At 43.3% G+C, this 72,089-nt stretch overlaps 1 long non-coding RNA gene across 2 annotated transcripts; it reads left to right on the plus strand.

Moving 5' to 3' along the window:
* The first annotated feature begins 9,372 nt into the window (after nucleotides 1-9,372).
* LOC129554754 (uncharacterized) lies at nucleotides 9,373-33,001 on the plus strand. Of its 2 annotated transcripts, XR_016039167.1 has the most exons (4): nucleotides 9,373-9,496; nucleotides 9,718-9,808; nucleotides 11,749-11,868; nucleotides 19,936-23,681. It is a non-coding gene; the product is annotated as an uncharacterized LOC129554754 (long non-coding RNA). The 2 variants fall into 2 exon arrangements; XR_016039168.1 differs by lacking the exons at nucleotides 11,749-11,868; nucleotides 19,936-23,681 and adding an exon at nucleotides 32,745-33,001.
* Nucleotides 33,002-72,089: the final 39,088 nt, after the last annotated feature.

Here is a 72,089-nt window from a genome sequence, read left to right on the forward strand (position 1 = left end):
TTGGAATATTTACATTTATTCTGGCAGAGTTACAGAAGCAAAGGATTAATGTGAAAAATGGTATCAAATTACCATCCAGCACTGCCTGGAATGGTAACCAGGACATCCTTTCTTGCAGAAATAGACTTCAGTTCACTCCTTTCTCCCACCCTCTTTCTTCCATCTGCATTTAATGTGGCTGCTGAACTCTATTTCCCATAACCTTAGTGGTGATGAATCAAAAGGAAGTAAATATTTGCATTAGTATGGGAACTTTGTAAAAGAAGTACTCGCGGGATCCAGCTGAGGCTCCACTTCCTGGCAGAGAGGCTCCAGGCTCCAAGTGCCCCAGGTTTAAAATGCATGAAGCCGGCACTTGCGATATTTGAAAAGGGATTAAACTTTGTCATGAGTCATATGCTTAAGGTCTTTTCAGACAAAGGCTGCTAAAAATAGATGTTAAGAACAATATCTTTCATCTTGTTAATAACTCATTTTAGACAAAATCCCATTCACTGCGTGGAGAGGACCCTCTGACATTCTTATCTAAGACTGGAATTCCAAGCTCATCAGACTTTCCTGAGAAAGTCTATCCACACATACAAGGGCGCTTTGGTTTGTTCACATTAACACTTAATGTTAGTTTAAGTTATCGATACTTAGGAAAACTCCATTGTCTCTGATTACCATTTGGAAGGTATTAATAGCAACAATTTCACTTTATTAAAAATGTCAAAAAGACAACATTTATCAAGGAATAAGAGGGTAAACACATTACTCTGCAACTGTGTATTGCTTTTGACTCCAAAACTCCTGGAGGACTAATAAACTAGAAAAAAATAAATGAATATAAGTTTGTCTCAAAAATTCCTGATCTACTATAATTTTATTACTTATTAAAATTTTAGATGATCATTATCCTGCCTTTTACAAGTTTTTATACTTAGAACTCAAAATCACAAATTTTCATATACACAAATGTCCATTTATACATTTACATAACATTGAAGCAGTGATCTTGCCTCCCGTTGTGGCTCAGAGCTGATACTGTTAAATGTGAATGTGAAATAATGGTTAGATTTTTTGTGTCTTCTTTTGAGCTGTGGGAGTCTGCAGACCATGTTCAGATCCCCAGTGTGTCTTTGACTAAAATAGCAAATGCATTCTGTATTTTGTAGAGAAAATCCTTACAGCAGACAAGCTTCTCTATGTTATGTCTAGAGAAATCAGTTTGTCAGTTCTGACAGGTGGAATGTTCTGATTAGCTCCCCTTGGTAACACCCCACCCCCTCCACAATGGAGGGGCCTGCAGTGGTCTGGGAAGGGCTTGTCTGGCCTGTGTCCTCACATATTTGCAGCCCCAGGGCAGTGGGTGCTAGATCACAGGGAGGAGGGGCAGGGCGCAGGCTGGCAAACTGTTCCCCTGCAGCCTCAGAGCCTCCCAGTGAACAGTTGGGCTTCCTCACAACATGGTTGCCTCATACAGTAGGACATCACATGTGTGACCAGGATCCCAGAAGGCAGGTTCCCAAAGGCACAGGCCTTTTCTGCTCTCAAAGCTACTATATCAACTCAGTGACTCAGGTCCCTCTAGACTCAATGCTGGAGAAACAGGCTTCACCTCTGAATGGGAGGGGAGTTGAAGTCACAAGACATGAGAGGACAGGAGATGTTGCTGTGGCCATCTTTGGAAAAATACAGTTAACAATGTTCTACGGGAAACATGACTGTTCTCTCAGAAAGGATCAAGCCCTTTCTTTGTCTAACATGCATTAGAACCCTGTTTCCTCTAAAGTACAGCTGGTAAGGTATAGAAGATGCTCTCTTAAGTTAAGACCCAGCGTGAGGGAACGGAGGGAGTGACATGTTTCAGGAGCAGAATGTTCAGAAGAGAATATTTCAAATGATAAGATGGCTGCACAGTTGTGGGCCTGTCAAAGAGCCATCTGAACCCTCACTGGTTCTGGGAAAGACAACTCAGTGATTAGTGGAAGACAGTGTTTCTTGGCCTCTTCTCTGTTTTAATCAAATGTTTCACTGAGAGCTGCGGAGACAGCCACCATTCCTTTCAAACCCTAATGATGAATGAAGCCAGGCACAGGAATAATCTCTTTGGCAGAGGCTGCTGGCTCTTCAAAACACTCCGAGTCCCCTTTAAGCTACCCGGAATGAAGACCGTATTTTCTGGACTACTGTGATAGGCAGAATTCTAAGATGCGCCAAGCCTCCTCCCTGCTGATCCAAGCCTCATAGAATCACCAGGATTGTGAAAATGATGGGCTAGCTTTCCTGTGATTGGGTTAGGTTGTACGCACCTTGATATTATGACAGAGGATTATCCCGCGTGAATCTCACCTAAGCAAGTGAGCCCTTGGAAAGAATTGGGCTTCTCTGAATAAACATTTGTGGCAGGAGAGAGACCATGAGGGGATTTCCCCGAGGCTCAACGTGAAGATGGAGAGGAGCACCCAGGATGGGGTTTGGGGGCTCCAGAATTGAGAACTGCTGCCAGCTGATGCCAGCAAGGAGGTGGGGACCAGATTTTGGCCCTCCTAACAGGTATGTAGTGTAACAGAATCATGTTTTGTTGGGGTTTTCCTAAAATTCAACATTTCACAATTCTTTTTGATTTGGATACACTTCCCATCCCCCATCTCTAAACCCCTTTATCCAAGATGTACCACTCTTACCTTGAGGAATCCACAAGTGTGGATTTATTGCTTTGGATCATAAAGTGTGTAGCTGCTCAGTGGTGTCCAACTCTTTGTGACCCCATGGACTGTAGCCCACCAGGCTCCTCCGTCCATGGAGTTCTCTAGGCAAGAATGCTGGAGTGTGTAGCCATTTCCTTCTCCAGTGGATCTTCCCAACCCAGGATCGAACCCAGGTTTCCCGCATTGCAGGCTGATTCTTTACTGTCTGAACCACCAGGGAAGCCTTGGATCAGAAAGTTCTAATCAAAGATGAATCTACAGCCATGTGCCACTGAGTGAAGATCATCAAAGGTGAGTTTGTTTCCACGATGGAGACGCCTTTTCTAAAGCCGTCCATCACAGAAATAAAACTCTCCCTACACGTAACAAGGGGAAACAAATTAGTAACTCAACATGCTACCACCACTTCGGTGAGCTCCCTGTGTTTATTGTTATTTTTGGAGCATCTTTCTTTATGAAGGAAAGAAGTACAAAGGGGGAGCATTGTCGAACTTGTGGGTTTTAATGAGATGATAGTAATCCAATAAGGAAGCAGTTGGATTATGATTCAGAAAACAAATACTATAGAATCTGAATGGAAAACTTGAAACATGTATTTTGGTGCATTGACGTCAAAATGATCTAAAGGCAGAATTCAACTGCAGCTCTGCAGTGTGGGGCTCACAACCCCCTGTAGTTTATCCAGTGTTCTTGAACACTGAGTAACAAACTGTTAAGTGACCCTAGTGAATCATGCAATGTGGAGTTCTGTCCCCTTTATGCGTGGGTGGGACCTGTGACATGTCTGTAACCAGGAGAGAATGGCGCAGATGATGAATGCCACTTTCTCGATTAGGTTACTGTGTGTGGCCAAGATGGTGGGGTGTCTTGTTCTTCAGGACTTGGTCTTGAACCAGAATGAGACCACCTTGGAGAGGAGTGCTACCACATGGCTGGGGACCTGGGGCTGTCCCTCTAGGACTTGAGGGCAGCCTCTACCTGGTAGGGAGTTAGAAGCCAGGGACATACAGCAGGAAAGAAAAGAATTCTGCCAACAGTCTGAATGTACAATCAGGGTTCCCTAGAGAAATAGAACCAGTAGGACAGAGAAACATAAGAGGAGATTTATTATGGGAGCTAGCTCACACCATTTTGGAAGTCCCACTATCCACCATCTGTAAGCTGGAGAACCAGGAAAGCCAGGAATGTAATTCAATCCAAGTTAGAAGGTCTACAGACCTGGAAGGTGGCAGTGTAACTTCCAGCCTGAGGCCCACGGCCTGGAAAACTGGACCTTGCTGTCTGGAGCAGGAGAAGATGGATGTCCAGTCCCAGCAGACAGCAAGCTGGCCATCCTCTGCCTTAATGCTCTGTGTTTGGGTCACACCTAGCACATTGGGGAGTGTCCTCTTCCTCCTTTTAAGTATATGGATTCAAACGCTAATCTCTCCCCAAAACACCCTCATAGACACACCCAGAAATGATGTTTTCCGATTTTCCAAGGGATAATTTTGCTTCTTAAATTAGGTTTGCAATTGTTCACTCTCAGGTGGAAATTGCTGGACATTGCATTTTGTAAAGCAACTACCATCACGAAGGTGCCTGAAAGCCAGAGCCCACTTGCACATCAAATGCTGGCCCACACCTTCCATCCGTGGGGTGCTTTCCTGTGGTCAACTTTGGGTCATTGAAGCCACCTCACCCAGCAGCAGAGCAGCCAGATAGGCAGGGCCTGTTATTTTCTTCATCTTTGTTTCTCAGATGCTCTCTTGTGAAGGGACCTCAGGAGAAATGTCAGGAAGATTTCATGGACATTTAGTGCAAATCAGTCAAGAATTTTAAAATGTTCTCTCTTAGTCGTGTCTGACTCTTTGCGACCCCATGGACTGTAGCCTACCAGGCTCCTCGGTCCATGGGATTCTCCAAGCAAGAATACTGGAGTGACTTGCCATTTCCTTCTCCAGGGGATCTTTCCGACCCAGGGATTGAACCCGGGTCTCCTCCATTGTAGGCAGACGCTTTTCCTGGTAGTCTGAGCTACCAGGAAAGCCCCCTCTATGTATATACATATGTGAAATCTTTCAGTTTTTTTCCTCAATTTCCAGTAAGAATACTTAACTATAGCTTTCACTCTGAGATTTATTTTTAGGCAGTATTAAGTTGCTTTATGATTTTGACATATTACATATAAGTATATGACAATAAGTAAAGAAATGTGGAGCATAAAAATAATTTTACTTCTGAAATACCTTTTGGTGTAAATATATATCCATTTTCCAGGAGGGTCCAATGGACTCATTTGCAATGTCATCCCAAGGTTCTTTGTGCTTTATCTCCAAACCCGATGGTTTTGAGACCTTTGTTCTTACTTAGCTGATGGTGCAACATTTTCCACATGAGCATGTTCTATGAAGTCAGCTCAGATTTTATAAGACTTTAATTTATGTACTAAGTATGTCTTAACAGGTACTTAAAGTGTGGTGGTTGAATGACAGATAGAAAAAGGGAACAGGCAAATTGCAGTTTAGTATAATAAAGTTTCATATAACCATATCAATATTAGGCTTTAAACCGACAGGAAACTAATTTAGGACACTAAATACATACCAGCGTGACATGAGTCATTTCCCCTCCACTAAGGCAACCCAAACCCTCACTTCCTGTCTTGGGGTGTATCTGCACAAACTAGCAGATTTCAGATCTCAATTCTGTGTTCTTAAGTTCCTCAAAAAAAATCTCAGTTCAAGTTTGTACCTTCAGTGGAATTTTAAATAATTCCAAGAATGAGAGTTACTAACACCACGTATCAGATAGTAGTAGAACAGTTTCACTTTCAACATTGAAATTAGACACCAGTTAAAATGTGCAGATATTGTGAAAGGAAAAGTGAAGATGTATTTGTGACTTAACAAAATAAAAAGATTTTCACTGAACTAGAACACACAAACAGAGACGCAGACATATATAGATAGACAGACAGACACAGAAACATAGAAACAGACGCAACCACAAGCACAGACACAGCAACACAGACATATACACACACAGACACAAGTAGACAGGCATAAACATAGCAACATGCAGACACACACACACGGCAACACGGAAACAGACACAGGGAGACGACACAGCAACAAACAGACACGTATGCACAGAAACCAGCACACACATGTGCACAGAAGTAACAGGCATATATACACACTCAGGCACACACAGACACACACTATGATGATGAATGCCCCTCCACGTCCGTTTCATGGTAACACTAATAACCTGCTACTTTCTTCAACACATTAGCCCATTTTATGTTCAAAATGAAAGGAAAAAATTGCCATGCTTTTAAGACTCTAGCACCTTTACATTTTGGCCTTAATGAAACTGCCTGCTCTGCCCTCTCTTTTCCTTTCAGGGAAGGATCCTGTCATGTTCAGGTATTTCCCCACAATTTAGACCTTTCTTCTTTTGTGTGACATATCACATCACTGGCCAGTGAGTGTCATATATTGATGATGGCACATGGCATGTAACTACACAGGCTACTTTAGGGACACTTACAAGGAGGTTTTCTAGAGAATGAGTTTGGACACCAACCAGAGTGATCACAGCTCGTCTGTGGACCAGCCTTAGCTGGATATCAGTTACACAGTATGCTACATTTGGTAGCCTGGTGGGCAGAAATGAGTTCAGTGTTTTCAAATAATAATTAAGGCACAAATATTCATTAATCATCTATTATAGGGTCTAAGAATGGAAGAACACAAAGATGAGTGGTCTATGTCCCTCCTTTAAGGAGTTTAATTATTAATTGGATTGAAAAGACATGTACTTTTTTTTCAACCCTATGATGAAAACATTGCGAAAAAGCAAGGACTAAATCATCAGATGGTCAGGAGAAATAACTCACTGCTAAAAAATTCAGAAACTACACAACGATGGCAAAGATGTTTTCTCACAAAGCTATTCGGTAGTTTAAATGTTTTAAATTTGGCATGTCAGCACCTTTTAGAAAAGTTTCAAAATACCAAATTTGATTGATTCTGAGCCTGGATGGATTTGATAACCCTGTGGAAGACATATTGATTCTGGCTTTGTTAAGGAAATAGGAGGCATTTGCAATGCCTGTTGCTCCAGCACCATCCCTACTGAAACACCTCCTTCTGCTGTCCCAGCACATTCATGCCTGGATTCACCCTCTGGAGAAGGCAGGACTGCTACATCAATGGCTGTGCTGAATGACATTGCTTTCCTATCTCTAAAATGTCCACAGTGCCTAAGCCAGAAAACCTGCCGTTCATTACCAGCCAGACCAAAGAAGTTGTTTTCCTCAGGCCCGTGCGTGCAATCTCAAAATTCAGTTTGAAGACAAACATTTCCTTTTCTCATTACAGTATTATTTAGAAATACCTGCTATATTGTAAGTAATTGCCCAATTGTCCACTTCCCTCATTAGACAGCAAGGATTCTGAAGTCAGTCACTGTGGTTTATTCACCATCATTTCCCTGAAATAAAAATTATTTTGACTCTATTTCATATCATTCACAAAAATGAATTCCAGATGGGTTACAGATACAAATGTGAAAGGAAAACAAACAAACAAAAAAATCCTAAAAGAAAAAGTGAGAGTATCTTCATGCCCTTGGGAGTAAGTAAAGAGTTCTTAAAAAGAAGATCTGAATATAAAGGGAAAATTTGTAAACTGGCCCTCATATGATTAAGAACTTTCATCAAAAGATGCCATTAGCAGAGTGAAAGAGCAAACCACAGACTGGGAGAAGATATTTGCAATTCAAATGGCACCAAGGATTTATGTCCAGAATATATAAAGAAGTTCTACAAATCAATAAAAAAGACAGACAATCCCATGGAAATACACTCCAGAGAACTGAACAGCCACTTCACAAAAGAGGTTCTACAAACAGCCAATAAATATATGAAAAAGTGTCCACCTCATTAATCACAAAGAAATGCAACTTAGAGCGAACGAGATCCCACTAGGTACCAGCCAACTGAAGTGGCTGAAATGCAGGTTGGCCAGCAGGCAGACCAGCTTGGACTCTCAGCTACTGCTGGGTGGAAGGAAATACCCACAGGTGAAACTGCTCTGTGGTTGCATTCTGAAACAGGACATAAATGAGGGTGTCACCAGCAATTCTGCTCCCAGGAACGTATCCCACCAAAATGAGGACACATGTTCACCCAGAGACACATCCAAGAATCCTTACATCGGAACTCTTCATGCCAACTCCAAGGGCCAACCAACCAACACATTTAAAGAGTAGGAGGGATTAAAGGATTGTGGTCTATTCAAACACTGGGAAAGCTTCCTAACAATTTTGAAATGCAGAGACTCATCTCACGTGTTAAAGTCCAGATAGCAGAAGCCTTTGGGGGAGGGCAGGGACCTGGGGCTGACTGTGGTGTTTTATTTCCTGATCTGCATGGGGCTGACACAGATGCATTTGCTTTGGGAGAATTTTTCATTTCGTGTATGTCAGTTGTGCACATTTTTGGACTGACTTGTCCACTTTTCAGTATGGAACAGTATAGTATACTATAGCAAATTTCACTAAAATTATTTGTTTGTGGTCATGGCAATTAAAATTCTAAAATTATTTTCTAAATCAGCAGTCCCCAACCTTTTCGTGGAAGACAATTTTTCCACAGATGGGTTTCAGGATGATTCAAGTGTCTTACATTTATTGTGCACTTTATTTCTATTATTATTGCTTCAGCTCCACCTCAGATCATCAGGCATTAGATCCCCAAGGTTGGGAACCCTGTTCTAAATAAAGAAATGGCAATGCCACGAGAAACCAACTGATTTAGATGTGATGAACAAGAAAGAGGAGTAAGAGTTTGGAGAGGTCACACATTCCCCGTCACTCTGGTGAGATGGAGTGGGGGTTCCATGCTGGTTAGACGGACCAGTCTGGGTTTTTTTGCGCCATCATAGCTCTTTTTCATAATGACGTGTTTATAAGACTTCCTCTGCTTCTTCCATGCCTGTTAAAGATGCTGACATTGAAGTAGGAAGATGAGCTCTGGAATGCAAGGGTGACTGTGGGCTACTGCAGGCCTGTGACCTCACAGTGTTTACCAGCCACTGCTCACCTTCATCATTCATTTGCCAAGTGCTTGGAGTCATCTCAGCTATGAAAACTGCCGTATGGGCCCCAACTCTATTCTCTTTTCTATTCATCATATTTGATTAATATCATTTGAAATATCATTAAGTAATTTTAATGCAGGTGTGTGGATCCGAAGCTACTCTAGAGCTTTCCTGACATAAACATTGACAAATTATGTGCAATTTTAAGTTTGCACAAGTGATTAATCTGCTCTTCTGTGGTTGAAATTAATTACTACTTTCATATTTACATGACTCATTCTGATAAGTCCGATCATTAACATGCTGCCATTTGCCCCGGATCATTTTTAAACACAATATTGTATATTTAATGTACAATGAGGACAAAGAACAAGAGGGAATCAGATTGGAACTTTCATATTTGGTGACATTATTAAAATTTTTATGTATTCTGTCTTCACAGAAGCTTAATGGAATAGTATGATCACTATAATTAAGTGGACTGGTATATACTTTCTCCCAATTTATCTGTAAGTGCTAGCATGATTTACTTATGAAAAATATATTTGGAAATTTCCACTTCCTCTTACGAGCTCTCTTATGGGAGTGAGTTCAGAGGAGGGTTTTAGAAGGCTGCACGTATTCAGTAGGAAAATCCAGGGGCCGGAGGGCTGACAGCCAACCTCACAAGACCTGTTGTGACTTTCTGCTGGTGGGAGGACTCACTTGCACCAGGTCAGACAAGTGGGTATTCATCTTGCTTTCCAAGGAACGAGGCTCTGTAACTTGGGAACAATCTGTGATGGTGGGGCACCTTTATCATTTGAGAACACATAGTAAAAATCAGTCCAAGCTAGAGCAAGAACATCCGTTTATCAGGAGCCTATGTGGTCCTGAGCATTGTTTAGGTTCTTTACTTACACTGTCTTATATTTATTGTCATTTCCTTCTTACAGTCAACAAAACAGAGGCTTACGTTGCCTAAGGCTGGAGCTGGACCGGGTCTGCGTGCTGGTGAGGACAGTGCAATCTGCGTGTGTTGAGAATGTGAGTGATGAGAATAAAACTTAATATACTCGAGTAAATGCCCTTGCTTTGGGGCGGGGGCTGGAAATTGTATGCATTGTTGCCTGCCTTGGCAGATACAAGTAGGCAGGTTCTATATTGAGTGACTTCTAGCTGTTTTAGGTTAAAGTTGATCCTTCAAGGGTTCCTGCTGAAGAGCGTCAGTTCTTGTTTTCTGCAGCTACGCTTGGGCATAGGTGGAAAGGCAAAGAGTGTCCAGTGAGACACTGATGGACATGGACAACCTTGCAGGTGGATTGTTGAAGAACAATTATTAAATGATACCAACTGGATTTTCAGTTATTCTCCGCATCTGTGTATTCGGTTCGGCTAGTGTCCATCGCCATGTTGCTTCAGGTCCAGGGATCCTTTCCTTGGTGGCACTGAGTCCACCGACAAGTCTGTTAAGTGCGTTCTTCACCTGTGGTATCCTGGAACTCGCATTTGTTGGGTCAGCATGATATTTGACCCTTTCTTACAATTTCCATCTCTGCTGAAACCCACCATCTCTTCACGTGCATGGCCTGTCTTTTCCACCAGAGCCTGTAACTCACGAGTCACCATTATTTAAAGATACTATGAAGGTGATAACAGTGGGGCCACTGGAGTCTGATTCTGCTGGCCCTGTTGTCTCATGAAGATGGCGTGTATCTTTTTTCCTTGTCTTTTCCCCATTACTTTTAAATGAATGCTTGCTATTAGGTGTGGAGAGTCGAACTGAGACCTGGCGTGCCCCTTCTGCTGAGCTGTTGAGATGGGAGGCTGAGTTACCCTCAGCCCCAGGAGCTGGGATGTGTTGGTCCAGGTGTTGTTCTGGTCCCTTCTGACTCAGTTCAGTTCAGTCACTCAGTCGTGTCTGACTCTTTGCGACCCCATGAATCACAGCACACCAGGCCTCCGGGTCCATCAACAACTCCCGGAGTTCACTCAAACTCATGTCCATTGAGTCGGTGATGCCATCCAACCATCTCATTCTCTGTCGTCCCCGTCTCCTCCCGCCCCCAATCCCTCCCAGCATCAGGGTCTTTTCCAGTGAGTCAAAGCATCGCATGAGGTGGCCAAAGTATTGGAGCTTCAGTCTCAGCATCAGTCCCTCCAATGAACACCCAGGACTGATCTCCTCTAGAATGGACTGGTTGGATCTCCTTGCAGTCCAAGGGACTCTTAAGAGTCTTCTCCAGCACCACAGTTCAAAAGCATCAATTCTTCGGCGATCAGCCTTCTTCACAGTCCAACTCTCACTAGTAGCTCTGAATTCCTCCAGAATTCCCCTGAGCTGAGGGTGGACCAGTGGACCGAGCTTTCTGTGTTCCAGCTGCACCCTCAGCACCCAGGTTTCCTGGAGTTTATGAGCAGGGATGGTCCTCTCTGGGCTCTCATGCTGTCTGGTAGTAGATCTCGCTGCTTGTGAACAGTCAGTTTGCTGATTTCCTCTAAGTTCTCATTATTAAACTAAAAAAACCCTAATGACTTTTCTATTTTACTTTATATTCATTCACCTTACTGAATTCTTCTACTAATTCCAATTGTTTAGAAAGAGCTTTTTGGATTTTCTAGTTACAGAATCATCTCATAAAAAAGGAGGTATTTTTATCTTTTGAAAATGCCACACGACTTATTAAACACTTTAATTACAGTGACTAGATCCTTGAAGACAATATTTAATTATGATTGTAATAGTAAGGATACATCTCTAATGTCTAACTTTAATTAAAATAGATTCTGCATTTTACCTTTTAAAATAATAATTCCAACTGTCTTGTGTAAATAGTTATTATTGTACTTAAACAGTTCACATATACTCTTCTTTTTTTAAGCAAAGTCAAAGAGGAATGGTTAAAGAGAAATGTTATTTAACAAGTTTTAACACTGTATAAATTTTCTCTTTTATGTCTGCATGATGGAACCACATGACCAAGCAGTGATTCATCACTGAGTGACGGGCATCGGCTCCATGCCCACACTTGCCTGGCTGAATGTGGCTGAAGAATAATAAATGCACCTGAGATGAATTCACCCTTACCTTTCCAGATGGCTCAGTGGTAAAGACTCTGTCTGACAATGCAGGAGATGTGGGTTCGAAACCTGGGTGGGGAAGCTCCCCTGGAGAAGGAAGTGGCAACCCACTCCAGTGTTCTTGCCTGGGAAATCCGATGGACAGAGGAGCCTGGTGGGCTACAGTCCAGGGAGCCGTGGAGGGGGACACAGCTGAGCACACGCACACAGACCGCCGCCATCCTGGATTCCCAGGGTCATCTCACTCTCTCCCTCCCTCTCTCTCCCCCCCCTTCAAACTCTCTCCCCCCCTCTTCCTCCATTCTCATCCTGGTGGATTGTATCCCTTTGGGTCTCTCTCAGGAGCAGGATGCCGTCCGAGGAGGGTGTCCACCTCTCACACGGACCTCCTACAAGCATCTCCATGTCCTCCCCTCAAGATCAGCCAAGCCACATCCCCTCCAGCATGTGTCTTAGACCCCTCGCCCCAGTTGGTCCAGGGACTTGCTCTAGGAATGCTTCCTCTTTCTTCTCATTAATTAATCTTCCCTGTCTATATGTAAACATGCTGTTATCTGATCATAAACAGGTAAAAATCTCTATTTTCCTTTCTCAGTATTGCCTCACTTTCTCCATTCCTGAGTGTAAATCTCCCCTGAGTTGTCTAAACTGCCTTTCTCCATTTCGCATCTCCCTCTGAGCAGGTCTCTGACCTCCAGGGCTCCACTAAGACAACTCTTATCTTGTATTCCCCCTTACCTATTTAAACCATCTTGGAAATCTCCTCCATCATCACAGCTTTAGGTTACCAGGGGTAGCTCAAGACTGCAAAACTGCCCTGTCCAGCCAGGGAAGTGCCTCCAGGGGCTTCTTAAAAGACATACTCACCATTGCCTCTGATGCCCAGTTAACTCTCTGATCACATCATCTTCATACCTTCCCCAGGGGTTGTTTTTATCTAGGCCCATGTCTCCATGTTGCCCCTGAGGCTTTACCCTGGCTTCATCCTCTGAGTCAGGCCCCCCACCCATCTCCTCAGCCACATACACCTGGTCTGGTCTTGACTAGCAGCTGGCAAGTTTCCTTCTCTGACAAATCTAAATAGACCTCTCTGTCTGCATCCTGTCTTTAATTCTCCTCCATTTTCACTTAGCGCCATCTAACATCATAGGTATATATTGTCTATTCATTTTGTTTGCTGTCGTGAGACAGGTTAGATGCTCATCTAAAAAAATGTTCATAAATTAGGAAAATAATGCAGGAATACGCTTCTAATACTTCAGTAAGTTTTTTTTTTCTGTCTTCATAAATCAGACCCATTTATGATTTTCCTATATTGTTCTATCTTTATCAGAATTTTGAAAGAGTTATGGTGCCTTTGGGAAGTGAATTGGGAGGCCTTTCATCTCTGTTCTGAGGCCTGGGATAATTTAACTTTGAGAAGCCTCTCTCTTGAAGGTTATATAAATTCATGTTACATAAAACTCAGCTGGGACTCCATCTGTCCTCAGTGTCTTTTTCAATGGTAGATCTTTAAGTGTCTTTTTCTAAACTCTCTTATGGTAACTGATGTATTTAAGTTTCCCCTTCCTTTCTTTTTGGGTGAATTTTGGCAATATATATTTTGCTGGGAAGTCATCCATTTCCTCTAAATTTTCAAATGTCTTGTCAGAAAGTTTCATATATACATATATTTTTATGACTGCTTTAATCACTTCTACCTCTATAGTTATAGTTATCTCTTGTTTCTCTCTCCTAGTTTGGTGCATTTTTTGCCTTCTCTTTTTGCTTTAAACAAGCTCATGAAGCATTCATATAAATAAACTGACTCAGATTTGAATTTTAAAATTTCTGCTACCTTTAAAAATTTTCCCTAGTTTTAGCTTTTGTAATGAATTTTTATTTCCTCTTTGTTTTGGGTTGAAATTAGTTTATATATTCATAGGATGAGCAAACTCTATTCTTTAACTTTCTTTTAAATAATGATGATATTTCATGTCAATTTTTTTCTTATTCTGTCCCACAGGTTTAGCTGTGAAGATAGTTCTTCTTCATAACTTTTTGCATCCTTGTAGTTTTCCTTTTGATTTTCTCTTTGTCCAAGAGTTATCTGCCTAGGAATCGGTCTCCTTAATCCCCCAGGGATTCTGATTATTGGTCCCTTTATATTATTAATTATTTCCAATCTTATTAGTTCCTGTTCACAGAATGAACTCACTAAAGTTTTTTTTTAATGTACTTAGGCATTCTTATGAGCTAAGAAAGTAATTTATTTTATAAATGTTCCATGAACATGGGCATTAAAACAATCTTTTCAAGGAATATGAGATTTCATATATACCAATTAAACCATACATACTTATTTTACTATTATTTAGTTATTTCATGGAATTATTTTTGTCTTTTAAATCTGTCCAAATCTCAAAGAAGCAGTTTAAAATATCTCACTCAAATTATAATATTAACAGTTTAGTTTTTGCTTTATTTGCTTAGGTTTGTATGGTTTGGTACCTATGAAAAACAGAAAGTCCCTCTTTATTTCTTTGTGATTTAATTCTAAAGTTAATATTCTCCTAGATTGTCATTCTAATTTTCATTTTCGTTTCCATTTGTAGAATATCTGTTTATTGCCCACCCAGAGCTCACTATTACAATGCATTTGCGATTTGGTGTCAGTATTTTCCCCAAGAATTCTTTCATATGGAGTGTGAGGCTGGGGTATATTTTCCAAATAACTACATATTCACGTTTTGAATATGGTTTTGAATGATGGCAGATATTTCTCATATATTATCTAAAGATGTTATTCTAGTATCATCTAGAATCCCTTTGATCAATAGGTTTAGGATGCTACAGGGAGGCCTGGCGTGCTGTGATTCACGGGGTCGCAAAGAGTCGGACACGACTGAGCGACTGAACTGAACTGAACTGAACTGAATGTCTTCTCATATTTATTTCTGTCTATTTCTTACAACTCATTATTTTCCTTATCTGAGGCATATCTGGGAAACTTTTCAAAGTCCATTAATGTCTTCTTTTCCTTCTAGAACTCCTGTTTTTCTCTCAGTCTTCTTTAGGATTACTTTCTTCTACTCCCTGTGATTCCAACTCTACAATTTTGAAACATCTTTTATAAAAAAGAGTGAAATAATGCCATTTGCAAAAACAATGGATGGGCCTAGAGACTGTCATGCTAAATAAAGTAAGTCAGAAATAGTAAGACGAATATCATGTGATGTCACTTTTGCATGGGGGCTTTCCAGGTGGCACAGTGGTAACGAATCTGCTTGCCAACACAGGAGACTTGAGGGACATGGATTCAATCCCTGGGTCGGGAAGATCCCCTGGAAAAGGAAAGGACAACCCACTCCAGTGTTGTCTCCTGGAGAATCCCATGGACAGAGGAGCCTGGCGGGCTACTTGTCCATGGGATCACAAAGAGTCAGACACGACTAAAGCAACTTAGTATATCACTTGCTTGTGGAATCTACATATGACACAAACATATGAAACAGAAAGAGACTCACAGACACAGGAAACAGACTTGTGGTTGCCAAGGGGGAGGGATGGATTGGGAGTTTGGAATTAGCAGATGCAGTTACACAACAAGTCCTACAGTAGAGCACAGGGAACTGTATTCAATATCCTATGATAAACTACAATGGAAAAATATGAAAAAAATATATATGTATAACTGAATTACCTTGTTGTACAGAGGAAATAGCATAATATTGTAAATCAACTATACTTCAATGAAATAAATTTTAAAATAATTAAGGCAATAACATATGTTCTGCGTACTCTGGTTGGCTCAGACTGCACCTGAGTCAATGGGTTCATATCTCTATATTCCAAGCAGAGCGAGCAGGAAGAATTAAGTGAAGGCAATCAGTCTGGGATGATTTTAGAGCTTCCCAGCTGCTGAGCCACTGCTTCTGGGACTTTTCCTAAGAAGCAAACCCCCGAGAGAGGCAGATTATGTGGTTATCTGAGAAGGAGGAGCTCAATCTTTTAACAAAATATGGCAGAGGAGACATTCTATGGAGACCATCTGAAACATGGCTTAGAATCATCTGCTGGGACAGCTTCTGAGGAGCTGATTGAAAGCAAAGAAACGATCCATTTTTAAAGGACTTGTAGATCAGTAGCAGACTTTGAAGTGGGTGGGACTGAAATGAAATAGTGGAGATAAATCATAAGTGAACTCAGCCCTGGCAGGAACAAGATCTTGAAGATGAGAAGCTTCACTATTAACAGCAGGTCAGAAGATGGGGAGAAAAAAAAAAAAGCAGGTGAAGACTCCCACGTGTCCAGCCTGCAGACATGAAGCCTGCTAGCTCACTGTCTGGATGGTTTGCATTCTCCTGTTTTGCACAAGGCACGCTTATGAAAACACGAAAGCCTTCAAGGGCTCTCGTTTCTCAGGAGACACTGCTTTTCTTCCTCGCAGAACACTCTCCAAGTTCCTCACACCTTCTGGGCTCTGGGGAAATTTACCATCACATGGCTCTTATTCCAAGCACCCTAATTTTAGGCAAATGGTTGTCTTTGTAGGTTCTCTTCAGAGTGTGGGGTAAAATGTGATCACCAGCCCTATGGGGACCTGATCTCAGACTCACTGGACTTGGTGTGACCTCAGGGTGGTGCCGATCGTAGGCTTCTTTCTCATCCTGAAACGCTGCTCACTCTCAGTTGTCTGACCTCTTGCATCTTCTTGACTTGCTATATTTTTTGAATTAACTTTAAAAGAGGTTTTAAATACCTTATATCCCTGATAGCTCAGTTGGTAAAGAATCCACCTGCAATGCAAGAGACCTGGGTTCGATCCCTGGGTTGGGAAGATCCCCTGGAGAAGGAAAAGGCTACCCACTCCAGTACTCTGGCCTGGAGAATTCCATGAACTGTATAGTCTGTGGGGTCACAAAGATTAGGACATGACTGAGCGGCTTTCACTTTCAGCAGTATTCCTAATATTATTCATATTTTACAGTAGGATTAGTTAGGAACCCCATCTGTCTTCACTTAGTTAATTTACCAACTATGAATAAGGTGAAAATCTCTCCCTTTTTGAAAGTAAAAATCTAAGAATCTCAACGACAAGGCAGCATCCTCATCTCTCACCTCGTCTTCTTATCACCTGTGACATGAACACTCGTGTCTTTGTTCTCTTTGGTGCTTTGTATGGATTATCAGTTCTGCACTTTGTCATGTTGCCAGTCTGATCTCCATTCCACTCAACCCCACTGTCTGTGCGTCAGGCTGCCTGCCCCTTCTCCAGCAAAACTGTAAAAGGCGTCCTAATTCTTGGCCTGATCAAGAGCTGTGCTCACTCCATGAGGCCCTCCCTCCCAGCTGGGAGCCATATTGGACCCACAGCTCTGCTATCCTGTCACGGTGACACCATGGTTTCAGAGTACGAAACTCTTATCCAGTTTCCTCACCAGACTGCAACCTGCCTGAGGACAGGCATCATAGCCTGGTTTATCTGTTGATTCTTGGCAGCATCCTCAGTGTGATACATAACAGGTATCTTCTGTATCCATTGAACACATCTCTAGTATTAAATGGTCCTGCCTTTGACTTGAGATTACATCTTCTTTTCCCTTTTGTCTCATGAGGAGCCTACATGTTTTCCTGAGGGCTTACAACAGGGCAGTCACACCCCATTCGTCTTTGATTTGTATCTTGCTTTTGGAGATTGCCACCCAGATTCTAGGTTCATGAATATTCTGTGACTATAAAAAATAAAGTGTCTTCATTTTCAGACGGGGTCAACTAAAAACTTGAGCTTCCCTGGTGGCTCAGATGGTAAAGAATGCCTTCCAATGCAAGAGACCCAGGTTCAATCCCTGGGTTAGGTTGATCTCTTGAAGAAGGGTAATGGCTACCCACTCCAGCTATTCTTGCCTGGAGAATCCCATGGACAGAGGAGCCTGGTGGGCTACAGTCCATGCGACTGCAAAGAGTCAGACATGACTGAGTGACTAACACTTTCACTTAACTAGAAAATTAGTCTTCAACTTGAAACTTCCATTATATACATAAAATCTACATACCCTCTTAATTAAGCATTTTAGTCAACTGAAGTTAAATTTAATAATTTATTAGTATCTTTAAATTGCAGCAGGAAAAAGTAATCGTGTTAATAATTAGTTGAGCATGGACTTTTTTTCAACAGAGTTGCCTTCATACTATTATATTTCACTTCTCATGCGAATGGGAAATGATGTATTTCCTTGAGGACTGACTTATGATGCAAAAAAATAATGTAGAGTTTTTGTAAAGACACTGAAATCCTAATTTTATTGACAGCTTCAGAATAAGACGACAGAACACTCTAAAAACATTGAGCATTTCCTGTTTGAGCTTTCCCATCAGCTGATATGAAATATACATGAAGTCACCAGAATTCAAGAGACCCAATGAAGGATACAGGAAGTACGTTTCCTATTGTAGGTGCTCTGCACACCAGCTGTGTGTCTGTCCTGCATGCCCTACCTGGCCTGCCCGCTACTTGCCAGCTCCACATCCAAGTGGCCACATCTCCCAAGTGAGTGCAGAGACAGGGTCAACCTTCAGGAGCCCACACTTCCTCTGGCTCTTAGCCTAAGTCCTCACGGCAAAGAGCCAGGGGTCTCCTGACTTCTATCTTCTCATCCTCTCTGCTAGAATAGTGCAGGGAAAGTGACAGGGCTGGGGTACCCGGGACTTAGGATGCTATGTATAATACATCACAGAGTTTGGTCTTGCCCAGTTTGCATGGTCCAACATGTAGGTCTGCATAACTCAGAGCTGAAGGGGACTTGAACTGTACGGTGAGCTGCAAGTCACCGTGTATATCACTTAGGATTCATATCCAGGTGAGTCATTTGGAGGACACAGCTAAAACACAAGAGTAAGGAGATGTAAAAATAAGCCCAAGGGGGACTTCCCTGATGACCTAATGGCTAAGACTCCCATCCCAATACAAGGGGACCGGGTTTGATCCCTGATTAGGGAATTAGATTCCACATGCTGCAACTAAGACCCAGCACAGCCAAACAAATAAATATTTAAGAAAAGAAAATAGACCCAACGTGAACCTAAAGATCAGCTAGCACTATGCCTGGGTAGAGCAGCAAGTAGAGCTGTTGTCATGTGACAGGAAAATCACAGAAGCGCTTCTGGAGGGCAGGAAGAGTCCAAGGAAAAGCAGAGGGAGGCGAAGGCACCAGGGAAGCCGTGAACATTTCTGTCCTGACATGGGAAGCCTCCACTCTCTGCCCTGTTAGGAAGAGAATTTCTGGGCAAACATCTACCCACCCCATTCCAGGACTTCCTCAGGGAGACCTCCGCACACTAACCGGCTACACAAACCAGGACCCTGGCTGAATTTTTACATATTGAATCTGAAATGTAGAAACATTCCTTTCACACTTCACTGACCACTTGAAAGATATTGATCGGAATGTCCCATTTAAAAAAAAGGAAGGGTTTTCAATTAGTCTTCCAGTCACTGTATTATTAACACGACAGTGGTAGTCGCTCAGTCGCGTCTGACTCTTTGCAACCCCATGGACTGTAACCCACCAGGCTCCTCTGTCCATGGAATTATCCAGGCAAGAATGCTGGAGTGGATAGCCATGCCCCTCTCCAGGGCATCTTCCCAACTTAGGGATTGAACCCAGGTTCCTGAATTGTGAGCAGATTCTTTACTGTCTGAGCCTCCAGGGAAGCCCATATTATTAACATGGTCTTCATGAAATCAGTCTCCTTTAGGCTGCAAAGATGTCAGTTTGATTACTTTAAAAACAATTAAGATGAGTTGCAATTTTTATCAGTCTTGGAGCCATATATGGATTGATGAATGTTCTCAAGTCATCATACTTTAAAATGCAACCAAACAGGTAATTATCATATACCATTAGATATAATTATACGTGCTAATCTCCATAAAATCCTCCAAGTTAATATCACATATTAGCAGTTAATCATATAGCTTAAATGGGTCCATGATGCATTTTTATGAACTGTCTCATCTATATCAGTAAAGAATTCACAGAGCAAGGGAGAAAGGGAGGTAAATGGATGTCCCAGGGAGAGGCTGGAATTTGACATGTGCTCTCCTCCTACAGGGCTCCCAGGATCACCAGCTCAGAGGACTACCTCACAGCCCTCTTCCCGTGTTTCTTGTCTCCTTCCCCTCCTCCCCACCCCTGAACAGCCAGCAGCAAAGACATGAGGAAGTGTTCCTCAGGTGGTTTCCTTTGACTTAAGAGCCCTGGTCATGCACCAGTACTCAGCCCCATGACATAACCTTTCCTTGGTTCCTAACAATCATAAATCAGTCCATCCGCAAGTTCCCTGGAAGGAGGCTGCTTTCCTTGCTTTAACACTTGTTGTCTTGCATCTCCTCCATTGAACTGTGATGTCCTTGAATGTCTTTTCACTGCCTCTGGCTGTCCAGGTGCTTCCTGGTACTTCTCAGAACACTTGCCTCTCAGTGGGAAGAGATGGCCACCTCTGGCCAATGTGCTGGGAATGAAGTTACTTATAGCCTGCAGTCCAAAAGGGTGGTTTTGCTCTGGTCATGCATTTTCTTAGCCAGCCAGGCCACCCTGCTTTTGCGGACTTGTGGTCCAGGAGGTGGAGCTGCAGGATGTGGGAGCTTCCATCAGACCTGTTTCTCAAGTCATGATACTATCCAGCTGAGGTGGGCAGGAGAGAAGCCTGGACTGTCAAGCCTCTCCACTTTGGGGTTCATCCCAGATTGTCAAGCCTCTCCATGTCAGGGTTCATTCCACAGCACAGAGTGATCTCTGCCATCAGGACACAGCACGCTGTCTCATGACTCTGGTCTTTTATCTACCAAACTGACACAGGACCACATTTCATGAAGAAGCAGCACTGTAAAGACACATCTGTGAGCCAAGTAGCTTTGTGCATGAGCTGTTCGTCTGGAATTCTTTGCCTTCCTTCCCTGTTGGCATCCTCAAGCACGGAGTGAACACGACCATCAGGGGTAGACTGTCCTGAAAACCTGATGGTGAGACGTGGGCTCCAGCAGCTCTGGGCCTCTCCTATCTTGCTCCTGCTGGTGGACTTCAGACGGTCTAGTGAATTATCTTCAGGGGCCTCCCAGGGACGCAGCAATCAGGAAAGTGTTGTAAAGATGAAATGATGGGTGTGACCACACCGGCCTGGGATGTGTGAGTGACATTAGCTACAACGATTTGGCAGCGGGTTCACTGACGGTACCTGTGAAATGGGTGGATGTGAGGCCCTGGGATGGCGGGGAGGTGGGATTGGATACAGCCCCTGGGACCCTCAGGTGGGGGTGTCCTGAGTAGGCGATGCTCCAAAGGGCTGCTCACATGACCCTGAGAACTTCTCTCATGTTTGGAGGTGTCATGACTCTGAGTCCCTCTAGAGGGAAGGCCACCTGAGATAAAGAACTGACTCACTCGAAAAGACCCTGATTCTGGGAAAGACTGAAGGCAGGAGGAGAAGGGGATGACAGAGGATGAGATGGTTGGATGGCATCACTGACTCACTGGACATGAGTTTGAGCAAGCTCCGGGAGTTGGTGATGGACAGGGAGGCCTGGCCTGCTGTAGTCCACGGGGTCGCAAAGAGTCAGACACAAGTGAGAGACTGAACTGAACTGGGGGCGGGGGGTAAGGCCACTGACAGCAAGGAACAGATTAATTATCTTGTCTGTAATTTGCCACAGGTACTAGAACAGTCTGATGAAAGACATCTCTAAGTTTTCTTTAGGCAGTGAAAATAGAATGAGTTCATAAACAATCTTTTTTTTGATCCCAAGGTGATCTTCCAGTATGGCCTGGTTTAATCTGCCTGCTTGTCTCATTCCGGAGGCTGAGCAGGTGGAGCAGGCAGCTCCAGCTCTCTGTCTGCATCTGAACCATATCATATTTGCCTCTGCACAGGGCAAGACTGCAGGCGCTCTCGGCGTGCTGAGAGAAACTGTAAGAAACTGCCTGCAGGGAAGAGGGGACCCAGCAAAGTGACACATGACCTCACAGAGGGCTGTTTACCAAGTGTCCTTGGCGAGGAAATGTTTGAGTTTGCCCAGAAGCCAGATTTTAGTGTTTCAAGTTTTGCTGAAGAGAATGGGGCTGGGACTTGTAGCTAAAATAAAGTCTAAGTTTTTAATGAAAACTTTTTTTTTTTTCTTTCTGAAGCTAGAAGAGTGGTAAGGTGTGACAGTGACCTGACTAGTCTCTGGTTAAGTGGATGAATTAGAAGTCAAAGAGCATGTCAAAGAGGTGAGGCTGTGGAGAGAGACAAAAGTCAGAGATGTTATTTGAAATGAGCTTGTCTTTACAGAACAATTTAAAGCAGCCTGTTTCTTAGATTGCAAAAGTTACTGAGGGACTTCCCTGCTGGTCCGGTGGTAAAAGAGTCTGCCTGCCAATGTAGGGGACACAGGTTCAATCCCTGATCTGGGAAGATCCCACATGCCTTGGAGCAACTAAGCTTGTGCACCACAACTATTGCATCTATGCTCTACTGAGCCACAACTACTGAGTCCCTATGCCGAAACTGCTGAAGCCCATGAGCCCTAGAGCCTATGCCCCACAACAAGAGAAGCCACCACAATGAGAAGCCCATACACTGCAGTTAGAGAGTAGCCTTCGCTCGCTGCAATTAGAGAAAGACCATGTGCAGCAGCAAAGACCCAGCATGCCAACATAAATAAAGAAACAAATATTTTAAAAAGCCACTGAGTTCAGTGGTGACATTGTGTTTCCGTCACTGATTATCAGGAAGCAGAGACACTAGGGCAAAGCAGAACCAGGGTGGAAGCCAGCCTTTCTCTCTCTTCTGCTATGTGCTTAGGACTTGAACTTATCTAGACTCGGGTCTTTCTGTTCTAGATGATTCTAGGGGGTTTCATGCCTATTAAACTCTCTCATTTATTGTTATTATTGGTGAAAGATGGAACAGGCTTCTTCTTCCATTTGGAATGCACACTAGCTGGAAACCTGGTTCTTAGGAATTGCTGTCTGTTATCTTACCCCAAAGGCTCAAAAATAATGAGCTGTGATCATCTGTCTCTTGGAGTTCTCAGCCTCCACTTCAGACTCACCTCATTCACCCCAGTTCTGCAGAAATCCTGTTTAGAGTATTCCTTATTTAGGAATGTCTCAGGGAGCACGAACCTGCCTTGCCCTCCCTGGAAATAGCTTTATGAGGGCCAAGGCTTTTTCAGAAGCTGAAATATTTACCACGTTTTTTTCTGGATATGCCTCACCTGTAAAATTAGTCATACATCTTATTGTCTGTGCCGTTATTTCTAAGGAAGTTGTGACCACGCGATCACAACTGCTGTGATCTGCTGTGCAGATACAGCCAAATGTGTTGTAATATGTGTCCTGGGTTTTGTCACATCCTGTTGCCAAGTTTTGACCAGGGAACTCTGACGGGATGAGAATTTGACCAGAGAACTCCGACAGGTATACAGAGAAGCAGCAACATTTCCAAGGGACTTCAAGGATCTGGACATCTGTTAGAAATCTCATTCTACTAAAAATAGAGTTGGTTTCCTTTCATGGCCGTCCTGGCTCGGGAGGTAGAGAGAACTGGAAGATTCAACCCTGTCTTGTGGGTTCTCTGCCTGTGCTCTCATAAAGCAGAGTCATGTCCATCTCCCCTAGGGACCCCGAGATCCTCGGGGGGAAGCTCTGTCCAGGAGAGAAGTGACTGGAGAGTCCCCAGGAGTGAGGCCATCAGGGTCAGACTGGACCTGCCCTTTCTCTGCTGCTCTTCCCCCCACTGCTGTTGACTTCAGAAAGGTTCCATCACTTCCGTGAGTCTCAGGGTCCTGTAAAATTAAGTGTGAGAATAAAAGAACTGATGGCATCCGCTTGCTGCCTACCTGCGTCTTCCCTCCTCTGACCCTGTCAAGCTCATCTTCCACCCTGCCCACCCCCCCGGCTCTCCTGGGACGATGCTCACAGGGCGCCCTCCCCCAGCCCTTATCTCCCCAACACTGTTCTCTCAAGGATCCACGGCTCCAGGGATTCTTCTCCCCTGGAATGCCAGCCTCAGCCACCAGCAGGTCCCTCTCACAGCCGGAAACCACAACTTAGTGTTTTTCAAATAAAACCAAAGCCAACAACCCTGTCTCACCCAGGCCCCGCCCCCTTCCTCCACTCCCTTCTAAGAAAACCTCCTTGAATTTTGTCCACACCCATTCCCTCCATTTACTCACTCTCTCCTTTAGCCCCGGGGCCTGTGATTGTTCTGTGATTGTATCTGGTCCTGTGATGTTTCTTTCCCTAAGTTCTTCTCACACTTCTGCACCTGTTTGGTCTGTACCAGGGCTTCTGCTCGTGGACCACAGCCCCGGTCCTGGAATCTTGCTACAGCATCCCACTCAGCGGCCCCATCATCTTTCTCCAGTGTTGGACCATCAATCTATTCTTTGTATATATGAGTTCATTTCTTTCTTCTTTTAAACATACCACCTGTAAGTTACATTTTCCTTTTAATCTTGGGTTTAATAACCCAAGATTTTTTTAGGGTTTTCTTTTTTTTTCTGTTGTTCTTAACAAAATTCCTTTAGAGCTGTTTAATTTGTTTCAGTTGGGAGATGAAGCAGAAATCTGTATCCTTCCCATCCTCTGGAGGCTCCTGTCACTCACCCCGAATCGGTTCCTCCCAAATTCACCGAATTTCCATATTTGCCACATCAAGTGGACATCTCTCCTTTCACCAGCTGCTAGAGCGCAGCCACTCCCTTCTCCTTGAAACACGTTCCTCTAGAGATCACTCGGCTACGATTGTCTGGTCATCACCACCCTAGTCACCATGGCTACCTGTCCCACTCACCAAACCCAGGTACTCTTGTGTGAGGCAGCATCCAGCCTGGAACCCCTCGAATTTTGACATCCACGTCACTATAACAGAACCACCTCCTCCTCTGCTCCTGCCCCCAGTCCCCACCTCGGTCTGATGGTGATTTTCAGCTGGAAAGCATTCTGATGCCCCTGCTGGAGTGGAACCAGCAGCCATGCCCCACACTCATGGGCTCTGAACTGAGCATCAACACCAAATCTATAAACCATATTCTTGGGAGATTACTGTTGCTTTTGGCATTGCTGTCAGAAACCAATGATTGCTTGGCGTGTACTTTTAGCAAAACCTGATTTTTTTTTTTAACAAACGCCAATAAATAGTTTTATGTGCCCTAATGAACTGCTGTAGTGCTGTATCAGGGACTAACATTACAACTTCTCCTGGAAAGTCAGGACAGCAGTCAGCCTGAGACAATGCCTGCCATTCACAGGGCTTCCCTTTCGACCTGGAGGATGCTACAGTTGGCAGCTGGTCATCGGGACACCATGCTGCTCACATATAAGAAACATGCGCCCTGACTCCCCCAACCTAATAGCTGACCCTGTCCAATGTGGACAGTGTTCTCTAGGGAGAAGACTGGAAACCCAGAACATGAGTACTTTGGCTTTCTCTTTGTCACCTTGTGAATCTTTCCCAAAGTTGTCTTGCCACAAACATAGCATCAATAAAAGTAAGTCTGTTTTTGTTCTTCTAAAAAAAAGACTGTTTCCTAAAATATTCTCTTAGGTCCATGTTACCCTGTGGCTAAAGTAAATGTAGTGGACACAGTGATTATAGACCCTGGTGCTTTAAATATGTCCCCCCTACCCATTCTCCCTCATTCTGGATTTTATCTCATTTTGGATTTTTTTAAAGCTTCTCACTTATCTCATCACTTTGCCAACAACTGTCCAATTGTCCATATGGTCAAAGCTATGGGTTTTGTAGTAGTCATGTACCAATGTGAGAGTTGGTTCATAAAGAAGGCTGAGCGCTGAAGAATTGATGCTTTTGAACTATGAAACTGGAGAAAACTCTTGAGGGTCCCTCGGAATGCAAGGAGATCAAACCAGTCCATCCTAAAGGAAATCAGTCCTGAATATTCACTGGAGGGACAGGTGCTGAAGCTGAAGCTCCAGTACTTTGGAAACCTGATGTGAAAAGCCTGCTGGAGGGCATATGGGTGCCTTTCACTGCTCTTCTTCCCACACAGATGCTGGGGGCACAGAGAATTCTCCTTCTCCAAGGAGAGAAAGCTGTTGCTCTGGCTAGACACAGGCCTCCAGGACCTGCTGGCAAGAGGTGCCAAGGCTGCTTTGTTCATTTCTGAAGGACCCCCGGATTAAAGTCAACTGGTAGTTGGACTTCTGAAAAAGCAGACTTAAAAAAAGGATACACCTTGACTTTTCCATTAAAAAATATTTTCATAAGAAAGCCAAACGAGGTGGTAAAAAAGAACTGTGTCCTTATTGACCTGGAAGTAGGTAGAATAAAAGGCCTTGCCTTGGACTCTCTGGGTGTGCCTGTGTGTGTGTATGTGTGTGTGTGTATACATGTGTACACTTGAGTGTGTGCCTGTGTGTGTATGTGAGTGTGTATACATGTGCACACTTGAGTATAATCTCCCCAGAGTTGCATATCCTGCTTGCAGATGGCCCCCGGTGGAGTGGACAGAGTAGGGTGGGTGGACCATGCTCCTACAAGGAGAGGGAGCCAGGCTGGGGGCTCGAGCTCGCCTCACACCCTGTGGTTAGAGGCACATGTCGGCATCGTTGGCCGAGTACAATTAACCCCATTCTGTAAAAACCCTCAGAATCATTGTAAGTGAATTGTGCGCCTATGCGTGTCTCTGAAGGTACACTGTTCTCTTGTTTAAGGAGGGTTTGCCCCAGATCTATGGCAAATTATTCTACACTCTGACATCTAAAACCAAGCATCTCCAGGTCCTACAGTGAAAACAGCTGTCCTGAGACATCAGCAGAGCTGGGTTTGCAATGAGGGAATCTTGACAAGAAGATCACAGTCCCCACAACCCTTCTCTCTGAAGACGCCATTCCTGAAGCCATGGGTTTCAAATCCTTGTCTAGTCTCACTCCCACACTTAACTTTATAGTATTTATGCAGGAGGGGCCCACAGGAGAAATTCTGCACTCGTTCTCTGCAGTGACATTGTGTAACTTGAGCTAATCTACGTGGGGACCGGCCATCCATTTCACGTGGACAGTGAAGCGCCTGCTGCCCAAACTCCATGACTGCCATTTATTACCGACACAGAGAACATTGTCTTACACAATCATAAGAGAGCTTTCCAAAAAAGAAAACAACCCGTTGGGGTTGATGAATTGCTTTCAAATATGTATCTGATTTAAAAAAAAAAAAAAGAAAATTAGAAAATCTCTCTGCACTATCTATTTTGGAGTGCAAGGGATTGTTTTTCTATATGTGGGTTATTTTCAAATATCTTTTGATTTTGATCTCTAACATAATTTCACAGTGATAAAAGAACAGACTCTGTACGATTTCAATACTTTCAGACCACAAAATTTTTGCACCTGGTCTTATGTACCTGGATATGTTACAGAGTCTTCTAGTTTATAGTCTATGGGAACTTGAATAGCATTTGTATCCTACTGTTGTGTGAAAATTGCATAAGTCCTAATTATGTTGAATGGGTTCATAGTGCTTTTCAGGTCTACTGTGTCCTTCTACGTCTCTGCATATTCATTCTATTAATTTTTGAGAGTTTGATATTGAAACTCCAACTAAAATTTTTTATTTATCTACTTAAAAAATAGCTGAAATACGTAGTGGAACTATAGGTAACTCTGTTCTGTATTTTCCAGGTCTCCTATAAATGTGTTATCATATTTTCATAATTTAAAAAAGAAAAAGAAATGGTTTTTCTTATTTTTTAAACTTTTATTAAAGGAAGAGTAATTCAACGGTTCTAAAAGTTCAGTTCTTTAAAAGATGAGTACTGATTTACAGGTGAAAGAAATATACAGCTTTTTTGGGAAATGGCATTATTTGTTATATGAATTTTAGAAAGAAAAAATGAAATATGGTATTTAGCACTATCTCATGCAAATATTATGTAAATGCAGGAAATCTTTATAACACATTTTTATACTAAGGATGCTACTTCAGATGACATTCCTTGTGTTATAAAAACATTTTTGTACACACAGAAGATAGAATTCTGTAGTTTACTCATGTTTTATGTTAAATGTACACAAAGCATCCTACATTATAAAATTTGAAGTGGGAACAGAGTCAATCTTAATTCAGAACCATTCAATCTTTTGTGCAAATTTAAGAATAACTCAGAAGGAAAAGCAAAAAATAATTTCATTTGACACAAATTAAAAACAGGGCAGTGTATAATTATAGTGTCATTTGACAATAAAAATAAGATTTTATACACTGGGGAATTTGTGTAAAATTTTTTTGAAGGAAATTGGAATATGTCTATATTTTATAAATACAAAAGTGGCACCAACTCAATATGTTGACTAAGAAGGAAAAGTGAACTCATTGTATTGATATTTTTGCATTCTTACTGACTTTTTAAATGCACATGGAAATACTTCTAATCCCTGGGTTAATTTCTGAAACTTGATCACCAATGTTTCATTTTACTGTCAAAAAGCATTTGTTCAGGCAGCTATCCTCCTGTTAATGTTCCCACCTTGGCAACAAATGGAGTCAAATAACTCCACAGCAGGGTCTCAGCAAAGTTAGGCAGAGGATTGTATTTTCTCTGAGTGCTCTTGCAGCTATTTCTCTTACACTATCCTTCATTTCTAATCAAACTCTCACTGCACATTTGCATGTCATTCAAATACCAAACTGTTACAACTTTCCGTAGTTTGTTTCTACCAAGTTTTCTTTCTGACGTTTACCATGGATTATATATTTACATATCTATATCTATAGCTATACCCATATCTATCTGTCTACACCTATATGTATTTTTATACCCACATCCGCATTTAAAGAGATATTAATTGTAGGGTAATTTATAGTGACAAAAATTAAACAGTGTATGTTTTTTAAAACAGTGGGTTTACTGAGGAATTTAGAGGGCAATAGTGATCAAACAATGGTATATTATATAGCCATTGTTTTAAACCAAATTAACAGGGAAATTGGCGATATACCATTAAATAAAAACAAAATAGAAAACCAAACTGTGATTTCGTACAAAGAGAATTTTTTAAAAAATATGTCCATGTATATATCTATATATTTTTAGAAATACATATAAAAATTGAAAGAACTATATCTAAATATGAACAGTAGCTCTAGTAAAAAAATTATGCATATGTTTTTTCAATTTTGTACCATTTTCTTTCTTTTCACATTTTTCTGTAGTAAATCACTTCTTCTTACAATCAGAATAATATTAGAATATTATCTTAAGTGACCGTAAAACTCAAACAGTAATGGGGAAGTTGGACTTTAATTGCACCTTGCTGTGTCAGGGCCTCATGGATGTAGTTCTGTTTGAGATCCTGTGTCCTGGATGGCAGCATTTCAACTTAATTAACAATGGCCCATGTCAGAACTGAGACTTCTCAATATGGTTGTGTAGGAAGTGACATCAAATGAACTGACTCCCAGAGGGCCGACTAGTCTGTAGTTGGCTCTGTTCATGGTTATCTTTGCACTCCCATATATGTTTATGCTCTTCAAGCATATAGGCTAAAAATTCATTTGCCAATGATAAAGCATAACTTACTCCACAGTTCACTGAAGAACTCAAGGTCAAGTACCTTTACTTTGCCCTTTAAATGGCAGAAACTAAAGAAATTCAATACTATTTTGTGCTAATGTAACTCAAGTTTTGTCTCCCCCCCTCCCCAATATTTTAAGCTTCCTTTCTTGCTTACCTTAAATCTTGACTGTCCTGTTTCTGTACAAATCCATGAAGATTCAGTAGAGAATAAGTGTACGTAATCCTCATGACACATAAATACATAGGCACACTCTATATATCAGGTGGGAACATGTGTCTTTTGAAATTCCGTACATCTGCCAAGACACTCAGCAGATTATGTTAGGCTCAAAAGCTTAGAAGCTGTCCTGTAGAACGGCATCTCTTTCCTCACCAGGTGGCCCAGTGGAGTGCTGCCTAAGCCAGCATCTGCGTGGAGGGAGGAAAGCCTTCATAACCAGAAATCTTAACCTTCTGATACGTTTATGGGTTAGTCTTGTTTACCCCAAACCCCAGTAAAGCAAGGACATGGCTCAGGCACAGGGGCAGCCTTGCGGGTTCTCAGGCCTGGATGGGAGAGCATCTGGCCAGGACCATGGCAGACCCATGACCGCATCCCGCAAGGATTTTATTTATTCCAGCTTAGATCTAAGTTTGACAAGATGTCATGAGTGATGTGCTTTAATTCTCAGGCAAGCTGGAACATTCAAAGGACAGTCTCTCCTCCCTCGGACTGGCACCCTAGCCAGACCCTTCACCACAGGACGTTCGTAGGACGTTCGTTACGACAGGAAGTGGGGTCCATTCCACTAGTTCCCTCAAATTAGTACCATTTTATTTTGGCTTTCGTTCTTTGGATCTGGTGCATAAGAGTCTACTGGGAGTGTTGAATTAGAACCAGATGGGTTTTTCGGCTCAACTCTCCTCCCTTTCCTGTTATTCTGAGAAAACAATCCCAGATCACGGGTGTGCCCAAGAGGAGACCATTTCGGTGCTCAGAGTGGACTTCATTGTCCAATTCTAATCTTGTGCAGAAAATCCACGATCTTCAAGAACAATTTTCTGAAGAACTCACACTGGTTTTAAGTATTTCTACCTTAGTTCAGTTCAGTTCAGTCCCTCAGTCATGTCCGACTCTCTGCGACCCCATGAATCACAGCACGCCAGGCCTCCCTGTCCATCACCAACTCCTGGAGTTCACTCAGACTCACATCCATAGAGTCGGTGATGCCATCCAGCCATCTCATTCTCTGTCGTCCCCTTCTCCTCCCGCCCCCAACCTTTCCCAGCATCAAAGTCTTTTCCAGTGAGTCAACTTGTCGCATGAGGTGGCCAAAGTATTGGAGTTTCAGCTTTAGCACCAGTCCTTCCAATGAACACCCAGGATTGATCTCCTTTAGACAATCAATAGCTTCTTCCATTTTTTTTTTCCTTTGAAATTGTGTTGAATTTTCCTGACTTTCTAAAAAACTACAGTGTTATCTTCTGGACTTGTTGAGCAAATCATTTCTCAAAAAAGATGTAAGAAGCTTTCTCAAGCTAAATAACTTTTTCAAGTTATTGGTTAATGAAAATATGAGCATTTCTATAATAATTACATTGAAAGAATTTTTGCAATTTGAGTCATTTGTATCTTATTTCTGAGATTTCAGTCAGTGCTTAAAATCCAACTTTCTTTTCCGATTCCACTTAAATAACATTTTAATGATTCAAATATTTTACTATAGACTTTTGATTAAAAAGGAAGCAACTTATAATACAGTATTGACATTCTTCACAATGATGGTTTTCATTCCTATGCATATATAGATTTATCTTTTTCCTAAGCAATTAATATATTAATCATATATTTTATATATACAAATAAACTAGTGTATATATAAAAATAAACTCGTTTTTTAATTAATGTGTTTTTGTTTTTACTTTTTTCTTGTTCTTGTTCTCTTTTACTCACTAAAAAAATGAATTATTGTATGTCACCTCTGTATGTTGATAGGAATTAAAGAGAATTACATAGCATCCAAGACACTGTACTGCCATCTCCTCACCAGTTACACAAGGTCACGTGGCTAGGGGTTTGCAGAATGGTTGTAAATTCCTTATTATACCATAAGAATTTCCAAACCAAATTCCACTGTAAGCTTGTGACACTGTTAACCATGGCCACACAGCTGAGCCTGGGTTGGGGGCTTGGAGGTTTGCATATAGAAGCATTTCTCTCATACATTATCTGAGTATATATGATGTATGTCCTGTAGTCAATATCTATTGATTGAATGAAGTTATCAGTTTAGTCACTCAGACTAGAAAGTCTTTTTGTGATTTTTAAGGACTGGGGCTGTAGAATGGTTATGCTCTGCTTCCTGGTGGGAAATGGTGTAATCACATCCCACAGGCACAAAGAGGATGCTGGTCAACCCTTCACAGTGACCCTTGGCTTGGCCTCTCCCAAGTAGGTGACCCAGGAATGAAGAAAGTGGTGTCCAACTCTGAACCCTGTGTTCTTTCAGCAGTGAGACTTTGCCTCCTAATGGCACAGTCTTGAAGGTTTACTTGTAAACACCCATGCTCATGTACCAAGTAATCACTTTATGAGCACAGGCTTAAGTCTCTGGATAATTTAGGACGTTGACTGGACATAGACATTTTGAGTTGTCTCGTTTTGCCCTCTCATCAGTTCGTGAACAGGCTAGAACTTTCAAACTGCTGCCTTAAGCCACAATCAATAGATGACACTCATACTGGCCTCCTTAAAAAAAAAAAAGGTAAAATAGGGTGTTTGCCTCAGCTTAGCAGGCGACCCACTCCAGTATTCTTGCCTGGAAAATCCCAAGGACAGAGGAGCCTGGTGGGCTTCAGTTCATGGTGTCACCAAGATTCAGACACAACTGAGCGACTTCAATTTCACTTTTCACTTTCTTGCATTGGAGAAGACAATGGCAACCCACTCCAGTGTTCTTGCCTGGAGAATCCCAGGGTCAGGGGAACCTGGTGGGCTGCCATCTATGGGGTTGCACAAAGTCGGACATGACTGAAGTGACAGCATCAGCAGCAGCAAAGAAAAAATGTGTTTTATTACTTTCGGACTGCATCCTTTGGCAAAAAATGCTGTGCCACATTATACTGTTTACAAACAGACTAAAATGCTGGTGAGGCCAAATATCACACAGAGTAATCCCTAATAAGACTTACTGATTTCTTTCCTAATAGATCTTTATTTCTCAGTCCAATACTTCTGAAAAGAAGTCATAATTCTACCACCAGAGCCCCTTATTAGCAGGCTCTCTTCTCCCCGGAGGTGGAAGATGGATTCTCCGTGGCTGCCTATTTGGTCTAACATGTGTGCTTGTATCTGCTTCTCAGGTGGTTCAGTGGTAAAGGATCTGCCTGTCGATGCAGGAGATGTGGGTTCAATCCCTGGGTCAGGAAGATCCCCTGGAAGAAGAAATGGCACTCCATTACTCTTGTGGAAACACACTCCAGTGGAAACACACTCCAGCACTCTTGCCTGAAAAATTCCAAGGACAGAGGAACCTTGCTGGCTACAGTCCATTGTGTTGCAAAGAGTTGGACCGGACTCAGTCGCTGAGCACAAATGCAAGTGTGTTCAACTGTGTCCTTTTAATAAAACGCTACTTTGAGGGGACAACCCAGGGGTAAGCATGACTTCAGGCCCAAATTGATGGCACATGTGAATCTTGAGAAAAACAGGATTGAATTCCTTGCTAGTTTTTCTTGCCAAATTTCTGATAGGATTTTGAGTGAAGAAAAAAGCTCTAAAACTGTGTTAGCTTCCGGCATCTGAGTATCTCACTGAACAAAAGGGCATGTGTTTATGGCACTTTTCTTTACAAAAATTTCCCCCTGGTGATCTTTCCTGGTTGCAATCCATCTCAACGTACACTTGTCTGACTGTTGTCCATATTTACTTTAAAAATAGAGCTGCGGTTTAGTACTTTTACATTTTTTTTTTTAATGTAATGGAAAGAATAGAATTTCCTCTTTCATGATGGCACCATAGGACTCTAACTCTAGAAAGCTGCAAAAATAAACTTTAAAGCTTTTCTGCGGTGACCACATGCAGGTCCCCGTCTCCACTGCAACCCCACCCCAGCTCTCCACACTATGTGCACCCTTAGTGTCAGAGGCCCAGCATGTAACTAGGGATGAAAACTCATCTCTGCTAAGTCAGAGGAAACCAAAAAGGTCTGACTTCAATGACAAGTTTTCAGTATTTGCTTTTTAGAAGATTATGATTTCATTTAACCAAACACCCATGAGCAGATGTGATCTGGCCATGCCCTCAAGAGCTATCATGATGCTGAGAGGACCAAACAAAGATGGAAAGAGTAGACTGTGAGATCTCCTCATAGATTTCAGAGGCAAAGAGAGGGGACTTCTGAGCGGCTCTCAGAAGATTCTCAACTGTTAGCTATCCAGACAGTGAAATATCCTCCTGTGGTCGTGAATTTGTTTAGCAAACTGTGGGTTCAATTTCCAGTTTAAAACTAGATTATAATAGATTTTTTTCACAGTTAACACTTCTAAGATGTTAAAAAAAAATAGGATCATGCTTAATCAGTAATAGCTTTAAGTTTCACACCACATCCCCCATGTTGTTCCAACCACACAATAATTGGTCTTTTTTGAAAACAATGTTTTGGTTTAGCTACAGCCCAAGATGGTGGGCTTCCTAGGTGGCTCAGTGGTAAATAATCCACCTGCCAATACAGGAGACACAAGTTTGATTCCTGGGTTAGGAAGATCCTCTGGAGAAGGAAATGGCAACCCACCCCAGTATTTTGGCCTGGGAAGTCCCATGGACAGAGAGGAGCCTAGTGGGCTACAGTCCATGGGGTTGCAAAAGAGTTGGACATGGCTTAGCAACTGAGCATGCACACATGCATAGCCCAAGAAAGCACCTTTATTCACTTTCTTATTTCATTCATCCTGGTGCTCCCAAGTATGTATTTTCCAATCAGGACTTTGGTCTTTCTTTTCCTGATTTTGCCTTTGAGATGAAGCATTCATTAACAAGCCAATGGCACAAACATTGATTTCTGTTAAGAGATTGCATTCTTATTGATTATCCTGTTGTCTCTTGCAACATCACTCTGAACTACTTGATCAAATAAATCATGCTTCTATTTGGATGGTCCAAGGCATTAAGTATAAATAGCCTCTGAATTCCTCAAACAGGGAAGAGAAAGCTTTCTCTTACTGAAAGGGCACCCCTAGCATTAGTATTTTGATGAAATGAAAAAAAAGTTGCCTGGAGGTGAGCACCAGGGATAAGCAGAGAGACGACTGACTTCAATCTAATTTGGGAAGTATTTTGAGGCATAACTTTTATTTGGTTGGGAAACTGCCAAGGACCTGGCTACTTGCTGTCCTAAGACTGTCAGTCCCTTCCTTTGACTGAGGACCTGGCAGACTGATGCATTTCTCTAGGTCCTATGGTCATCTGTCCATCTGGTGGGTTTTGCTTTAGCTGCTTCTTGTTTTGCCTGTGATGTCATGCTCACCCTCACAGGGGGCCACAGCTCCAGCAGTAGAGGGATAGGGTGTTTCCCCAGTGCTTTTCACCCATTCATTCACTCATCTACTGCACAGCACGCTCAGCCGGGCATCAGGCACGTACTGTAAAAGCACCAAGGGCAAAGGGAAAGTGAGATGCCACCAGGGAGGCAACCACTGCTCTGAGCATGCCAGGGAGAGGTAAACAGGCCTCAGTGGATGATAACCACAGATGGTGTGAGAAAGGGGTCCAGGGTTCGAAACCACTGCCTCTCAACACTTTCTGTGCACAGAGATCCCTGGGGTTCTGGTTGGAATGCGGATTCTGACTCAGACAGTCTGGGATGGGGCTCTAACAAGCTCCCAGATGACACTCGCAGGAACCGGATCCCACAGCTTGTCAGCAGGAGCCCTTGCGTAGGCTGAAGGGCCCAGAGAAGACAGCATGAGAGTGTGATGTCCAGGCTGACATTGTTGGGGAAAATGGGACTCGGGTGGGGATTGTTCATGTGCAGGATGGTGGATGGAGAAGTCTTGGGGCAGAAAATGACATGTACACAGAGGCAAAAAGACAGGAGAAAAGATCCATGTTAGTGTCCATAGAGTAAGTTTCCTAGACTTGGGTGTGAAGCCATCCCAGGCCCCGGAGCCTTCTGTGAACCTTAAAAGAGATCACTGAGACGGAGCTGGTTTTCTTTGATTTTCTGCAGTTCAATACCAGTTTCTTCCTCATGGTGAATTCTCTTCTTCAGTAAGCTTGGGCAAAAGGATATTTTATGAAATTAGAATCAGGAAGCCAAGGCCGAGTTGCCCAGCAGCTTTTTCCTTCCCAAGGAGGGAAAATTTGGCTCTTCCTACGTGTCTTTCTTTCCTGTGAGGCTCCTTTATGCTTCACACAAAACACTCTTAACACTTCACTTCTGATGCTTCCCTTCACACCAGCTGGGTGTCCCACAACCTACCCAGTCCGATACTGTTGATCTGGAGATAGTGTCAGGTCTCCAGGTTAGGCTCAGCCCCACAGGAAACCCATCCTCACCACACACACACACACTCTTCAGATGTTAAGTCGCAAGGCCAAGTTGTCCTTCTGACCAACTGGCTATAGATCGGAGGTGCCAACGACAGCCTCCCCAGATGTGATTAATCTGTAGGAGCGGCTCAGGGGATTCAGGGAAATACCCATGTTCACTAGTTCGTGAAAGAACATGGATGAAGATTCGGATGAACACCCAGATGGAAGAAGTGCATGGGGAGGGTGCAAGATAGGACCGAGCTCTCATGCTTTGGGGGGTGCCACCCTCCCAGCACTTCCACGTGCTCACCCACCCCAGACACTCTCAAAACCTGTACTTACAGGATTTTATGGAGGTTTCATCATGTAGGCATGTTCTACCTTTAACTCCATTTTTTAACCCTTGTCCTTTCTTAAGAGAATGGAGGTGGGGCTGAAACGTCCAAGCTTCTAATCACGGTTGGGTCTTCCTGGGGACCAGCCTTCATCCAAGAGCCCACCCAGAGTTACCTTATTAGAAGAAAAGACACCCCATCACCCAGGGATTCCAAGGGTTTCACGAGTCCTGTGTCAGGAACTAGCAAGGGTGGGGGAAGGGGTAGAGACCAGTAACTATTTCCCATGATCTCACAGTCATGCTCCAGGAGTCAGGGAGCTGGGATCAGGGGTTCCTAGTGGGACGACATGCAGAGGGTGGCAGGCTTATGACTGTCTTGCTTTGAGTTCATATCCTCGCCTCAGGCTTCACTCCGGCCCTTCCTTCCTTGACCAGGAGCATCAACCCCAGCAGTGCAAGCTTACTGTGATTGAACTCAGCTCATTTCATTCTTAACGTATCACTCTTTGGATTTTGTTAAATGAATTTCCAGTTGACAGTAGTCTGGATGGCACCATCAGCACTTTATTTTATTTGTGAACCTAAATTGCCAGTAAGCATATTGCTGTCCGTTTATTATTAATCATGGGCTTGTTTCATTCCCTGAATATACTGTTGAGCTCCTAGTAAGCTAGAATCACATTTTAAATCTTTTTAATTCACTTGTTGGACACAAATAATGAGGCTTAAGCAATTAATTGACCCACAGTGACAATGTGTACATTCCAGTTAGTAGAATCCATATAGAGAGCAGAAACTCAGCAAATAAATAATATAGCTCGGTTGCTATAACATCCACAAGGAGAAGAGCTTGAGGCAAATAGAATGAAAACGTTTTAGGCTTTTAAAAATTCCATTCCTACTGCTCGGCCAAAATGTAATAGGAATTAAATAGCTGAGGTGAGTTTTCATTTTTTGTAGACATTCTATCCGTATCCTGATGCCTTTATTACCTCATGTCTGAGTATGTAACACTTTTAATTTTAGCGATGATGACAGATTTTACAATGGCTGCAGGTTCCAGATTAAACACTGAAAATTCATTTGAGTTTTGCTATTGAAATGTGTTCAACCAAATGAAGTATACCTTTGAATGTGTGAGAGAGTAGGAGCAGCGATTTGTCATCATGGCTTCTCTTGGTTGTCATACTGCCCCACTTAAAGGTACACTGGAGATATCAAATTCAGAAGCAAACGGCGTGGAACGCAGGGTGCCGACAGCGAGGTGGGGGAGTGCTTTTCCTGGAATGGAGTCAGGAAGCTGTGCGCTGAGGGCGTCAGCGCGCTGAGTGAAGAGGTGGTTGCAGTGAATAGCTGCGCTGGCATTTTCCTGAGACATTGTTTTTGGAGACAAATGGAAATCTAGTTTAGTAATTTACTTGCCTTTGGGTGATGTCTGTGCCTTTTAAATACCCTTTATCACGTTAGATGGTTCAGCTTTGAAACAATTAACTTTTCACCAGCCTCTACTTAACAACACGTGATTGGCAATGTGAGTGCATTCCATCCTCACGTCAAAGTCGGGAGAGGTTATTTTCCTCTGTTCCACCAGTGAGGACAGGGAGGTAAGGTGATTTGTAGAATTTACTCAAGGCGGCAAACAGGTGCGTGGGTGGAACTGGATTAGAGGGCTTTTGACACATTTTCTAGAAACCTGATGAACTTGCTTTGTGCCTGACTCATCTCTGTGTTGCTGTGGATGCAGAGAACCGAGGTCTCCCATCCTCCAAGGCTCAATGTGGAGCATTTGAGGGGCATCTGTGACTGTCTAGTGGGCTCAGCACTGCCTGCCCTTCCAGAGGGAGAGTAGGGGAGAAGCCACACGGCACCGAACTGTGCTCTGACCCCTGAGCCCTCCCACCAGACAAAGCATCCCCAGGGTGGACATCTCTCCACTCAGAGATGAAGCGTGATTGGTTTCACAGCCGACTGGACCGTCTTTCAACACATCCTGATGGAGATGGACCGACTCCTCGACAACCCTCAAGCATAACCGCCCGGGCACATGTGTCGATCGGCACTTCTGAGACCCACCCTTTTTCGGGGTCTGTTCCAAACAGCTGGGTGCAGACAGAGCTCTCACCCTCTAGGAGCAGAGAATGAAGAGGAGCAGTGCTACCCACATGTGCGACTCTGGCACCCTGTTCCATCAGCTTCCGAACAGACACCATACTACAAACCAGGAAGTGTAACAGGAACAGTCTCGTGTTGGGGTTAATTTTCATGAATTAATAAAATAAAGAAAAGGAGCAATCAGTGAAAACCAGGAAAAAGGACCCAAATTCATAACGCTGCTGAAATGATGGCCGCATAGAGCACTTCCACGTCTTCAAAGAACATTAACGTTAATGCTCAATCAGTTCTCATTGCATCCACACAAGGGAGGTTTTTATAAAGATGCAAAGCAGAGACCTTGAGCGATATGCCCAAGGGCATCCTGGTCTGAGTCTCAGCCTCTCTAAATCCCAGCATAGCTGTGCATGACCCTCTGGAGAATGGGAGAAGACCAAAGTCCATAAAATGTGATTACAGCATGATACCTGAGGTTTCAGATATTTGTCATAAACTTGGAAATAAAATCCATCACTCATAAAGAGGGGTTATTGCAGTAAGCCTGACAGTGATCTGTTTGCCTCAGCTGATACTATAAAGCATGCCTTTGATACCCGGGGTTTTTAATAGCTTATGAAATATAGTAACCTTCATCCAGAGAACGGACAGAGTGTGATTGTTTATACACGTGGAAGTTTACATCCCGAAGCAAGAAGGCACTCCTCTTGCTAAGGACGGACTCAGGTGGGTCTCCTTGACAGCATCCAGGGCTCATGGGCAATCTGTTAAGGGCACTGAGGGTAGAGAGGATGAGCAGTCTTTATCGATGGATTTGTGAGACAGAAAAGGGTGGCAGTTCTCTATTGGCATTTGCCAACCTCATAACCCAGAGAAAGCAGGGTGCTATATGAGACCACGAAGGACAGAAGGAGACTGAAATGAGGCAGTGTGTTAGGAGGAAAATAGCAGAGGGGTCTTCAAGGATCACTGGGAAAGGCCACCCATACCCGCTCTGTGCCCCACAACCCCAGCTCATTGCAAGAGGGCATAAGGGGCCTGTCACCTTCCTGTCCTTGGCAAGAACGGGGACTCGAAAGCCTCAGGTTTCAGGATCTGAAATCCCCTGCTGCTGTGCTAGCCACGTCATTGCCGAGTTTCTAAACAAGAGGATCCAACAAGACCACCTGAGTGGATACCCTTCCTCCCTCCTTTGCACCGGGACGGCTGGAGGGGGGCTGTCACTTTGAGGCTGTCATAAGGGTTCTGCCTCACCTGTCCTGCCCCGAACATCCCACCCTTAATGCTGGTGCAGCCCCATCTCCAAAGACACTGCTGCTCCCAGGCCTGGGGGAGAAAGGCACAGTGCCTCGGGCCAGAACTCTGCCTCCTTGGGTAGAAAACATGTTTCAGTTTTGTCCTTGCCCCTTCAGGTCGCAATGACCAACCACCATGACAGGATGGCATATCAACAACAGATGTTTACTTCTGAGATCAAGGGTCCAGTAGACTCAGTGTCTGCCAAGGACCTACTTTCTGGTTCATAGACAGTATTTTCTCTCTGTGTCCTCACCTGGAGGAAGGGGCTGGAGCTCTCTGGGGCCTCCTTGACAAGGACCCTAATCCCATGCTGGGGGCTCTACCACATCACCCCCCCCCACAAAGTCTCCCCATCTGACACCATCACATTGGGGGTTAGATTTCACCATGAACTTTTGGGGATGTGAACATTCAGGAAAGCTATGACAAACCTAGACAATGTTTTAAAAAGCAGAGACACCACTTTGCTGAAAAATTGTGTGTAGTCAGAAAAATGGTATTTTGAGTAGTCATGTACAGATGTCAGAGTTGGACCTAAAGAAGGCTGAGCACCTAAGAATTGAGGCTTTTGAACTGTGGTACTGGAGAAGACTTTTGAGAGTCCCTTGGACTGCAAGGAAATCCAACCAGTCCATCCTAAAGGAAATCAGTGCTGAATATTCATTGGGAGGACTGATGCTGAAGCTGCAGCTCCAATACTTTGGCCACCTGATGTGAAGAAATGACTCACTGGAAAAGACCCTGATTCCGGGAAAGATTGAACGCAAGAAGAGGGTGACAGAGGATGAGATGGTTGGATGGCATCATCGACTCAATGAACATGAGTTTGAGCAAACTCTGGTAGATAGTGGAGGACAGGGAAGCCTGGAGACCTTTAGCCCATAGAGTCATAAAGAGCCTGGCGTGACAAAATGACTAAATGACAACGTTCAGGAAACCCAGGGTTCGCATGGGTCCTATCGATGCCTTGGATAATAACTAGGTCAGAGGTCAGCATTCAGGCCCTTAAAAGATGTGGGTGGACCACACCTGCTAGATTGAGTGAGGAGGTGGGAACAATTCTGAGAATTTCACAGGACAGGCTTAACAGAACCTCAGAATGCGACAAAAATGTACATCAAAATTAAATGAGAGAGAGAGAAGAGCAGCATTTGCGCACACATTTTATTTTATTTATTTTTTTTGTTTTACATCTTCATCTTTATTATTATTTTTTAAGTTTTTACAAGTTCCACTGAGTTTTTTTTTTTAATTGGAGGATAATTATTTTACAATATTATATTGGTTGGTTTTGCCATACATTGACATGAATCCGCCCCAGTTGTACATAAGTTCCCCTTCCTGAACCCCCCTCCCACACCCTCCTCCCCTTATCCTCCCTCTGGGTCATCCCCGCACACCAGCCCCGAACATCCTGTAACATGCATCGACCCTGAATTGGCGATTCATTTCACATATGATAATATACATGTTTCAATGCCATTCTCCCAAGTCATCCCACCCTCACCCTCTCCCACAGAGTCCAAAAGACTGTTCTATACATCTGTGTCTCTTTTGCTGTCTCGCATACAGGGTTATCATTTGCATCTTTCTAAATTCCATACATATGCGTTAGAATACTGTATTCGTGTTTTACTTTCTGGCTTACTTCACTCTGTATAATAGGCTCTAGTTTCATCCACCTCATTAGAACTGGTTCAAATGCATTCTTTTTAATGGCTGAGTAATACTCCATTGTGTATGTGTACCAAAGCTTTCTTATCCATTCGTCTGCAGATGGACATCTAGGTTGCTTCCATGTCCTGGCTATTATAAACAGTGCTGCGATGAACATTGGAGTACATGTGTCTCTTTCAATTCTGGTTTCCTTGGTGTGTATGCCCAGGAGTACGCTTGTGGGATCATATGGCAGTTCTATTTCCAGTTTTTTGAGGAATCTCCACACTGTTCTCCATAGTGGCTGTACTAGTTTGCATTCCCACCAACAGTGTAAGAGGGTTCCCTTCTCTCCACACCCTCTCCAGCATTTATTGCATGTAGACTTTTGGATAGCAGCCATTCTGACAGGTGTGAAATGGTATCTCATTGTGGTTTTGATTTGTATTTCTCTGATTATGAGGGATGTTGAGCATTTTTTTGTTTGTTAACCATCTCTATGTCTTCTTTGGAGAAATGTCTGTTTAGTTCTTTGGCCCATTTTTTGATTGGGTCATTTATTTTTCTGGAATTGAGCTGCAAGAGCTGCTTGTATATTTTGGAGATTAATCCTTTATCAGTTGCTTCATTTGCTATTATTTTCTCCCACTCTGAAGGCTGTCTTTTCACCTTGCTTATAGTTTCCTTTGCTGTGCAGAAGCTTTTGATTTTAATTAGGTCCCATTTGTTTATTTTTGCTTTTATTTCCAATATTCTGGGAGGTGGGTCTTGGAGGATCCTGCTGTGATTTATGTAGGAGAGTGTTTTGCCTACGTTCTCCTCTAGGAGTTTTGTAGAATCTGGTCTTACATTTAGCTTTCTAATCCATTTTGAGTTTATTTTGGTGTATGGTGTTAGGAAGTGTTCTAGTTTCATTCTTTTACAAGTGGCTGAGCAGTTTTCCCAGCACCACTTGTTAAAGAGACTGTCTTTTCTCCATTTTATATTCTTGCCTCCTTTGTCAAAGATAAGGTGTCCATAGGTGCGTGGGTTTATCTCTGGGCTTTCTATTTGGTTCCATTGATCTATATTTCTGTCTTTATGCCAGTGCCATACTGTCTTGATGACTGTGGCTTTGTAGTAGAGCCTGAAGTCCGGCAGGTTGATTCCCCCAGTTCCATTCTTCTTCCTCAAGATTGCTTTGGCTATTCGAGGTTTTTTGTATTTCCATACAAATTGTGAGATTATTTGTTCTAGTTCTGTGAAAAATATCGTTGGTAGTTTGATAGGGATTGCATTGAATGTATAAATTACTTTGGGTAGTATACTCATTTTCACAATATTTATTCTTCCAATCCACGAACACGGTATATTTCTCCATCTATTAGTGTCTTCTTTGGTTACTTTCACTAGTGTTTTATAGTTTTCTATGTACAAGTCTTTTGTTTCCTTAGGTAGATATATTCCTAAGTATTTAATTCTTTTCGTTGCAACAGTGAATGGAATAGTTTCCTTAATGTCTCTTTCTATTTTCTCATTATTAATGTATAGGAATGCAAGGGATTTCTGTGTGTTGATTTTATATCCTGCAACTTTACTGTATTCATTGATTAGCTGTAGTAGTTTTCTGGTAGAGTCTTTAGGGTTTTCTGTGTAGAGGATCATGTCATCAGCGAACAGGGAAAGTTTTACTTCTTTTCAAATTTGTATTCCTTTTATGTCTTTTTCTGCTCTGATTGTTGTAGCCAAAACTTCCAAAATTATGTTGAATAGTAGTGGTGAGAGTGGGCACCCTTGTCTTGTTCCTGACTTTAGGGGAAATGCTTTCAGCTTTTCACAGTTGAGGATAATGTTTGCTGTGGGTTTGTCATATATTGCTTTTATTATGTTGAGATATGTCCCTTCTATTCCCACTTTCTGGAGGGTTTTTAATCATAAATGGATGTTGAATTTTGTCGAAGGCTTTCTCTGCATCTATTGAGATAATCATATGATTTTTATTTTTCAGTTTGTTAATGTGGTGTATTACGTTGATTGATTTGCGGATATTGAAGAATCCTTGCATTCCTGGGATAAAGCCCACTTGGTCATGATGTATGATCTTCTTAATGTGTTGTTGGATTCTGATTGCTAGAATTTTGTTAAGGATTTTTGCATCTATGTTCATCAGTGATATTGGCTTGTAGTTTTCTTTTTCTGTGGGATCTTTACCAGGTTTTGGGATTAGGATGATGGTGGCCTCATAGAATGAGTTTGGAAGTTTCCCTTCCTCAGCAATTTTCTGGAAGAGTTTGAGTAGAATAGGTGTTAGCTCTTCTCTAAATTTTTGGTAGAATTCAGCTGTGAAGTCGTCTGGACCTGGGCTTTTGTTTGCTGGAAGATTTCTGATTACAGCCTCTAGTTCCATGCTTGTGATGGGTCTGTTCAGATTTTCTATTTCTTCCTGGTTCAGTTTGGGAAAGTTGTACTTTTCTAGGAATTTGTCCATTTCTTCTAGGTTATTCATTTTATTGCCATATAATTGCTGATAGTATTCTCTAATAATCCTTTGTATTTTGGTGTTGTTGGTTATGATCTCTCCATTTTCATTTCTAATTTTATTGATTTGGTTCTTCTCCCTTTGTTTCTTGATGAGTCTGGCGAGTGGTTTGTCAATTTTATTTACCATCTCAAAGAACCAGCTTTTGGCTTTGTTGATTTTTGCTATGGTCTCTTTTGTTTCTTTTGCATTTATCTCTGCCCTAATTTTTATGATTTCTTTCCTTCTACTGACTCTGGGGTTCTTCATTTTTTCTTTTTCTAGTTTCTTTAGATGTTCAGTTCAGTTCAGTCGCTCAGTCGTGTCCGACTCTCCGTGTCCCCATGAATCACAGCACGCCAGGCCTCCCTGTCCATCACCAACTCCCAGAGTTCATTCAAACTCATGTCCACAGAGTCGGTGATGCCATCCAGCCATCTCATTCTCTGTCGTCCCCTTGTCCTCCTGCCCCCAATCCTTCCCAGCATCAGAATCTTTTCCAGTGAGTCAACTTGTTGCATGAGGTGGCCAAAGTATTGGAGTTTCAGCTTTAGCATCAGTCCTTCCAATGAACACCCAGGATTGATCTCCTCTAGAATGGACTGGTTGGATCTCCTTGCAGTCCAAGGGACTCTCAAGAGTCTTCTCCAACACCACAGTTCAAAAGCATCAATTCTTGGCGATCAGCTTTCTTCACAGTCCAACTCTCACATCCATACATGACCACAGGAAAAACCATAGCCTTGACTAGACGGACCTTTGTTGGCAAAGTAATGTCTCTGCTTTTTAATATACTGTCAAGGTAGAGTTAGGCTATTTAGTTGACTTTTTTATCGTTTCTTGAGGTGTGCCTGTATTGCTATGAACTTCCCCCTTAGCACTGCTTTTACAGTGCTTTTCCCAGAGGTTTTGGGTTGTTGTGTTTTCATTTTCATTCATTTCTATGCATATTTTGATTTCTCTTTTGATTTCTTCTATGATTTGTTCATTATTCAGCAGCATGTTGTTCAGCCTCCATATGTTGGCATTTTTAATAGTTTTTCTCCCGTAATTGAGATCTAATCTTACTGCATTGTGGTCAGAAAAGATGCTAGGAATGATTTCATTTTTTTTGAATTTACCAAGACTAGATTTATGGCCCAGGATGTGATCTAGCCTGAAAAAGGTTCTGTGTGTGCTTGAGAAAAAGGTGAAATTCATTGTTTTGGGGTGAATTGTCCTATAGATACCTATTAGGTCTAACTGTTCTATTGTATCATTTAAAGTTTGTATTTCCTTGTTAATTTTCTGTTTAGTTGATCTATCCATAGATGTAAGTGGGGTATTAAAATATCCCACTATTATTGCATTGTTGTTAATTTCTCCTTTCATACTTGTTAATAATTGTCTTACATATTGCAGTGCTCCTATGTTGGGTGCATAAGTATTTATAATTGTTATATCTTCTTCTTGGATTGATCCTTTGATCATTATGTAGTTTCCTTGTCTCTTTTCACAGCCTTTGTTTTAAAGTCTATTTTATCTGATATGAGTATTGCTACTCCTGCTTTCTTTTGGTCTCTATTTGCATGGAATATATTTTTCCAGCCCTTCACTTTCAGTCTGTATGTGTCCCTCGTTTTGAGGTGGGTCTCTTGTAAACAACATATATGGGGGTCTTGATTTTGTATCCATTCAGCCAGGCTTTGTCTTTTGGTTGAGGCATTCAACCCATTTATGTTTAAGGTAATTATTGATAAGTATGATCCCGTTGCCATTTTCTTTATTGTTTTGGGTTTGAGTTTATACACCCTTTCTGTGTTTCCTGTCTAGAGAAGATCCTTTAGCATTTGTTGGAGAGCTGGTTTGGTGATGCTGAATTCTCTCAGCTTTTGCTTGTCTGTAAAGCTTTTGATTTCTCCTTCATATTTGAATGAGATCCTTGCTGGGTACAGTAATCTGGTCTGTAGGTTATTTTCTTTCATCACTTTAAGTATGTCTTGCCATTCCCTCCTGGCCTGAAGAGTTTCTGTTGAAAGATCAGCTGTTATCCTTATGGGAATCCCCTTGTGTGTTATTTGCTGCTTTTCTCTTGCTGCTTTTAATATTTGTTCTTTGTGTTTGATCTTTGTTAATTTGATTAATATGTGTCTTGGAGTACTTTGCCTTGGGTTTATCATATTGGGGACTCTCTGGGTTTCTTGGACTTGGGTGATTATTTCTTTCCCCATTTTAGGGAAGTTTTCAACTATTATCTCCTCAAGTATTCTCTCATGGTCTTTCTTTTGGTCTTCTTCTTCTGGGACTCCTATGATTCGAATGTTGGAGCATTTAACATTGTCCCAGAAGTCTCTAATATTGTCCTCATTTCTTTTAATTCGTTTTTCTTTTTTCCTCTCTGTTTCATTTATTTCTACAATTCTATCTTCTAGCTCACTTATCCTGTCTTCTGCCTCTGTTATTCTACTGTTTGTTCCCTCCAGAGTGTTTCTGATCTCATCTATTGCATTATTCATTGTATATTGACTCTTTTTTATTTCCTTTAAGTCCTTATTAAACCTTTCTTCCATCTTCTCAATCCTTTTCTCCAGGTTATTTATCTGTAACTCCATTTTGCTTTCAAGATTTTGAATCATTTTCACCATCAAAATTCGAAATTATTTTTCATGTAGATTCCCTATATCTTCCTCTTTTGTTTGTGTTGGTGGGCATTTATCTTGTTCCTTTACTTGCTGGGTATTTCTCTGCCTCTTCATATTGTTTATATTGCTTTGCTTGGGGTGGTCTTTCCCTCTTCTGGCAGTTTGTGGAGTTCTCTTTATTATGTAGTTTCCTTGCTGTGTGTGGGGTTGGACGGGTGACTTGTCAAGGTTCCCTGGTTAGGGAAGCTTATGTCGGTGTTCTGGTGGGTGGAGCTGGATTTCTTCCTCTGGAGTGCAATTAAGTGTCCAGTAATGAGTTATGAGATGTCAGTGGGTTTGGAGTGACTTTGGGCAGCCTGTGTATTGAAGATCAGGGCTATTTTCCTGTGTTGCTGGAGAATTTGCATGGTATGTCTTGCTCTGGAACTTGTTGACCCTTGGGTGGTGCTTGGTTTTAGTGTAGGTATGGAGGAGTTTGATGAGCTCCTATTGATTAATGTTCCCTGGAGTCAGGAGTTCTCTGGTGTTCTCAGGATTCAGGCTTAAGCCTCTTTCCTCTGGTTTTTGGTCTTATTCTTGGAGTAGTCTCTAGACTTCTCTATCTGCCATTTCCAAGGTGGTTCCCTCTGTTTTAGCTTCTGTTTGCTGGTCTCTTCAGTGTCTAATTTCTGCCCTGATACTAGGGGGTGGGTGGACACTTTTTAAGGCTCAGTTGTTCAGTCCTGTTCTGGGAAGGGAGGAATGCTGCAGACAAATATCTCTGGCATCTGTAGGGAGTGCTCGCAGCATCTCGGCCACACTGGGTTTGACCCCGCTCACAGCGCGTGTGTTGTCCCAGTCTACACTGCACAGGCTCTAGGTTGTTCTGCTGGGAACTGTCCGAGGCCGGCGCTGGGTTGTATGCACTTCCCAGGTCTGAGCGGCTCAAGTTCAGGTTCTTGAGTACTTCACAAAGGCGCAGACTTGGTTGGGCCTGCGTTTTGTGCCTTCCCCGGTCCGAGCAGCTCAGGTGACCAGGTGTTTGGTGAGCGTGGTTGCTGCGACTTATCACCTCCCCAGTCCCTACTGCTGGGTTTTCTGGGTGTACAACCGGCGCACCTTCTCAGGCAGATATCAACTGGCCCGAGCCCAAGAAGTCTTGATTAGCAACAGAGCCTGCCTGCAGTTTGTATTGGATGCCTTTCTGGGGCCGCGGTTGCCCCCTCTGGCTCTGGCTGCCCTCCCTGCCTGTATCGCGGGGGATGGGGGATGGGCTGACTGCAGCCGGCTCTCTCTGCTCAGTCCTTTGTTCTGTGAGCGGGGCTGGCAGAGTCTTAGGTTAGAGCTTTCTGCCTTTTCGTGGGGAAGCTATCCCAGTCTGCTTGGCTATCTCCAGTCAGCTCCCCCAGACTGCCCTCGCGGCATTCAGGCTCAGTCCCTCTAAGCAGTTCAGCCGGCTCCTCCCTGCCCAGCCCCCGCTTGCTAATGGCGTATGCAGGTGTCTGCGCTGCTTCTCCACTGGGAGTTACCGTTTGGTGGGTAATCTGTGGGTTTTAATTATTTCTTTCTTTTTCCTCCCGGTTATGTGGCCCTCTGAGGTTCCAAAGCTAGCCACAGATTTGCCAGTGAGAGTGTTTCCTGGTGTTTCGAAACTTCTCTCTTTTTAAAGCCTCCCTTCCCGGGACGGAGCTCCGTCCTTACCTCTTTTGTCTCTCTTTTTATCTTTTATGTTTTTTCCTACCTCCTTTCAGAGACAATGGGCTGCTTTTCTGGGTGCCTGATGTCCTCTGCCAGCATTCATAAGTTGTTTTGTGGACTTTACACCGCGTTCAAATGTTCTTTTGATGAATTTGTGGGGGAGAGAGTGGTCTTGCCATCCTATTCTTCCACCATCTTGTTCCTTCTCTCTGCACACACATTTTAAAGACAAAGTGAGTTTAATGCCTGGACATAACTTGGTTGAGACTTTAACTGGCAGCAAACTCCACTCTCTTCATGATGATCAGGGTTCTGAAGAAAGGCATATACTGTATTGGGAACAGCTAGGTCAGCAATCGAGAAGCCACGCTTCAAGCCAGGTCCTTTGCTGGAAGCTGGGATGTAAAGCTGCTCGTGGTAGAAAGAGTGAATGCAGGAGAGGCAACAGCCTGGGAGCTCAGGAGAGGAGGTCAGGGGAGCCACATGGCCTCCCACCACCCCTGCCCAGACCCCGGGCCCCGTCTCCAGCTATGCGTCTGCACTTGAACCCCAGCCCTGCTGTCTGGGAGCTTGTGTTCTAACACTCCCTGCACATGTTGAATGGTGTAGTTGGAACACAAGGCATCCTGGGCAACAAGGTGAGACCCGGCTCTCAAATAAGGCATCAGTGACGCCTGAAGCTAGGAAATGCGTCAAATGTGAGTGGATTTTCCCACAGGCTAAGTGGTTGAGGACGCACAGCAACTGCAGTAAATCTGCGGCTTTGCCCTGACAGGGGACGGGTGAAGTCTGACCTCTTGTTGGGACTGTAGCTTTCCCCTGGCCATGTTCTCCATGAGGCCACCAGAGAGTTCTTTTAAAACCTGAGCCAGAGTTGGCCCCTTCCCAAGTACACTTCCCTCATGGTTTCACACACGCAAAGAATAAAATCCAAACTCCTTTCCATGACCCGAGGCGCCCAACAGAATCAGGCTCCCGTGTGCCTCTCTCATTTCTCCTCTTTTTCTGCTCTCATATTTTGAGAGGATATCAAGTTTAATCCCACCTTTGGAGTTTAGGGTATTTTTTTTCTTTGCATTGGCTGATATTTCCCCATATTTTCAAGTGTCTTGTTTTGTTCCTAGTACTCAGAATTTGCTCTGTGAGAATCAAGGGTGCTGAGTGCAAACACACTGGAAAGATACTGGAGTCAAAGGGCGAGAGGTCACAGGGACTTGAATTTGGAGGTTGCCACAAAGGGAAGCTGTGAGCCAGACGATCTCCCATCACCATGTCTACCTCCAGCGCCATCTCCATCTCCTCCCATCCTTGGTTAAGGGTTCGGTATGTGCCCCATCCCTAGAGGGCTGTCTTTTGTGTTCCCCTATGATGGTCAATTAACTTAATGATCCTTACTAAGACTCATGGGGTCATATCTGAGCTCCGACACATACACGGAAAGGGAACTTCTTCCAGTTGTCAGGAGATTTCCAGTCTTTGGGGACACAGTGAGAACACAGCTCTCACTGGCCATGGAATCTGCCTGATCTTGAACTTCCAGCCTCCCGAACTAGGAGGAACCCGTGTCTGTTGTTTGAAAGGCACCTAGTGGATGGTACTTTGTCACTGTAGCCCCCACAGCCCAAGACACAGCTTTTATTTGTAGCAAAAACACTAAGCCTGGCTTCTACACCCAGCACGGTGGGCATGGCTGTGACAAGGACAGACGGACAGAGCTGCACAGACGTACTGTGTGCCGGGCAGGAAGGGGGCATCCAGAGCAGCTTGAACAGCTTCTCTGGGCTGGTGCAGGGCCGGCTGGAGGCTTTCCATGGATGCTCTTGACATCCCCCTTGGGCACTTTGGAACCTGCTGACAGCACTGGTACTCCTAGAGGCTTCCAGCCCAGGCATCCAAACACAGCAGCGGACAGCAGATGACGGAAGCAGAGGGGACGACATGTCTTTCTTGGAAGTCAGAACCAAGGGTTAACTGAATGACTTTATAGCAGCCAGGGTGCTTTGAGCACTCATATATGCACAGTCATCTTCCTCTGATGATGCAGAATGTGGATGCCTCTATGAGTGTGGATGATGTAGAATGTTATGACATGCCTCATGTGATCAGGGGCGGGGAAATCTGTGGTCCAAAAAAGGTTCCAAGGGTTTGACCCATTGTGGAGTGATTAATCTTTGTGTTTCCCCCTGTTTTATAGAACAAATTCCATCCACCTGGGTTGAGTAAGTGAGTACAAAACAAAGCCACACAGTGGTTTCCTAAAAACTTTCCCTCTGGAAATTTGTCAGATTAGCTATGCATGATGACTTATATTAGTCACAGCTATTGACTTCTCTGGTGGACTCATTGTCAAATGCCTCCTACTTCACAGGAATTGGGTAGCTACATATTGTTTTCCTGTTCCTTTTTCTCCGGGTTGTTTCTGCTCCGATGGATATTTGCAGGTGTAGCCTTGCTGCCATAAAAGAAGCACTGCACTACTGCAAGAAAGTATTTGTGCCATTTCTGAATTTAGCTAACTGCAGGGCAGTAAAGAAGCAGTTTGACTCTTCTGACTGTAATTCCTTCAACTCTGAAATAGAAAGTGAAATAAGATTACTTCTAATTTCACTTTCAGCTTTGACATTCTGGTTTTTTAAAGCTCTGCCTGTATGTCTAGCACTTCACTATTTCAAAATTTCAATCATGATCATATTTTTCCTCTTTCCCAAATCATCTTCATTCACCTTAAGTCAGATGAACTGAAACACAGGAGTATCCTCCTCTGGTAACTGAGAAGCGTTAACCAAACATGGGAACCTTAGCCTGTGCTTCTGAGTACACTCTCCCTCCTGTTCGATATTCTATATTGTTTGTCTAACTGCGCTGGTATAATAGACCTGTCATCCTAGAATCAACTTAAGCCTGGAGGGACCTACTTTATATTTCAGCCTCTTATCTTTTGTGGTGAGCTAAGAGCACACTCATCATGACACAGTGGTTTCCTGGCCCTCCTGTCCCAAGAACGGAACAAGTCAGTTACAGCCATTTCCAAAAGAGCCACCATGGATGGGGCCTGTTTTGCTACACAGAAATGCTCACAGGCATGTTTTCACAACGTTTGTTGCATGTTGTAAAATAAATAAATAGCAAATAACTATTTATTTTAATGAAAGTTCAGGATATGAAGTACTTTGAAGGTTGTATAGATGACAGAACATTTCATACAGGGTAGCACGGAGCTTTATCCTCCCTGGTGGCACAGTGGAAAAGAATCTGCCTACCAACGCAGGAGCTGCAGGTAATGTGGGTTCGATCCCTGGGTTGGGAAGATCCCCTGGAGGAGGGCATGGTAACCCACTCCAGTACCCTTGCCTGGAGAATCCCATGGACAGAAGAGCCTGACGGCTATAGTCTATGGGGGCGAAGTGACTGAACATGTGTGCAGCTCAGAGTTTTAATGTCACTATTATGAAAATGATGCGCTTACCAGCAATGAATCACTGTGGAGACATCCTTGGTGAAATATAAAGCTCTTTCTCATTCACCAGATGTCAGTGTTTTCATCCTTTAAGAGACTGCTCAATGCACATTGTGTTAGGCACCCTGTAGCCCATGAGTCAAAGCCTGTGTGTGATAGATGACACGGCTGACCAAGTGTCAAACCATCAGTAACAACCAATATCTGTGTAACTGGATTCTGTGAATTTGCCTAGAAGCCCTCCGTTCATTAAAAAAAAAAAAGAAATTGACTTATTTCTTCAGTACCTCTTGAGTCGCCTTGCTCAACTTTCATTTAAAATTCTGGATTCCAGCTGGAGGACACTCAAGGAAATGAGCCTTCGGGATGAATACAATTGAAATATGAAGAGACTAAATTATGCTACAAATTGCTGAATATTACCAGGCTGTCTGACTGTGCAAAAAATTATGACACGGAGAAGTAAAGCAGATTCCCAAAAGATAGCATAAGCACGCTTTCCTCGAATTTGCATCACTCCTTGTACTTCAAATGCCCACAATTTAGACCTTGAGAGCTTTACATTATCTTGATAGAAAGTTACGAGCTTTGGGTCCTAATTTAGGATCGGTTTATACTGCATTGAGAAAATATGATTTATCTTAGATGTGACTATTACTGAAACAATGCATCGAGGTATCATTATAATCAGAGGCTCTCATTCTGAATAGGAGGACTCCTCGATACAAGGAACTTATGGATTTTTCTGTTAGGAATAATAAAGAGATCTTGTCAAATTTTTGCTTAGAACACAGAAGCAATACTTCTTCAGAGAGTAAGGGGAGGGCTGGGAGGGTATTTCCAGAAGGGGAGGGGTCTGGATGTGTCTTGAAGCAATAGGGTGGGTTTGCCAGGTGATCAGCGGTGGGGAGGGGAAGGCGGCTGGTCCAGAGGAAAGTGGGCAGGTTGGGTGAGGTCATAAGAGCAGGAAGCAGCAGACCCCAAGCCTTCTGTGCCTTTTACACAGACAATAATAAATCCTGGGGACGTGACGAGCTGAAGGGACTTGGTTGAGGCGCAGTAAATGTGGGGCAGGGACTGGGAGATATGTGGGGTGGGGGATGAGTGGAGGTTGAGGTTATTTTAGTAGGTTGTCAGATCCATTCTGGCAGAACAAGGAGGTTCGGCTCTTCCTGGTCCAGGGAGGACATCCTTCTCCAGGAACATTTCATGAATCGCTTTTCAGTAGAAAGCGGGAGTCAGAGAACCTTTCTGCATCTGCTGAGTCGCAAATACCTTCAAAGCAAAATACTCAATCGGCCAATTCTACATTATTTGGGGGATTTACACCCACTGTCAATTTATACCTGCTTGAAGCTCGGGGGCAGTGAAGGACATAGATCAGGAGCCTTGGCCTGTTTTGGGAAGGACTGCACTCCAGGGCTTGGGGGAGGAGAGTCCAGGGCAGCTGAACTGCTCTTCAAGAGATCATGCTGGTAGCTGGGAGGTTTAAGAAGCAGTGATATGACCCTGAAAAGATCCCATAAAGATCCAACGGAATAAAGACCCGGGTAGGTTTTATTAACTACTGCACATCAGACAGTTTTAAAAAGCATGAAATGCATTTGCCTTGAATTGGCAGAAGGAGACTGACTCCATGATGGATGTCACACTAGGTAACGAGAGAGTACTCCCCAAAGTCACATTAGTTTTGATCTTTTGGTCAAAAGATGATGTAACAGTGTCATGAGAGAGCCACAGATGTTTGCAGAATGTAGTGCAGGTCAGATGAGCTCATGGTTCCGAGGGAGGAATATTCCTGCTCAGTCTGTTTTGTCATCTGATGATAGAGGCCAGAATCTCACAGACTGCAATAGAAACAAGCAAGCAAGCAAACAAGGACAGGAGAATCCTGAAGACTCAATGGTCAGGCATGCTCAGATGTGTAGAGGCTGAGGCCATGGGCTCCAGGATGCTGTCTTAGCTGGGGTCACTGCGGCACAGGATACCAACTCTTCACGAGAAAGAGGATGCTGGGGTTTACAGACAAGCCCAGAGTGAGGTGGCCAGTGGATGACTGGAGAAAAGGAGACAGGTGGGGGATTCTTGTTAAACCAGCTCAGCAGGATTCTTCCTGAAGGCAGGCCAGAGGTACCAGGCATCCAGAATGGAGGATAAGGAATTTGATCAGATACAGAAGCTGACCAGATGTCAGGGGTGGAGGGATTCTTGATAAAGTGACTTAGCAGAATTCTTGCTGAAACTGGACAGTGCAGGCCCAGCAAGGATGGGGCCAAGTTGAGGCCTAGCTGAGAAGAGACCCAGTGACCCTGACTCCCCTCTCCTTTGGTCAAGGAGGGCGTCTGTGTCAGGCCTGAACCTGGGAAGAAAACCTTACCCGGAGGTCCCAGGCTGCAGCAAGATCCCCTGATCTTGAGTCCCTGATATTCATATGGGGCCAAGGGGCTCCCCACCCAAGGAACTCTCTGGGTGACCCCCAACTGCTTTACAGACACACTTCCCCCCCTGCCCCCGACTTCCAATATTTTACCTAGAGTAGACTTTCCACAATCTGAGTAGATTCATCTTTCCTGCAAGCCTCCCTCTTCCTCCCCCATCCTTGTGCCTGAATTAAGACCTCAGGCTCTTGGGTCTGTTATCTGAGCAAAAAGTCTTAGCCAATTTTAAAAGGCTATAACCTTTTAACCACCATCTCTGCTCTTTTCTGCACACTTTCTAATTTCTCATCTGCTCTCCCTGGAAACCTGATTCTTGATTTGAACACGATCCAGTCCTCTTTCCCTCTGAAGACAGCTGCTGAACGAATGCTTTGAATTTAAGTTCTGCCTTGAGTGTACATTCTGTTGCTTTCTTAAAAATTTTCTTTTTTAAGAAAGCAGCATATACAATGTATCCTGCTGTGGACTAACTTGGTTTTTTTTTTTCCCTTTAATCCTTTGAATTGCAGTTGAAAATTGCTTCCAAGTGAGAAAATTCCAAAATAGGTGCATATAAAAATAGTTTTTAAATGTGCCTGATACACACAAGGTACTGATAACCCCCAAAACGTCAGAAGAAAACTCCTTCTGGTTTAAATCTTTTGGTGACTAAAGCAAATTTCCTGAAATGGATTCTTTTGCTATTGCTGTTTAATTGAAGTAAAATTGCTTTACAATGTGTTCGTTTCTGCTGTACAACGTGAGTCAGTTACAAGGAATCTAGAAAAACGGTACTGATGAACCTAGAAGGAGGACAGATGTAGAGAATGGACTTGTGGACACAGCGGGGGAAGGAGAGGGTGGGACAAACAGAGCTTTGACATGTACACGCTACTGTGCATACAACAGCTAGCTAGTGGGCAGCTGTGGGACAGTACAAGGGGCTCAGCTCAGTGCTCTGAAAGGGTTTTTAAAGCATATCGTATGCAACCTCAGGGTCCTGGATAGACCAGGACCAGAGAAGGCAGCAAGGGGCCTTTTGGTCTCTCCCCCATCCATGTGCTGAGTGCTTTAGACACTAAACCTCATCAATCTTGCCGACCATTCTGGAAGAGTTCCATTTTACAGAAGAGAAAATGGAGGCTATGAAATCTGACCCAAGGTGCTCAGGGTCACCGGCAAATGGAGAGAGTGGTTCCAGAGGGCAGGTGCCAGAGCTGTGTGCTCTGGTTCCTGGGGGATGTGGGGTTATCAACAGGATTCTGGAAACTGGGGTTTGGGGAAACGGTGGGTCCCAGACATCACCCAAGTCCAAAGGTTTTCAAACTATGAACGCAGAACCCTGAGGCCTCGGTTCATAGATGGAAACGGGTATGTACAGATTCATGTGGAAACGACTCACTTTGCCCCAAACTCACACTTTCCAGGGGAGGAAACAAGTCAGAAAGGCTCCTGGGATTGCTTCCAATCACACAGCCACCTGCTTGAAGGGAGATTTTTGCTCTCATACTGTCGCCACCACACGAAGACAGTGCAAAACTCATTAAAAATATGTTTCAGCTCAGTTTGGTTTCCATCAGCTACTCTTTCAGATTTCTGAACATCTACTAAAAAAAAAGAAAAGCCTTTCTCCATTAGCAAAGTCCCTGGAGGCCACCACTGATGCTGTGAGATACAACGGTGCCCCTCAGCTGAACATCCGACGGGCCCTACCCAGAGGGCACCAGCTGGCCTTCTGATGCCACGGGAAGTGCTCGGCATTCCCAGGCGCAAGGTCACGGTAGCCCGCAGGTGGAAATAACCATTCCAGGTTCACCAAGAAAAAAGTCAGAACCCAGTGCAAAGTAAAATGCTGTACTGACCTATTTAGAGAAAAACACAGTGTCTCGAGGACTTTCAGTGAAATTCGAGGAGTGGTGGAGAGCAACTGGGGAGAGAAGAACTCCCAGATATTCTGAAAGCCAGTTTTGGATGAGGATTTTAGGATAAAATCAATACCTCTAATTGGCCCCGGGTGTTAATAGGTAGCCAGGGGCATCTTACGGAGCACAGATGAGGAGAGCTCCAAGTTCCATAAGAGAAATATTTTGCTTCCAGGGTGAACTGCTGAAAGCACCGCTGCAGATGTGTGCCTGGCTGAAGGGTTGCTGCTGTGTGTCTTGGGGCTGCCCCTTTAGCTGTCCACACAGGGCTTTTCCTCCTCTTATGTGCGTGCTCAGTCACTCAGTTGTGTCCAGCTCTTTGTGACATCATGGACTGCAGCACGCCAGGTCTCCCTGTCCATCACCAGCTCCCGGAGCTTGCAAAAATTCATGTCCATCGAGTCAGTGATGCCATCCAACCATCTCATCCTCTGTCATCCCCTTCTCCTCCCGACTTCAATCTTTCCCAGCATCAGGGTCTTTTCCAAGGAGTCAGTTCTTCACATCAGGTGGCCAAAGTATTAGAGTTTCAGATTCAGCATCAGTCCTTCAAATGAATATTCAAGACTGATTTCCTTTATGATGGACTGGTTGGATCTCCTTACAGTCCAAGGGACTCTCAACAGTCTTCTCCAACATCACAGTTCAAAAGCATCAATTATTTGATGCTCAGCTTTCTTTATAGTCCAACTCTCACATCCATACATGACTACTGGAAAAACCATAGTTTTGACTAGACAGACCTTTGTTAGCAAAGTAAAGTTTCTGCTTTTTAATATGCTGTCTAGGTTGGTCATAGGTTTTCTTCCAAGGAGCAAGCATCTTTTAATTTCATGGCTACAGTCACCATCTGCAGTGATTTTGGAGTCCAAGAAAATAAAGTCTGTCACTGTTTCCATTGTTTCCCCATCTATTTGTCATGAAGTGATGGGACCAGATACCGTGATCAGGATATGCACAGCTTTTGCCCAAATCTGACTTTATCTCAGACTGACCTTGGAAATTGGCTCCTCTGGAAATGTTTAATGAGTTACTCCTCCCAAAGTTACATGCATTCTCATAACAACTTTTCCCCAAACCATAAATCCTTTCAGACCTGCAAAGGAAAAAGTTCATAATGCTGGAGCTTCCTAGTGAGACCATCTTTGAAGGAAGAGAAAAAGATCTGGGGACCAGGTAGCTTCCACAGGGCCTCCTTTCAAGTCAACATCTTGTCCCGAGAAGCCCTGTGTCCACTTGCCTCGTGCAGTCCTGCGGGTATCCACCACGAATGTCCTGCTACCAGCTGCTGGGGTCCCTGATGCACTGCCCAGGGGTCAGTGTGAGTACAGCCCTGCTCTGGCCGTAGAACTGATGCCCAAGAACAGCTTCTGTGAGCACACTTTTAGGGAGTGAGGCTCCCACCCAACATGGGAAAACAGCCATGACCTGCAGTCACCATCAAGAGCAGTACTTCCCCATCAGTTCCTAAGGGGTGCAGTGTGTGTGTGTATGTGTGTGTGTGTGTGTGTGTTCTGTGCTGGCCATGGCTCTGAGCCAGCTACACCACGTGTGGAGCGTTCAGCACACATCAACCCAGCAAACATGTTGATCTAATGCATTGATTGCTTTGAGGTAAAGGTTCTTGAAAAACAGCAGGTACAAGCGGAGCCCTCTGACCATCCTCCTTCTTCCTGAAAGCAGGAGCTGAAACTGCCATGTAAGCGGGTCCTCCCTATATGCGAGGGGGACACCCCAGAGAGACAGCCAAGCTTGGAAAAGTAAGCCCAGCTTCTTAGTGATGAAGCCGCCCAGCATCCACTGCCCTGACCCAAACCCAGTGGCCTTGTTGGGTTTTCACAATGCCCTGCTCTGTGTTCAGCCTGGTCTACAAGTGTTCAGCTCTGATTGTGTCTTTGGGTCATTACTTCCTTGTGAAGCCCCTGTATCACATAACACATACTAAATAATATTAAATAAATGTGAAGGTCTTTCTCTTGTTCATGTGTGTTTTGTTAGGAAGCCCCATCCGAGGACCTAGAAGGAGGTCCTCCCCTCCAAATGACCTGGCCCTCAGCTCTGCCCCAGGGGGCACACACACCACTGCAGCCTGTACCTGGCATTGCGCACCATCTCTGAGGGGAGAAGAGAGACGGTTTCGGAGCCCCCGCCTCCCCCACTCTGGCCCCAGCAGGACTTCTGCAACAGGGAGCAGCTCAGGGTCTGGGCTCAGTCTGACACCCTGCAGTCCCCTTGCCCTCCCCCCGTTTGCTGGGCTAGCCTCTGTAGCCCTCACTGCTCCCCCATGCCACGTGTCCACAGCTGTTCCATCCAACTTCCAGAACATGTCCACGGTCTGCCCACTTCTCCCATCTCTACCACCACTGCTCTGGTCCAGGCCACCTCTGTGTCTCATCAGGATGATGGTGTACCCCCCCAGCTGGGCTCTAGTGATACCCCCGGCCCCCACCATCTAAGCACTAAGGTCAGATCACACCAGTTCTCCCCTGGAAATGCCACCCCCCTCCCCAATATCCCGGCTGCAGGTCCCCTGCTGTCCCGAGACAGCATGTCCACCAGCATCTCCCAGTCTCCCGCCCTTTGCATTGGCTTGTCTGTCTGTCTACCTGGAGAGTTACCTGGAGAGTTTCCCCCTGAGATTCACTCTGTTCTGAACTTTGTGAAACGTTATCTCCTCCTTGGGTCCTTCTCCTCACGGTTGTTGAAAATGCCCCATCCCCACCCCCAGCCAGCAGGAGCCGGAAGCAGTCTCTGTCCTCCTCCTCCTCCTCCTGTTCTTCCCTGTGGCACTAACCTTCATCCAACACATTCCGCTCAGCGACATCATTTCCAACTTCACGAACCAATATGAAAACCCTAGAAAGGCAAGGATGTCTGGGTGCCTTGCATTGCATTATCCCTGCTGCCCAGGAAGACAAGTCAACATTTAGTGAATGTTCATCAATTGACTGGTTGAATGGAAGGGCCAAATAGAGCCTAGCTTTCTCCCATTTCCCTGTGGGCCAGCCCCCTAGCGTTTGACTGTGTTCCCAGGGCTCCCGCTGTGAGAAGCCACCAGTGGATGCAGCCTGGTCCTGTGCCCTTGAGTAGCCCGCCTGCTTCATCCACCCAAGGACTCTATGTCTGCTGTGGCCATCTGTGATTGAGAGCAGCCATCAAGAGTGCTTCATCTTCCGTGGAAGCTATTCTATCAAAATAAATCTCCATCATTATCAGAAAAAGACATTAGGAGGAGGACATTCTGTTTCCTGAATTACCCAGGATTAGATTAACAAAGTTCATTTATTATTAAACTAAGCTACTATAAGGCAGGACCGGGTTACGCAACACTAAATGATTCAAACAGACTGTTAACCATTGCATCCTCTAAAACACTCAAAATTAAAAACACAGTGAAACTCTTTTCAGGGAAATAAAAGAGGAGTATAATGAAGCCTGGTGTGCTGCAGTCCATGGGGTCACAAAGAGTCAGACATGACTGAGCGACTGAACTGACTGGCTGATAGCAGCCATGGCTTCCCCTATGGCTCTATGGTAAAGGATCCGCCTGGCAATGCAGGAGACATGGGTTTAATCCCTGGGTCAGGAAGATCATCTGGAGAAGAAACTGGCAATCCACTCCAGTATCCTTGCCTGGGAAATCCCATGGACAGAGAAGCCTGGCAGGCTACAGTCCATTGGCATCACAGGGTTGGACATGACTTAGCAACTGAGCATGCATGCATATAGCTGCCATATGCTTAAAACCTTGGAATTAATTTATGACTTTTTAAAGTAAATGTCCTCGACATAAGGGCATAAATTGGGGGAAACTGCAAAACCTCAGAAATGCAGTTGTGTTCATCTTCCCTCGATGACAGGGCTTCCCTCATGGCTCAGCTGGTAAAGAATCTTCCTGTGATGCGGGAGACCTGGGTTCGATTCCTGGGTCAGGAAAATCCCTAGAAGAGGGCATGGTAACCCATTCCAGTATTCTTGCCTGGAGAAACCCCAAGGACAGAGGAACCTAGTGGACCGCAGTCCATGGGGTCGCAAAAAGTCGGACACAACTGAGTCATTAAGCACAGCACCCTTGATGACTAAACATGCTGGAAATTGCCCCAGGAAAGGGAACTGTCAATTATCCATTCCTCCTGCCAGGCAAGACTGTAGATCCCCCTTCAGTGCATGGGTACCTGTTATAAGCTGCAGTGCCATCAGCTGTAACACATAAAAATCAGCAGTGTGTTTAGTAAGGCCTGACCATCACAGGACAGTCAAGCATCCTTATGTGGCTGAAGGAAGTCCTGCTGCTCTAAAGAGAGATAGAGAGACTATATATGGTTGGACTGTCAGAGGAAATGGCCTTTGAGCGGTGACTCTACCCAGTGACCACACACCCCGGCATGCTGAAGGCATCACTGAGAAGATCCTACATGGAGAAGGCTGCCCCCACACTGAGCCTGGTCCTCACTGCAGGCAGGTGCCCACCCCCTGCCCTGCACTTTTCTGATTTCACGTGACTGAGGATCCCATCACCTACACAACCCCCACCAGCATAAACCACACTTCCACAAGTAAAAACAAGCTTTGGAAAGTGAAGCTCAGTAAGCGGCCTCCAACTGAAATGTTACCGCGGGAAAGAAGCAAGTCTAACTTCTCAACTGACTCCAACCTTTAGAATCCCTGTTGCTCAATTGATTCAAACCTTTAGAAAAGACCCTGATGCTGGGACAGATTGAAGGCAGGAGGAGAAGGTGACGACAGAGGATGAGATGGTTGGATGGCATCACTGACTCGATGGGCGTGTTTGAGCAAGCTCTGGGAGTTGGTGATGGACAGGGAAGCCTTGTGTGCTGCAGTCCATTGGAGTCACAAAAAGTTGGACATGACTGAGCAACTGAACTTTAGAATTCCATAAAACACTTAATTTGGAGATGAGGTCTGTTTGTGTGTGCAGCCACACCCTTGAAATGAGACAAAATGGCACACACGGATGGCAGCGTGACCACTTCAGTTGTAGCGCTTCTGCACAGTTAAAGTCGTCTCACGCACTGCTCGAATCCAAAAGAAGCTGACCCAATTCTGAGGTTACTGATCCTTAGAAATGTCTTAAAGTAATTCCTTCATATCATTTATGATCGAATATTCCAGCATAGCAACCAGTTCAGTGGTGGACTGAGTCCTAAGAGACTACACAAACCTGGAGCAGCATTCAGGAACCATGTTCAGATGGAGAGACAGATAATAGATGATAAATAGATAGGATGGACAGCTAAATAAATACATATGGAGGATAAATGAATGGTTGGACAAATGGATTGAATAGATAAGTTGGTAGATAGAAAATAGATGATAAACAGGTTCGACATGTAGATACATACGGAGGATGGATGGATGGTTGGATGAGTGGATTGAATAGATAAGTAGTTAGATAGATGGTAGATAGACAGACAGACAGACATAGATGGACAGGAAGGTAAGTGGGCAGATAGGTAGAGCACAAGGAGAGACATTTACCTGGCAGAACTAGAAGGACGCCAGAGCCCTGCCTGCACTGCCATCCTCCGTGTGACAATTCCCACCTCTCTTCGCACCTGTCCTGTGTGTATATCTGTAATTTTGTGCCAAATCCCCATTCTTCCCTTTCCCAGATCACCCTGCCCTACCACCAGGTCCTTAAACTTCACATTTTACAATTTCTTTGTTTCTCAAGGCCCTGTTCAAGACAAGTCTTTCTCTTTACATGCAAGCAAAATTATGTATCTTTTTCCTGCTCCTTAATACTCTGCAACTATTTCTATCAAGGCAATGAGCATATATTACATGTTCACTTACAATTATAAATTAAATTTCCTATCTTTAGGAGACGTACTGAATGAAGCATGACATTAGGTTAACGATTTAATAGGTGTGGTTCATGCCGTCTTTGATCATTTTGCACACCCTCATTCCCGGGGTACCAACATTAACCACACAACTTCCTCTACACGTTACATGGGAATGTTCTTGGAAAACCTCACATCTGTGCCTGTGTCTGTGTAACTTGTTTTAAATTCATTAGGTAACCTTCATTAAACGCTTATTATATGGTGCTGCAGTTTGTATGTTTTTAGACAGACTGAAAAGCAAAGGTTATTTTATTCGCTTTTTAATCTTTAAAAAGTGTGTTTGATATGTACCGTGGAAACCTGAAGATCATTTCAAGATCTGAGAACTCAGTTTGACCTAAGACAACCTGGGAGTTACTTGCTGCCCGTGAAATGCCCTCCTTTGTTTGATAGCAAAGGCAATTTCCCACATCCCTGGAATGCTATTTGATAGTATCTTAAATCTTCCTGTCTCTGTCTCTCTCTCTCTCTATATATATATATACATAAACCCCTCTTTTATCAGTTCAGTTCAGTTCAGTCGCTCAGTCGTGTCCGACTCTTCACGACCCCATGAATTACAGCACGCCAGGCCTCCCTGTCCATCACCAACTCCCGGAGTACACTCAAACTCATGTCCACAGAGTCGGTGATGCCATCCAGACATCTCATTCTCCGTCGTCCCCTTCTCCTCCCTCCCCCAACCTTTCCCAGCATCAGAGTCTTTTCCAGTGAGTCAACTCGTTGCATGAGGTGGCCAAAGTATTGCAGTTTCAGCTTTAGCATCAGTCCTTCCAATGAACACCCAGGATTGATCTCCTTTAGAATGGACTGGTTGGATCTCCTTGCAGTATAAGGGATATATATATATATATAAAACATGCAAATGTAATAGTCTTCCATGTCATTTGATAATAGAGGTGTATCGAGGGGATTCTATGAGACTTAATCACACTAGCTGCATATTTCAAGTATCTAGTAACAAAAGTGAACAGAGAACTTGCTCTCATGCCACCTGTACATCAGGCTGAAATTCCTCAAAAGCTAACAGATGGGTTATTTGGCTATCTATGTTAAAGCACATGAGTGATGGTCAGATGGCATTTTGCCCAAAAGTATGTTTCAAGAAGAAAACTCCTTGGGAAAGTTCTAAACAAGGCACAGTATTCAAGGATCTGGGCAATCAGACCCTCCTTTCCAGCCTTGTAGATGGTCCTGCAGGGAGTGGGGTGCCCGCCTGCCTAGGCCCCCACCCTCTTCAGAAACGCGGTTCCTACACCCTTTCACATGGGGACAGGAAGGGTGGGAAGCTGGCACCTCCTGGCTGTGCAGAATTCCTTCTGGGTCTGCCTGACAAGTTGGCTCCATTCGCTCCTAGAGAAGGCACCTGTCATGTGTCAGCTGCAAGCTCCCTAGGGCTCATCTTCAAGTTAAAGCTTGGGAGAGGTGAAAAGAGAGAATTCCCGAGAGAGAGCAACTTGGCCCAAGTTTTGAGACAAGTATTTGGCCTGTAAGGTCTGCACAGCTGAGTGTGAGTGTCAGGGGGTGACTCAGAGATAACAGTCAAGCCCCTAGGAAAGGTTGAACCCGGGACAGAGGCAGGAAGCTGCAGAGGATGCCAAGACTTGGCAACAATGAGAATGCTGCTGGGGCCATGGCCCACATAACCGCCTTTCCAAAGCACTCTCCATTCTTGGGCAAGTCTAGAAATAAGCTTCCCACTATGCTCTGCAGTTGAGAGGGAAAACTACTGGGCTGGACCATCTGTGGTTAACCTTAGCAGCTTCAGCATCAGTTCTTCCAATGAATATTCAGGGTTGATTTCCTTTAGGATGGACAGGTTGGATTTCCTTGTAGTCCAAGAGACTATCAAGAGTCTTCTCCAACACCACAGGTCAAAAGCATCAATTATTCAGCCCTCAGTTTTCTTAATAGTCCAGCTCTCACATCCATACGTGACTACTGAAAAAAAACATAGCTTTGACTAGACAGACCTTTGTTGGCAAAGTAATGTCTCTGCTTTTTAATATGCTGTCTAGGTTGGTCATAGCTTTTCTTCCAAGGAGCAAGGATCTTTTAATTTCATGGCTGCAGTCACCATCTGTTTCCACTGTTTCCCCATCTATTTGCCATAAAGTGATGGGACCAGATGACTTGACCTTATGTTGAGCTTTAAGCCGACTTTTTCACTCTCTTCTTTCACTTTCATCGAGAGGCTCTTTAATTCTTCTTTGCTTTCTGCCATAAGGGTGGTATTATCTGCGTATCTGAGGTGATTGGTGTTTCTTCCAGCAATCTTGATTCCAACCCGTATCAAAGCTTATGAGATAAATTCTAAAATTGCTCCCAGTCTGCAGGTGTGGAGACTGAGGCACCAAGAAGTCCTGCAGCTTTTCCATTTAACAGATAATGAAGTGGCAGAGACGGTCCACCAGTCTGGCTAAACTATACACTTGGTACTACTCTCTCCCGACCCTTTGTTGGTCTAGAGATGAGGATTTTCGAAAATCTGCCAAGGATTAGAAAAGGTTTATTCCAGCTAAATTTCTAATCTTTTGCCATTAAAATTAGAGAAAATAAACAGAGGCTGTTTGAAGATTTTGAACTTATAATGTTGGGCTCATTTAATGCTATTTTTATGTTCCCAAAGATTGAGGGCAAGAGGAGAAGGAGGCAAGAGAGGATGAGATAGTTGGATGGCATCACCCACTCAATGGACATGAGTTTGAGCAAGCTCTGGGAGCTGGTGATAGACAGGGAGGCCTGGCATGCTGCAGTCCATGGGGTTGCAAAGAGTCAGACATGACTGACTGAACACCACATATGCACACTGTGCCCCATAGTAAATATTTTTAAAATGGTTATTAAATTTGAATATGGATTCATATTGTGGGCTTGTGTGTGATTTGAGATCTCTCATAGAAATGAATATGTCTCAGTGAAAGGGCTGTGTTCAGTTCCTCTTCATCTTTCCCCTGTCTCCATTCTTTCTTTGTTTCCTTCTAGAATATCTTAAAATATAAGAGTCTGGCCAATCTCATATATTCTATTTTTGGGGCTTAGACATAATTAACAGATGCACAAATTTGCTGTTTTACTAATTCATTTATGCCAACTTGGAGTAAACACAGAGGAAAAATGAAACAGTAAGAAACACTAGGGAATATCTTTAAAGTCATGCAAGAGAAGCTGTTCTCTGATGTTTGGGGTAAATTCTCCTGCTGTGTCTATAATTCCCACTGAGAAGAAAGGGCCTGCTGACTCCTCATGAGTTTTTCATTTTTTTTTTTTAACATTGTTCTGAGTATCATTCAGTAACCCAGTGGGTCCACAAGGTCAAGGAGTAATAGAATTTCTGCCAGTCCCAGAGTGATATTCACTTTCCCCCTTTTCTGTGACCTCCTTGTATTTTACTGCATTTTCAGAGCATCTTACCACTCTGAACTGATGCTAAGCTTGTCTGAGGAAGCCAGAAGTCTTTGTTTTGCATATAAATTGGGGTACCTGTAGCCTGCATTCCTTTAGATGTTATCTGAAAAGGGAAATTCTATTTTTAGGCAGTGTTGTGAGAGAGCCACCCACTCCATCTCTGTTAGAGGCCAAAAACAAAATACAGAGTTATTTAGAGGGAGGCAAAGACATTCCTGGGATCAGCATGAAGGGGATTGCAGGAAAGCTTCTGACTTTAGATCTGTGTGAGCATTTGCTGTGCTGATCAGACCCTTCATTTTTCCAGCCTCCGAGGGGAGATGGACGCTTTATGCCTTCCACAGTTTCTCTCATCCATGACTCTCAAAACGGAGGCGGAAGTGGAGATGATGGACTTAAGCAAACCTGCCTTCCACTCACTGAGATGCTTTTTCCAGCTAGAGTCACAGCTCTGAGGACCTATGAAGAGGTTTCACATACGCGGTCCTGCGCTGAAAAGAGCACCACCATGGCACCATGTTCAGTTGGTTATAATTTTGGCTTTTATCCCGCCCCTGCCCCGCCCATGCATCCATATCACATATTCACCCAGGTCATTTCCTTATTCCTCCTGCCATTTCTTTCTCAATCACTTCTTATCGGATTACATAAAATTCGATTACTCAACAGAATTCGCCAGGCTCACAAACGTCTTCATTGCTTGCACTGAGTGGAGCCAGGGAGCAAAGTGGATCAGATACTTCTCAGAAGCTCATAAGAGGCAGTTGATTTATTCTAATGTATAATCTCTTTCCGATGGGAGCAACCATCTTTTTCCAATTACTGATCTAATTGCAGTGACTCACAAAATGGGAACTTCATATAGATGTGAATGGGAATCATTTTAAAGAATTATCATAATAGTGTATTTAGTAATAAAAATATTGAAATATTTAAGAGTGGTTCACTGGATACAAAACAGAATCTAATTGCATAACTTTAACTAATAATCTCATTAAACAGTTACTCTAATGTTATCCCCTAAAGTTACAGGCAGCTGTGGATGGTCAGGTTTAATCATCTAATGTTCTTTTCTTGAATAGGATGTAACCTGTGTCTGTCCTTTGCCTATTGGTAGGCCCCTAAATAGTATCTACTGGAAAGTAAAATTTCATATTAATGATGTTACTCATTAACATACATTTAAAAAATGAATGCTATTTTAAATATGCAAATACATGGGTTAGATGACTTCCTCCAAGACAGAGTGGAAGACACACATCTTGAGAGCCAACTGAACGGTCCACTCCATTAGAAAGTGTCATGAAAACCCTCTCAAGATGGTGCACACCACAGTCAGAAATGAAGGAAAGATTTTACCCGGCATGCTTCCTCCAGCCTGTCAGCTCACACAGAAAGGACAAAACCAACATCGTGCACGGTGAGGTCAGCTGTTCCAAACACTCAACACCTCCTTCCTGGATAACTGATGCTTGGGTGGCAGTGGACCTGGAAGAAGGAATGAGAAGAAAAAAAGGGAGTTAGGGAGAGAGTGGATACATGTGTATGTGTGTCTGAGTCCTTTCACTCTTCACCTGAAACTATCACAACACTGTTTGTTAAGTGGCTATGCTCCAATGCAAAATAAAAAGCTTAAAAAAGATAAGGCATTGTTTAAAAAAAAGAGATCTGCTCTTAATCAACTTTATGGTTTTGCCCTATCTTTAAATATGCACTTTATTTTCTTTCATATTGATAAATGGACAGTATCTGCAAAAGAAAAAAAAATCATTCATTTTTCTCCCTTAATGAATCTGTGGTTTTGTATTTTGTAATCCCTAAAGAAGGAGAACCAGATAGGCATAAGGTATGTTTTCATTTAAACATGACATGTCACACTTTTCATGATCTAAATAACTATCTTCCAAACATGGGTGATAACAAAGGCACAAAAAATGCAGTGCTTGAAGATGCCATATTTTAGAAGCTGTGTAATTTCACTTGTAATTTCCTAAGATTTCACTCTGATGTCAGGAGTTTGGGATGCCTGAGTTCGACAGGACGTTTTCCGGGCTTCATGCATGGAGAGTCGTGGGGGAGGTCAACTTGCTAATATCATGCAGAAACCAACAATACATCCATGACATTTCCTCAAACACTTATGGAAAATGTCTTCTGGTGGAATCTCTGCCTGAGTGCACATGTTTCTGATCCACAGACAACCACAGTTTCCATGGTGCACTTTCCCATCATGCTCAGGGGCCTTTGTGCACAAAACCAGGCTCTATTTTGCAGGCAATCCAGAGTTTCTCTGTTCAGTGCTGCCAGCTGACATTCTCTAAGTCATTAGCTTGTCTGGGTCAAACATATCTCATTGACTTGGAAGCACCTTGGCCATCAGAGGCTAGTCCCTTTTCAGCTGTGCTCCATCATTACAAGTTTTCCTGGGTAATTATTTTCTGACCCTTGACTCATGAGTCTTTGTGGTCAATGATGGAGAGGAACTTTGTTACCAATATCAGGTGATTTATTTATGTTGTTCTCGGAGTCGAGAGCCATGACGGTTTCCTGGTTAACCTTTGGATTTTTAAGAATGTAATTTAAGTCTGAAGTTTTTGTGCAGTTGAAGCCTTGAGCTGGATGCTTCCTTGGGTTTGTGTTGAATCCATGTGTGAATCAGAGGCAGAGGTCTACAGCTGGTGCTGCCCTGGCTCCGATGCCCATGCTGGAGTTCAAAGTAAACCAGGAACTCTTAGGTGAGGGAGCTCACCTGTGCTTCCTTCTGTGGGGGGTGGGTGCTGTCAGCAAGAAATGGGGAGGCCATTGAAAGTCCCCACAGAGACCATCGGTGTAGGAAGTGAGATTAAAGCAGTGCTAAAGGTTCTTATCACAAAGGGAAATACACTTTTTTCTTTTTCTTTCTGTTTTTAATAACTGTATGAGGTGATGAATGTTAATTAAACTTCCTGTAGTAATCATTCCACAATATATGCAAATAGTCATTATGCTGTACACTGTAGACTTAACAGTGATGTTTGTCAATTATATCTCAATGAAACAAAAAATATATGTATTCACATGATTTCTACCTTAAAACAAGTAGTGAAGGACTGTTAGTTGATTCTCTGCCTTCCTTTCTCACTCCTTCCTGCATTCACGTCTCAGGGTAGGACAGTCCTGCCCTTACCGCTCCAGCCTTGCCAGGGTCCCCAGGCAGGGCTGCTGACCGCTCAGGTTGGCCTCACTGGTTCTGTGGCAGTGATGTGCCCTTCCAGTCACTGCCCTTCAGTCCAGGGCCACTGTCCATTTGGCTGTGTCTAAAAGGACCCTTACTGCTCTGCAGGCTGCATGGAGGCTGAAGTTGAATTTTATCAGATACTAAAGGAAACCAGCTTTGTTTCAGTCTTGATAACCCTGGAAGGGACTGGCGGCGATGAATTAGTATCTTTAAGCCTTCAAGTTCATCTTTACGTAGATTTTCCATTTAAAATTTTTCTCAAAGACCCTATTTTCTCTCTGTAAGCATATTATTTCTTCTATTGATCCATTCTTCCCTGAAACCTAATACAAAAGTAACTGATATTTAATCACAGGGTTGATGTTGTAAGAAGTTTCAGTTATTTGTAAAGGTCTTCAAAGATAAATTATTCATTTGATAAATTATTAATTCATACTCAATTATTATACATAATTATCTTTGATATGTTTTCAATCGATACTTAACAGGTGTCTACTGGAGACACACATACCTGGATCTGTAGGCAGTTTTGTTGTAATCCCAGTGGGAGACATAGTATTTCATGCTTGTTTGTTGGATACATATGCATATATCCACACTTCTTTTCCCATTTAGGTCATTACAGAGTATTGAGTAGAGTTCCCTGCACTATACAGTAGATCCTTATTATCTATTTGATATATAGCAATGTGTAATTTCAAATCCAATTTCCCAATTTATCCCTCCCTGCTTTTCCCCTTGGTCACCTTAACTCTGTTCTGTACATCTATGCCTCTATTTCTGTTTTGCAAATTTATTCATTTGTACCTTTTTAGATTCCACATATGAGCAGTATCATGTAATATTGTAACTTTCTAGGCTTTCTGGAGAACAGAGAAGCTCAGGAAGCTTTATGCTTTCCTGGGAGAGTTTCTTTCCAGAAATAAGAATTCTTCTTCTCTAAAATTAAGGAATCTACCCAGTGGTCATTGAGACAAATGTAGACATCCAGCAGCTAAGTTAAAATAATACAGGACTGCTTGTTATTGAATGACATAATGAATTACATACCACAGCAAGTAAACAGAGGAGTTGACAGGAAGGGAGGGAGGAAGGAAGAAAGGAAGGCAGGATGGAAAGGAAGGTGGGAAGAAGAGGAAAGGGAGGAAGGAATGGAGGAAGGCAACTTCCCAGGGGCCGCTGTGAAGTCTGTGCCAAAAAGGAAGTAGGAAGGGTCTCTAGCTTGGTTAAGAAAATGCTGTACATGAAAGGGAGACATTCTTACAGATACACCAAACTGACACTAAAATATCGACACTCAGGTGAGGGTGGGTGATTGGGATCAGAGATTTTAGTCACATGGTAGCTAAAGCAATGTGTGAGCAAACACTTGCCCAGTGGGAAAGGCACAGAGGTACAGCTGGAGGCAAAGGGTCACCAGATGCTGGGCCATGGGGAGCAGGTGCTTTCAGCACCAGGAGTGAAGGCTCATGGGGACACGGTGCTGGTGTCACCCATAAATGGGAGTGACCAGGGCACATCTGATTGCACATCGCCCACCTCCTTGTGTGGAAAATTCAGCGTGTTGTTTTCAGTGCATAACTAAACCTAACTTTGGCTGATTAACAGGGTTAAAAAGCTCCTACCAAAGGTGTAAATACGATGCTTTTTGACAGCTTCCTTGAGTAGCAAGCTATGATACACTCTTTAACCACAGACTCCTTTTGCCAGAAATATCCTATAAATTCTTTGGACTCAACTGATAAGAAGAGACAGGTGTCCATTGAACATGACTGATGAAGAGAGATATTCAAGCTCTGGAGGTGGTGGGTCCACTGCTTCCCATTTGAAGAATATCATATATAAAACAGAAACATCAGGCAAGTTTTTTTTTTTTGCTTCAAATATATTTTTTGTCAAATCTAGTAAAAAACATGCACTTTGATGCAAATATATTTGTTAGGTATTATTTCTCTATAAAAATGAAAATTCAATTGTAAGTTTAAAATAGACTTCAAAAGGAATGAAACGTGATTGGAAAACTCAAAAGCAGTGAAATTTTATCAACTGTCCTCAGAAAAGACTTTTTTTTATCCCAGAAAATAAGCTGGTCTGTTTCTACAAATGAGCCTTTGTAGAGAAGATATAATTCACTTATTTATTCTAAATACATTGAGACTGTCTGCCTTTTAAATGCTTTTATCTTTGTTTTTATTCAACTTTCAGAGAGCATTAAGAATATTTTATGCATTCATGTGTGGATCAAATACCAATTGATCAAATGTACATCTGAGGAAGTAAACTAATTTCTGCTTGAAATGAATAGAAAATACTCACTTTGCTCCATTTTATTATTTATTTCCTAGGTAAAATCAGGTATGCAGAAAAAAACTCACCTGGTAACTTTGCTTAAGATATGCAATTATTGCAGTGTCAACACACTCACACAATTCAAAATTCCATGAGAATAAGAAACTTCACTGATCTGTTCTCAGTGCCTAGTATGTAGTAGATGCTCAATAAACACTTTTGAAACAATAAACTAAAAATGAATGAACAAATATTATCATGATCTACTGGTGGATTCTGAGCTTTCTGAGTGCATGTCTGTGTCCAACATTTCCAATGATGGGCAAGTTTTCCTTATACATATTTCAACTAGTCTGCAGAAGACACACTAAGGCAAACACATCATTACTCATTAAATGGCCCAGCAGCACCACTGGTAGCACCCTAAATACTGGGCCCTTCATGCCATTATCAAGCCCAACTTCCTAAGATGGGTTTTCAGCACCTAGAATTTTTACTGTAAAAAGTTAAGGAGGGGCTGAACAAGGTTTTCCACTATGCACTTAGACGTAAGCCCAAGCACGGCTGAAAGATATGTATGAGTTTGGCACAGCCCATGTAATTGAAAGAGAAGATTGTTGAGTCAAGGTATTTTCCTGGTGCTAGAAATTTCAGAGTGAAAAGCATACGATAACCAAAAAAAGCGTGTGCTCTAGCCACACCATAAGGAAGAAAAGATGGTTGAACTGAAGCCGGATTCAACTACACTGACATTCTTCTTATTCCTAACTCCTGGTTATTTGTTTTCAGTAACATCTGAGACTACTCATTTTATTTAGTTTTGAAGAAAATTCTTCATCAGTTGTGGCATGAGGTTTTAAAAGCACTATTGTCTACCAAACACCCTCTTTCGGCAGCTACCATGCTCCAGGCATTCTACATTCTGGGAATGTGCTCCTGAGGGAAGTAGCAAAGTCTATGCAGTATAAGGGCTTTTCCTTCAAATGAACAAAGGTAGGAAGTAAGTTGATGTGCCCGTAAGTACACATTTGCCTGCTCTGGGTGTAAAAGACAGGAGGTCAATGGTTCAGATTAACTAGCTTCTCAGGCTCTGTGGAACATTCTGAAAGAGATGGGACTACCAGACCACCTGACCTGCTTCTTGAGAAACCTATATGCAGGTCAGGAAGCCACAGTTAGAACTGGACATGGAACAACAGACTGGTTCCAAACAGGAAAAGGAGTACGTCAAGGCTGCATATTGTCACCCTGCTTATTTAACTTATATGCAGAGTACATCATGAGGAACACTGGGCTGGAAGAAGCACAAGCTGAAATCAAGATTGCCAGGAGAAATATCAATAACCTCAGATATGCAGATGACACCACCCTTATGGCAGAAAGTGAAGAGGAACTCAAAA

Source organism: Moschus berezovskii, chromosome 15, assembly GCF_049115385.1.
Source record: "Moschus berezovskii isolate FMDL1 chromosome 15, NW_MosBer_1.0, whole genome shotgun sequence".
NCBI classification, from domain to species: Eukaryota; Metazoa; Chordata; class Mammalia; order Artiodactyla; family Moschidae; genus Moschus; species Moschus berezovskii.